Consider the following 72,089-nt stretch of genomic DNA (forward strand, 5'->3'; position numbering starts at 1 on the left):
CATTTCTTGCCTAAGTGTCAAATAGCAACAAAAGACCCAGTTTGCCTTTATATATATTTTACTTAGTTAGGATTCATGACCCACCACTTTGAATATGTTTAGTATGAATACCAAAGAACCTATGTTCCAAGTTTCAAGTCATTTTGAGTCCATTTGACTAGGTTTTGAACCCCTCAAAGTTGGCGATTTACTGTTTTCATACATCTACATATTGTTCATATTTCTAGGTAGCCTTGTTTAACAGACTATAACTTTTGACCAGTTAACCCAAATAAGAAATTTACTTTTGTATCATTTTCTAGGGGTTAGATACTTGCTAGGTTCCTGATTTGAGCTTATGATGCATCCTTTTGATTAGTTTTCAAACATGATTTCGAATGCAAATTATGACTTTTTACTAGTGACATGAAATGCAGAATGGTTGGTAGCCCTATTTAGGACATTATAACTATGAATCTATGATTGGTGAGATTGAATGGTTTGTTCCCTTGTATTGTTCTCTAAAAATATTACAAGTGTGTCATTTTTCAAGTCTTGATGAATTCATCTACACACTTTACCAGGGTCATTCCATTTGCAAAAAACACTTTTCTATTGATGTCCCTAGTCCTGCAAATCTAGATAGCTAACTTCAGACCTTCACCAATGCGTCCTATAATTTTTCATGAGCCCAAATTATAGAATTATGTTCTCCTTATAATGATGAACTATTTCCCCAATTCTCAAGCCTTCAAGTGCTCATTTGCCCAGTTTTCAAGGCCAAAACCAAACACAATTTCTTGTTTTCTGACATGTTTATCTACAGGTAATTATATGTAAGCAACTTTGGAGGTTGATATCTTTTGACCTTGATTTCATCATGTGACTATATTTGGTAGGTCTATTGAATGTGTTAGAGAGATAAGATACCTAGAGTTTTGGAGCCTGGCGAGGTGTTGATGATAGTTTTTAAAACCAATTATCAGGCCTTCTTGTCAGAAAATCACAATTCAGAAAAAAGGTAAAATGAGTTTTCAATGATCAATTTGTGATCAAGTTTGATTCCAGACAGTTCAAGGTGATCAATGAATCAATTTTCCAAATAAATTGTTCGAAAATGAAATTTTTGTTAGCCAAACCCACTTTGGGGCCCAACTGATTCCATTAGGCTAATGAAAATATGTGCAAGTCAAAGATTTTGAAGAGGAAATGGTAATGATTTTAATCATTTCAATGTTTCACCATATGCATTACCATCATCTGAGTTCAATAAATGTGTGGGATTGGATATTTTCTGAGTAGTAAAGGAGTTCAATAAGTGTAGGGGGTTGTTTGTTTTGACTGAACAATGTTCTATTAAGAAAGGAGTTAAATGTGAATGGATTTTACTCTTGACTTAAAATCAAACGTGACAGAATATCAAATAGTGTTTTAAAATTTACATGTCTTTCATTGTGGAAGTTGTACAATGATTTAGAAACATAAATAAACAATGATTTGAGTTCCTTGGGCAACCATTTTCCATGATAAGAGAATGAGATAATAAAGATGGTTCGTGAGCTCCACGCATCTTGAAGGAGAAACCATTTATATAAATATAAAGAAACAACCCATGAACCTGGCTGGAAATGCCATCTACAACAGGGGCAATCCAACAAAATGGTGACAAGGGGAACTCCACATCAAAAAATAGCTACCACCCACACATGAAGCAGGGTCCACAACAGAGCCTCCCCCCAACATTGAAAGAAAGAAGCCAACTAGTTCCCATGTTGAAAGAGAGAAGGCCAAGCCCCATCCATACATGAATAGGGAGCAACCCACAATAAAAGTAGAGGGAAGCACACTCCACATATAAGCAATAAAAGCCTCACATTTTGAGGGGGAAATCCACGCATGAAAGGGGGGGATTTTCTAGTTTCATTCCCACAAGAAATGGGCACCCCAATGCTAAGTAAACAAGGCCACAACTTTAAAAGAGGGCACTCCACGACTGGAACAAGGAAGAAGTAGATATATGGGAGGCTACAGTTTTGATAGGAAGGCAGGAGCTTCAACATTCTAAGGAAGGGGTTCACATTTGCAGAGGGTTAGCAACCCATGTTTTTGAGCCAAGGTGTCAGCAAGAAACATGAATAGAACAAGGCATCTCATGCCTAAGAAAGTGAAGCAGGGGAAGCAAGCACCCCACGTCTAGGCATGGCTCACACAAGGCATCCCATGTCAAAGAGAATGTAACCAAACACAAAAGAGAGAGGGGCCTCACACAATGAAGAAAGGCCATCCACAATAGAAAACAAGGAGAGAAAGCTATAGTATGTGAAGGCAGTCCACAGAAGAAGAGTTCAGTAGTGAACAAGAAGGGTCGGTAGTAGGCAATGGCTTAAATATTAATCCCACATAGGGAACTTGGAAAAATTTATAAATGTTTAAATAACACATCCTAGAAGTGACTAGTGTTTGAAGTGGATGCTTAAGATAGGCATAACAAATCCTTGGAGGGACCCACTTGGTCATGGCTTAGTTGGAGTCAACGAAGGTTTTGACTCATTGACCACTCATGTTATCATGAAATCATGCATTGAGTTTGGAGGAATTACGACCCTATGAAATTCATAGGATCGTAAGTGAAAAATCATGCATTTAAGATGCTACAACACCCTCCCTTTTCTATGAGATCATAAATCAAATTTTTGAGCTCTCCGATATTATGATTCAAAGCTTGTCATATCATTAGGAAGGTTGAGTTTAAGAGCTATGGTATTACGATTTGGTCATAATATGTAGGCTTTAAAAACATTAATTAATGTTTTTCAAATGATGATTGTTGAATCTAAATTGACACTTGGCATCAGAGAGATAAAGTGAAAAATGAATTAAAAAATCAAAAATCAAAATGGTTCAACGTATGATTTTCAAATTTTCAAAGATTTGAATTATTTTTAAATTTTTATATAGTTTGACTATATAACTTTTTAAATTTTTCAATTTTAATGGCTCTGTTTAGTCTGGGAGCCATATTTTTGAAATGTTCTTGGGGGGGTTTTTTTATCCGAAATGTATAGTGTAATATACCAACATAATTGGCAAAGAATGAACTATCCATTTTTAGGATTAGATTTTGTGTAGGTATTAACAAGAAGCAGCTACAAGAGGTTTTCTAATTTCAGGGGCTTCACAGTATAAAGTGCAAATTTAATGTTGCAAATGAAATTGCAATTAGATATAGACATAATTTCATAATATTTGACTTCATCAGCAATTTTAAGGGTGAATTGATGGTTTTTAATACAATTGGAAGCAATTAGTTTTTGCTAGCAGAACAAGTTGATTTCATGGCAAAGGCTAAAGTGACAAGTTGGATCAAGTTTTAAAAGCCCTAGTACAGTTTGTGATGAATTCTTGATATTTCTCCATAGGATATTTTTAAGATTATGTAGGTGAGATATATCAAATATTTTGGCATCATTGATGATTTTAATTATAGGCAGTTGAAGGAAGTTCAGTTTCAACAACTTTAGAATGAAGATTATTTCAGTGGGACACATGTCAATTTTATATTCTAGATTTTGAAATATCTTCTCTTATATATATCTCCCTTCTCTACTTTTTGTAAGGGTTCCAATTTTTGGATTTTTTTCATTATAGTGTAACTACTTTATGGTTCTAGTTTGATTGAAATCCCTTCCCTTTTCTGTGATACCATTTTCTCAGTGTTCTTCTATTATGAATAGCATATTGTATTTCTTTTGAAGCATTTTCACATTATATAGTCATTCATTGTGTATTTTTTGAGTGTTAACATGCAGATGATGTATTGGTTTCAAGGAAATTAATGCAAGAGTTAAACCTTCTTAGTTTCATTCTGATTCTCATCTCCTTCTTCTATTATTTGTAATGTTTTTTGTTTGAGAATGAAGAGCTTGAACTCAATTAAAATCCCTTATGGTTGTATGTCATGATGAATTTTTTGTTGGAATAAAGATCCATGTAAATGCTTGTTTACATTGATAGGGTTGTAGGTTACACCAGAATGATTTCATCATAAGTATGAGAGTTGTTATGAAGATTGATGTCTATTTGCAAGTCAAATAGATAGATCATATGCTTGAATATATGAGTATACTTTAGGTATCCATCTATGTGTTAAGGTTTAGTTGATGCCCAATGGATAAGGGATTGGCCAGCTTGGAGAGTGCATGTCCTCTATTGTTGCATACCTGAATTATGTTGAGAGATCCAAACTTTAATTGAATATTAATTTCCCATTTTATGTATTGAAGAACAAGAAGTGCAGGTCATGGCTTATTTGTTGTTACTGTTTGGTTGTAATTAGCTATTGCAATCAGAAGGTTAGATATTGACCATTTTTTCTATAGGGGATAGTCTTGAATAGAGAAATATCAAGTTAATTAGACAGATCCCTTAGGTTTGCCCACCTTGGCTTAGTAAAGCCTAAAGAGAAGTGAGTCCTTATGACTTTGTTAATTGGCCCAAAACCAATATTTAGCCTTGCTGAATATAGGATTTAGCTCATCCTTAGGCTTGTTCTTGTCTCTGTTTCTTGGTATCAGGTTTAAATCCACCTAATATGTTCTTTACAAGAAAGAACTCCAACATGTCAAGTGACACAGTTTTGATATATTTGTTTGTGATGGTGCAAACAACTAAGTAAACCATTTTTTAGCTAGCTTAAGTTAATATTTTGATATTTTGAGGATAAAGATCAATCTATATTTGGATTCTCTATTCAATTACATGCAACCAATCATAAAATGAGAAGGATTAAGTAGCAAAATGTATGAATCTCAGTCATATATTCATACCTAAACCTAAGCCACCTAAGTCTTCTTAAGGAGGATGAAAGCCCTAAACTCTTTAGTGAGTGTGTAAGAAATTGAAGGAGTGAACATGATAGTTTGCACACACAACATTCAAGGTGACTTAGAAGTTATGATAAAAGAGTGAATCTAGAATCTATTACAGAAGAACAAAGTATATAGTAAAGGATAAAACATTGAGACATCTGATTGTGAAGGATCAAGAAGATATTTGATAGAGGTGATTTTTTATCAAGCAAGCAAGTTCCAATTGCAGGGTCTATGTTGAGACATTTTAACAGGTGATTTCAGTTAAATATCTTAAAAAAGTAGTCCTAATAGGCTATATGAAATATTTTAACAGTGTGTTTACTTAGTTGTAAGTTAAATTACTCTAGAAAGTCACACTTCTAACAGGGTGTTGAAATCCTCTAAATAGATGAGACTTAACAGTCTTTGTAAGCCTTTAACGGGGCAATTGTTTCATAGGGTACATCATGTTTCATGGTCAAAACATTGTAACCTTTGTTGGATACACTTTATTACTGTAGTAGTGGAGATTTGTGGGTGTCATCCCCACCCTATTTTTACCTTCTCACTTAGAGGCTTTCTAGGTAATCAGATTTGGTGTTATGTGTGTGAATGCTTACATGGTTATATGATTTAGATGGATATACTTTACATGTTATTTCAGTTTACATATTGAATGCATGTGATGAATGTATGGTGAAATTGTTATGGGTCCAAGTTTAAACTAGTAATTCATCCCCCCAGAAGTTTACCTTTCCTCTTGTAATTCCAACAATTGGTATTAGAGCTTTGTTCTCTAAAAGGGAAGCTATGTAGCTTTGAGGAAAGATATTGAAATGGAAGTCTATAGGTTGGGAAACACTTTTGAAAACTAGAAGATTGAAATACATCCCATACTACATCAACTAAATAAGGCAATAGAGGAACTAAAGAAATCCTTGAAGAGAAGGAAGGAGATTGCTATTGTAGAGAATGACACATTATAAAAAGAGATATTCACTACCAAGTTATTTGTAGATGGTGATTCCAATGAATTTGATGCAGAAGTTGCAAATCTAATGGAAAAGAATAGATTCCAAGCTGAGGAAATTAAAAATCTCAAGATAGAATAAGAATCATAAGCTATATTGCTATGTGAAGTGACTGAACAAAAGAAGAAAACCATGGAAGATAAAGCCATGATTGAAGAAGACAAAAGAATTCCATCCAACAAATTGGAAGAGAAGCCAATAAAGCTAACCAAGATTTCCAACATGCAATTGGATACCCTAAGTCAAATGACAAATGCCAACTATGTACTGAATGCCAAGGATATTGAGATAACTACATTGAAGTTGCAAAATGAACAATTGCAAAATGACCTAAAGAGATAAAAGGAATTTGCTAAAATTTTCAACAAGAAAAATTAAGCAATCAAATACTTTGAGCAATTATTGAGATCCCCTAGATCCAACAATGATACATCAAGATTGGGCTACACAAGTACTCAAGAAGGAGAATCATCCAAAGTTGTAGAAGAAAGGAACATCAAAGATAAGAACTTCAAACTTACTTGTCATAATTCTGGTAAGAAAGGACATACTACTAATGTGTGTAGGATTGAGATTACAAATCAGAATGTCAAGCCTAAGAACATGACTCATTGTTACAAGTGTAACAAGAAAGGTCATCAAGCACATAAATGTAGAAACAAAACCATGCACATACAAAGATTTGAAGGATATTTCTACAATTGTCAAAAGTATGGACATAGAGCTTTCAAATGCAAATCCAAATCTATGTGATCATCAAACAAGGTAGCAAAGGTAAGAAATAATGGGAACTCTTACAATTGGGATTATAATAAAAGATATAGCTATCATTATTGTCAAGAATATGGACATGTTCATAAAAATTGTATTAGGACACACTTCAGTGGAAATTTAAAAAGATGGTTAACTCAAACTACATGTTTTAGCTATTTGAAGATTGGTCACATCAGTAAATATTGTCCACCTAGGTCAAAGGCACCAAGTTGTGAATTTGATAAAGGTAAAGGCAAGGCATATGTTGAAAACATCAAAGATGAGATGAACAAGACATGGAAAAAGAAATATGTTTGTAGCACATCAAAAGGAGAAGGGATCACTTCACCTAATGGGTTAGGTGATCACCGATCATCAAAATAGGCAAACAAGAGGTATGTGGGACTGATATTTAAGGGTTAAATCATACATTAGTTCCAAAAGGAGATAGTACTGAAAAAAATACATTAGCATGAATAAAGATGCAAAGATGTTATTAGAAATTTGAGACAAACATTTAAGATTTTCATGTTGTTGCCAAGTATGAAAATTTACTATATGTGCCAAGTGGAATGTTAGTTGATGCCAAGTTGTTAGACTAGGAATTTGATGCTAAGCTTATAGTAGCTATTGAGTGATGGAAATGTCAATGGATGTCGAATGAACCCAAAATTGGTTATTGTCAAGCTTAGAGCTGTGTAAGAACTTAGCATTAAATGCAAGGTTTTCAAAGGGTATATGATCGATTTGAGCTCATTTTCCATCATTTCAAAATAAAAAATGAGTGAGAAGAGCTAGAAGCAACCTAAAATCCATTAGAAGCAATTACAAAAAATTTGTTCGGTGATTCATTGCCAGTTCGTCAAATTTTTTAAGGTATTTATCAAGAGTCAAGCTAAATAGTTTAAATTTTCATAAACTCTATCTTGTCAAAATGGCATCAAGTTCAAAAAATGTTGAAGGGTAAGTAGTTTTAAATGTTTAGCTAGTCAGTAATGAAGTTAAACAACCTATATTTAAAGCCATTCCTGACATCACCTATAAACAAGACCCTTCTGGTGCATTGTCTATGATCTTGCCAAATCTAATAATGGTGCAAGATGTGCGCAAATGCTACAATTGCAAGATAGGAAGAATTGATGACATAGAAATAAGAGGTGTGTACAATAGATTGTGTGAAAATGGTGTTTTAAATGAAGAATACAAAATTATTGAGAAAAAGGGTTTAACACAAGCCCTAGATTTTTTGAATGTATTAAAAATTGAGTAGATACGAATTGTGCTAAGCAAAATTCATGATGGTTCCTTGTGGCTAGAAGGAGGACTAATCAAATTAACTAAGAGAATAATTAATAGGATTAGTAGCTATCCAACCTTAGATTGACCCAAGACACTTGTTGTGGTGCCACAACTCATGCCCCATTTCCTAATTGAAATGGAGACTCCCTACTTTATTTTAGTCTCCTAATATAGGATCTACAAAAATTTTGAGGTCTTACCTACCCTCTTTAGCTTAGGTCCCAAGTCCTAGTGGAGAAATCATATAAGCAAAAATCATATTCAAAAAAAAAAAAAAAGCACACCAGCGCACTTGATCTGGTGCACTAGTTTGCAATTTAAAAGAGAAAGTACAACACTTTTGGTGATGCACCAATGCCCATCTATGCACTAGTGCATAACCAAAAGTGGGTGGGGTTCTATGACATGTAAAGGCTCATGCATCCAATTAATGAATAAAAATGGATGGAGTCCTACTAAGCACTAGTTAGATTGTTAGTTTGTATGTAATTAGTTTGTTTTATTAAATTAAAAGCATTTTATTACATGAAGATATCTCTCACTCTCAACACAAATTAAGGAGATGATTTCTTATAAATGCTCCTTTGTAATATGTAATTGGGGCTACCATTATTTTGAAATAATATTATTCTTTTGGTGCTCGCGTTTGGAGTGTAGTGATTCTTGCTTAAATGAGTTATTGTTTTGTGAATTTTTGTTCATGGAATTGTGATTGAGACAAAAGTTTATTGCTTTGTTTTTGGTTGTGCAATCACTTTTAGTTCTAGTGTTTGCTATGGTTTTGACAAATTCTACTACCATATCTAGCTTGAGAAGAAATCATCGAATTGTGTTTGGATAATTCCTTGTCTTGCATGAGCGCACTTTCCATGGCATTGCAATTTGACAAAGAGTAAAATATCATACGATTATTAAAGTTTCCCATTGATGATTACATCAATGAAATTGAGGAAGTGCAGCTCCTATTTTCATTGGTTACCTATCAATTTCTTTGAAAGCTTAACTCGCAAATGTGTTGTTTTCATAGCTTATGTCCAGTAGGATTTTACTTTCATGTTATTTTCTTCAAAGTTTTTTTTATTTGCTTTACTAACCCTTTGTTAGATTTGGAATTCATATTAGTTGCATTGTTAGATTTCATTCATCAAAAAATATAAAAAATAAATACAAAAACATAGTTCTTTTGTGTGTTTATTTTGAAGCAACGAATGGATTCTTCATCTCATCTAAAATCAAACAAACTAGTAAAAGCCTCCTCATGAAAAAAAAGCATTTATCTTCAACTGAATAGATTCTAGTAGGTTGCAAGATCACCCAAAACCTTAGAGTTGATCCTTAGATTAGCTTTCAAGAGAGGAGTTCGAAAGGATTCTTGCTATTAAGCATTATGCAAAATGATAGCTCAGTAGAAGTGGCGCTAGAAGGAAGGCCAATATTTTGATTTTCAAAATAGAAGAAAAATTTGCCAAAGTTTTTAAATTCTACATTTTTTGCGAGTTTAGAATTTTTCTGAGATTTTGAAAAATTCAGGTGCGCTACTCTATAGGTGCATAGATCTATAGGTTTATAGATGCATAAAATTCTATGGTGTGTTTCATTTTGTGAGAAAGCGTACTTCTATAAAGGTATGATTTTTCTAGAGTTGATGCAAATTGGAGGATTTTGATCTAGAATCCCTATTTCAGCGAGTGTTAAGATCTTCACCAAATGCCCATGATTTTCTTGACCTTACCCACTTTTGCAAACCACACAGTAATAAAGGAATATCCTTAATTCAACCACTTTCATTCAAACTTTCATCATCTTCTTCAACTCCACCTCCACTCCAACCACCTAGTGGGCCACCACATATTCCAATAGTTTCACCTCAACAACCACCTTTAGGTCTGCCAAATCCTTTGATGGTCTTCTTCCAAAAATCCCAAGAAGTTTTGCCCATGGTTCATTTATGGATAAACACATACTATTTAAGACCACATTAAAGTATTCAAAGAAATTTGCAACTGAAAACATATTGTGAATGAAGATGTGGTCCTTCATTTATTCCCCTACTCTTTGGAGGAAGTTGCCTACAATTGGTATATCAATTTTCCACTTGGATGTATTGGAGATTGGGATACCTTTGGAAAAATTATTTTTAGAACAATTTAAAACTTTATCAACCCAATAGTGATACATCAATATTTTATATTGATTAAAAGGGATCCAACTGAGACAATTTCGTGCTTCAATCATTACTTTCATATGGTGTATCACAGGTTGGAAACACCATATACTATACCAGTTGAAGTGACTATTCAGATTTATCTAAATGCTATGGACCCTCTTGCTACTATCTTTTTGAGAAGGCTTCTTGTAGAAAATATTGATACATTGGAAAAAGTCTTTGCAGAAGCAATAACCTTTACTAAGCAAACCAATCCTAATGGAGGAGGATTAATGCTTCCATCCCAAGCTATCACAACAATGCCAACATACCTTGTTAGAGTACCCACCATGCCTAGTCAATTCATACCTATGAATCTAGTTCCATTATAATAGGCACCTACTTCGCAGAACCCTACTCTAATATATCTAGGGTATGAACCTTCAAAAGTCACCTTCTTTGAGAAAAAGGCAGTAGTACTTGCTAAAGTGGAAAATTGGTTTATTTCTGAATTTGGTTAGATGAAAAAGACTATTTCACAAATAACCAACGAATTGACTCATCTTAAGTTGTCACAAGGACAAAATAACAACTTCCAAAGAAACAATGTTGGTCCTTACAAAAACAATTATGACCAAAATTACAATAGGAACTTCAATGGAAACAAAAATAGCACAGGAAACAATAATGAAGGGAAAAAATTCAATCCTCCTGATCAAAATAATATCTTCCAAAGATAGAACTGATAGTGGAACACCCATCTAAATAATGGAAGTATTCTTGCCAATAATAACAATAACAACATTCAATATGTAGATATCAATCAGTATGACAATGGTCAGAATGCACCTGACAACGATGGTTTGTACTATAATGGAAATCAAGAGATGGCTCAAAGCCACAAATAAATGACAATGCTCCTCCTACACAATTTAACGCTATGCTATTAGAATCCTACAATTCCACATAGAATGCATAGGTAGAATAGTTAGTTGATGAAGAGTTCTCATTTCCATTTAGCCAAGAACCTAACCTTCAACATGAAGAGATGTTCACTTTTCACAATAACAATCGGAATACATACAACTTGAGAAATAGAAAGGAACCTTTGACAAATGGAATTCCCCTAGCACTACAACCATCTCCTCCCAATCCAAGGGCAAGCAACAATATAACACCAGTTAAACCACCATGTGGAGGACAACAAAATTAGAACCGAGTGAATGTACCAACAATATTGAAAAATCCCTCTTGGTCTACTGAAAAATATAGTGCAATGGAGGACTTGAAATGAACAAAGTCCAATATGTCTGTGTTTGACATGTTGTAAATAGTCCATAACAATGAGAGTTGCTCATGAAGACCTTGGATCATAGAAAGACTTCCCACAATGCGAATACTAGCCCTCAAAAGACAGTGTCACAACAAGTTAATGCTATAGAGGCATTGCCCATGATGTTTAAAGAAAAGGTAGATGTGCCCTCATTTTTGCTCAGTATCAAAATATATAGGAAGAATCTTCATAATTTCCTTATTGATTCAAGAGCTTCATGCAATGTGATGCCATTATCCGTAGCACAAAAGTTAGGTGTTAGCCCTCAACCTACCAACTAAATAGTGATATAGTTGGACAAAATAGAGGTGAAAGTCATAGGTGTATTGAAGGATGTGTGGATATAGTTAACAATCAACCCATGAATTCAAGACATCATTGATATACATGTGATTGATATCCTAGAGACGTATGGATTACTCCTTAGTAGAGATTGGACAAATTGTCTAAGGGGATGGTTTTCCATGGATTTCACTCAGCTTTTGTTACCGTGGAAAGGTCTGAAAAATCAAATCAAAATAGATGTAGAGCCAAAGTTAAAGAAGATGATCATAGATTACAATGCTCCTAATGGGGAAACCTTCTTACAAATAGATTTAGACTCCTACAAGGTGATGGGTTTTGATACAACTTTGACCAAAAAACCAAATAATCAAGATATAGACTCCATGATTTCAACCTCAAAAGATGAGGTCATAACATAATTCATAGACCATATAATGGCTAATTCACAATGTCTAGGAGAAGAAGTTGACCCCAATATCCTCCTCCTTCTAGGATTTCGTCGATTACATAAAGTTAGCCATTTAGAGTTTGAATGTTCATCATGTCAAGTAGTTGTTAAGGTATTAACACAAATGGTGCGAGTAAAGAAAGTCAATGACCCAAAAAATGAACCTATAGAAAACCAAATTCTTACAAACACATCTAATTTTTTTAAAGATATTGAAGGGGAAAGTAAAGATCTAAATGCATCATATAGTGATACCTCTTCAGACAATAGAGGTTTTTCTTCTCCTCCACCTGGAATGATCAAAGTATAAAGAAGAAGATGGTACATAAAAGGCTAGGGATGGACTTTAGTGGTCATTCATCCTCTACCTAAAGTTGAAGAAATTGAAGAAGTAATAGGGGAAATTCAATACAAACAAGAAAAGCACACACCTCCTCTATTAGGAATTCACAACAAAGAATCATTAAGTCTGCTTGGCAGAAAATTACAATGGGTTCCTAAGAAATAATCCTTTAAAGCTCGGGTAAAAGAAAAATTGAGGACAAATAAGCATAAGGTTAGAAAAACCAAGGAAAGGAAAATTTGGATGCTTCACTTCGATGGTTCCAAATGAAAATCAAGAGCCAGTGTAGGTATTGAGTTAATTGGTCTGAAAGTTAAATCTTTCTACGCAACATACTGATTGCAATTTAGATGTACTAACAATGTTTTAGAATATGAAGTATTGATTTGAGGACTTCTCTTTGCACTAGAGAAAGGAGTTACAACTCTCATTATAGAAGGAGATTCTCATTTGGTTATCTAACAAGTGAAATCATTGTATTCCTGTAAGGATAAGAGGTTGCTTGCTTGTAGGAAAAGGGTATGTGATTTATTAGATGATTTCAAAGATCTGAACATAAAGTCTATTCTAGGAAAGAAAAACATGGTAGTAGACACCCTTACTATTTTAGTAAATGCATTGCAACCATTTGAAGGAACAAAGTTGAAATGATTTTTAGTTGAATTGGTTACTACTCTATTTATTCTTGGAATTATCACAAACTTCCAACTTTTCTAGGATGATCAACATATTCTAAAATTTATTATGTGCAATGGACACTTTAAAGGACAATAAATAGATGACACCTCGGATGACACACCTAAAGATATCACAACTCATGATGAAGATGGAATCTTGAAATTGAAAACTAATACTATTCCCAAGGGGATGGCCGAGTTGGAGTGCATTTTTGATTGTGATGAATCTGCATTTAATAAAAGAATCATTGAAGAAAAGGGTATCGAGGAATGTGATTCATACAATTTAGGAATAGAGGATGATCCCAAGATGGTGAGGATTGGGAAAGCATGTAGTTTATAGGAAAGGGAAAACAAGCTCAAATTGGTCACAGAATATAAGGATGTCATTGCCTAGAGTTATGAAGAACTGAAGACATATGATCCTCGAATTATTACACATGATATCCACTCAAACCTAAAACAAAACCTTTTTGACAAAGGCAAAGACCTATCAACCCCATCCTCAAGCCTCTGATAATGAAGGAAGTCAAGAAATTGCTGGATGCAAAAGTTATTTTCCCTATGTGTCACTCTACATGGGTGGCTAATTTAGTTCTTATATGAAAGAAGACCAGAGAGATTCAACTTTGCATAGATTTTCACAATTTTAACTTGGCATCTCAGAAGGACAATTACCCATTGCCCTTTCTGGATGAAGTATTACAAATTGTGAATGGTTTAAAAATGATGTCTTTCTTGGATGGATATTCAAGCTATAACCAGGTAATGGTAGAAGAAGAAGATAGACTAAAGACTATCTTTATGACCAAATGGGGAACCTTCGCCTACACAAGAATGCCATTTGGATTGATTAATGTAGGGGCTACATTTTAGTGGGCCATGGATGAAGTTTTTAAGGGACTAAATAATAGATGTATAGTTATCTATATGGATGAATTCACTATCTTTTCAAAGGATCAAACTACTCACATTGTCGATCTAAGACAAGTGTTCAATAGGTGTCATAAATATGGCATATCTCTCAATCCCAAGAAGTGTTCATTTGGGGTTAGTAAGGGAAAACTCCTTGGTCATGTCGTTTTTGAAGCTAGCATCTCTATTGATCATGATAGAGTTGATGCCATTTTGAAGTTATCACCCCCCCAATAGTTGGAAGAAACTCAAATCTTTCTTTGGGAAGATAAATTTTGTGCAAAAATTCATAAGCAGATTTGTGGAGATTATGCATTCTCCTAATGATTTACTCAAAAAGGGAGCTAAAACAGAATGGGTTCTTGAGGTAAAGAAATCATTCAAGGATATTAAGATAGCCATTTCTATGGCTCCAACATTAGTAAGTCATGATTACAACCTTCCCAATAAGATATATTCCTTTGCTTTAGAATATTTATACGTAGGGATCTTAACCTAGAAGAAGGAGAATAAAGATGAAAGACCTATTACTTTTATGAGCTGCCCACTTAGAAATGCTGAATTGAATTATTCTAACCTTGACAAGTAGTCTTTTGCCTTGGTTAAGGTGGTAAAGAAGTTCCACCATTACATACTAATGAGTAAGGTGTATGCTATCATACCCAACCCAATATTAAAGACATTGTTGATGCAAAATGAACTTGGTAAAAGGCGAGGTAAATGGATGGTGATACTTCAAGAGTTTGACCTAGAGATCCAACCTATGAAATTAATCAGAGGTCAAGGATTGTCAAGAATGATAGCTGATAACTAGATTGGTGATGAAAAGAAATTTAAGTTTGGGAAAGAAATAGATACTGAAGATTAGAAGAAAATGATAGTATCTCAAGTTGACATTTTCAAGGTGTGGTAACCAATGTTTGGTACTAAGATATTGTTTACTATCTTCTACAAAATTGGTGCCCTAGTTGGACAAATAGTTCACAATTTAGAGGACTTAAAATGAAGTGTGAGTCCTATATGCTACAAGATAACAAGTTATACCAAAGGAACTATGAAGGGATCTACTTAAAATGCTTAGGACATGAGGAAGCAAAGGAAGTCCTGGAACAATTTCATGACAAGTATGGTACAGGGCATGGTTCGACAGAAGTGATGGTACAAACAATTTTAAGATCAGGTTATTTTTGGCCCACAATATTTAAGGACACTTTTGGGCATGTACGCTCTTGTCATGTTTTCCAAACTAGTGTTAATAGAGAAAGACACCCAATAATGGTACTACAACCCATATATGAGGTATGCCCTTTCATAATGTGGGGGCTAGATTTTATTGGTCTAGTCAATCTGCCATCATCTTTTGAACACACCTACATTCTTATAGCCACCGATTATTGTACAAAATGGACAAAAGAAGGAAACTTTCAAAAATTTCATTACTAAGGTGGTGAAAGATTTCTTGGAGGAGCACATTGTTACTAGATTTGGGATACCATTCACTTTAGTTTGTGATAATGGATTAGCTTTTGCATTGATATCCTTGACTCAATGGGCATTCAAGAATTAGGTCATTATCAAGTGTTCTTTAAATTATTACCTGCAAAGAAATTGGGTAGCAGAATCTACTTACAAGAACTTGATCACAGTAATAAGATAGTTATTGAAGGAGAATTCTAAATATTAGCATACACAACTCAAATATGCTTTGTGGATAGATCGAGTAAGAGTCAAGAATGCTTTGGGAACATCTTCATACTTGCTTGTCTATGGACAAGAACTAGTGTTCCAACTTAACCTTAGGATTCCAGTTTTGAAATTCATTAGCGGGTATGTTGAAGATGTAGATAAAGTACAAATTAGACTAATGAATCTTTTAGAAATGGATGAGAAATGGATAGCTACATTGGAGCACATGGCTAAACATCAAATTGTCATAAAGAGATGGTTTGACAAGAGGACCACAATAAAATCATTTAGGATTTTTGACCTTGTTCTACTTTGAGATAAGGCAAAAGAAAATCTAGGTAGCCATACCAAGTTTCAATGCTTATGGATTGATCTTTATTAGATTGTGAAAATTCTTGAAGAAAAGACTTTTAGGCTTAGTTCCTTGCAGGGGGAATTAGTTTCATTGCCAGTCAACAGACAATTTCTAAAACATTATTTTGAAGCCTATAAGAACCAAAAAAAAAAATAGTTAGATTTTATTTCTACAAGTGTGCTTTTCTTCTGCAAGTGTCTTTGCTTTCAGTTGTGTGTTTGCTTTTGGTTGCATGTTTGCTTTCAAAGTTGCATCAGCCCTACAGGGTAAGGTACACTCGAGATTTTATCTCAAGATATTATACTAACTACTCTTTTGGTTCTAATTTTAGGAAGAGGTATTTCTTTATCAAAATATTTGGACAATTATGTGTCTTATACCAACTAAGAAATAGATGTTTCTTGTAGAAATAGGGAGACTTTCAGTCTTAAATTCAAGATTCTAGACCAACAAGTTCTCAACACTTTGCAAATTTAAAAAAATTGATTATCTTAGGTGTTGTCAAATTAAGGTTGAAGGAAAAAAGGGACAATTTAAACCCCAATTGGTTCAAATAGAAAGGGGTCTTCTCAAAGGATTGCTAAGATCATTGTTTGGTGTGAGAGTTTCTAAAAACTTCTAAAAGAGGAACGCAAGGGATGTTCACAAAAAGATCGATTCTCAGAAATGACATTGATGTCTTGGATACATAGTATAAGCATAGTAAGGATATATATATATATATATATATAAGAAATAAGAAATATATATGATACTGAAGAATTCTAAAAGATCTGAAGTGGAAAAAAGATACACTTTCAAAATAAAGTATCTTGTACCAAAACATTACTTCATCAAATAATGACATAATGAATTACATGGAGCAATCATTCAAAGGATTCACAATTTTTTTGAAAAGAAAAGTGACATCTTGTTAAGAGGCCTTAAACTGATTCTCTCATCTGGTCAAGCAAGTGATCGATAAATAACCTTCAAGAAGATTCTTAATGAATGAGCCAGAAGGGGTGGAAGATTGTTTCCATGTTGTCGAAAAAATTTGATAGATTACATCCTAAGATATCAAAGGGAATGAATACACAAATCACACACTGTGCTTGAAGGTTTTGGATCCTAAAGTTTTGACTGTGAAATCATTCAAAATTTTCTCGAAATGGTTGAGATTTAGTTGGTGTTTGACACACATTGAAAGAATGTTTGCTGATGAAGAAATGCCTTTATCATTTCTTCCTTTGTCAAGGCTATTTTTTGTGGTTCCACAACTCATGCCCCATTTCCTAATTGAAATGGGGACCCTTACTTTATTTTAGGCTCCTAATATGGGATCCACAAAAATTTTGAGGTCTTACCTACCCTCTTTAGCTTAGGTCCTAGGTCTTGGTGGAGAAATCATATAAGTGAAAATCATATTAAAAAAAAAAATGCACTGACACACTTGATCTGGTGCGCTAGTTTACAATTTAAAAGAGAAAGCACACTACTTTTGGTGATGCACCAATGTGTAGCTGTGCACCAACGCAACACCAAAAGTGGGTGGAGTTCTATGACATTTAAAGGCTCATGCATCCAATTAATGAATAAAAATGGATGGAGTCCTACTAACCACCAATTAGATTGTTAGTTTGTATGTAATTAGTTTTTTTTATTAAATTAAAAGCATTTTATTGTATGAAGATATCTCTCACTCTCAACACAAATTGAGAAGACAATTTCTTATAAATACTACATTGTAATATCTAAATGGGGCTACTGTTATTTTGCAATAATATTATGCTTTTGGTGCTTGCATTTGGAGTGTAGTTATTCTTGCCTAAATGTGTCATTTTTTTGTGAATTTTTGTTCATGGAATTGTGATTGAGCCAAAAGTTTATTTCTTTGTTTCTATTTGTGTCGTCTCTTTTAGTTCTAGTTTTGCTACAATTTTGATGAATTTTGCTGACGTATCTAGCTCGAGAAGTAATCATCAAATTGTGTCTGCATCCTTGTCTTTCATGAGTGCACTTTCTATGGCCTTGCAATTTGATGAAGAGTGAAATATTATACAATTATTCAAGTTTTTAATCAATGATTGCATCAGTGAAATCGAGGAAGTGTAGCTCCTATTTTCATTGGTTACCTATCAATTTCTTTGAAAAATTAACTCATAAACGTGTTGTTTTCATAGCTTATATCCATTAGGATTTTACTTTCACATTATTTTCTTTAAATTTTTTGTTATTTGCTTTACTAATCCCTTGGTAGATTAGGAATTCATATTAGTTGCATTTTTAGATTGCATTCATTGAAAAAATAAATGTAAAAACATAGTTCTTTTGTGTGTTTACTTTGAAGCAGTGAATAGATTCTTCATCTCATCTGAAATCAAACAAATTAGAAAAGGCCTCCCTGTGAACAAACACATTTATCTTCAATTGAACAGATTTCAATAGGCCACAAGATCACCCAAAACCTTTGAGTTCATCCTCAAATTAGCTTTTCAAGAGAGGAGTTCGAAAGGATTCCTACCATTAAGCATCATGCAAAATGAGAACTCAACAACACTCAGAAGTGATTCCAAGGAAGTGATTGAGAAAAATATTGGAGCAATCTAGAATAAGAGAGGTATGACTATAGATACAATCACATATCCTCTTATCAATTTTTGTATAAGGTTAATCTCACATAAATTCTATCAATACAATATATTGAATAGTGTACCCTGCATAGTTGTGGATGTTGGTTATAAAATTGTCAAGAAAGATCATAAATATGATCTAGTAGAACTTTAGTTACAACAACTTATGGAGAACCTTGGAGAAATAAGGAAAACCAAGAGTACACAATGCAAGTTTGATTCTATACTAGTTTGTATATTCTTTTATGTATAGAACATATTTCCCTCATTTGGAAAATTCGTATGGAAGACTAACAAATCAATTTCAACACAGATTGGAGAGTAAATTGAGCAACTAGGAGAAAACTTTGAATCTATAATGATTAGTTACTTTGAAGATTTCAAGAAGTCAATGAAGCATAGACTTTGAATTCCAATTTCATTAGTTAAGAAATATTATAATGATGTATTTTTTCTTGTTGATGGTGACTACACATTTGTACAAGCTGCCACACCAAGGGTAAGATGGTTAAGACCCTTAGGTTATGAGGTAAATGTAGATGAAGCCTTAGTAGCCATAGCAACTCTACTTGCAGAAGAAGTGGATAAGATTACTAAAGTTTTTGGAAATTATGAGATGGTGAAATCGTAGATTGCCATGGAGCTAAATACTATATCCATAAACAAGAAAAAAGACAAGCTAGTAAAGAAGCTAAAAGAAAACTTTGGAGAAGGTGCCAAGGATGAAAAGGAAGAAGATGAAGAAGATGAAGAGGATAAACAAACACAAGCTCAAGAACCTCTACCTTTAACTCAAGGATTGAGAGAAGACAAAGAAGAGGAGTTGACTGAAGGTGTCGAGGGAGAAGAAGCCAAGGAAATACCTATTCCTACCAAGTCATAGAAGAGGAAGGCCAAGGCACAACCCATGGCAAGGGCAAAGAAAATTGTAAGACCATGTTAGCCAAAGTCTACTATATCTCCTAAAAGGGCCACCACATGTGAAACTACACAAAAGGCCAAGGAAAAGTCAAAGAAAACAAAGCCAAATGGATAGGAGAAGAAAAGATAGAAAAGGAAATATGTGGCTTAACTAGATTCTAATGAAGAGAAGACAAAATTAGATGATAATAGTCAATTCAAGGTGGTATGTCACAATCCTCTCTCTAATCTTGAGAACTTATGTGAAAATGTCAAGAGAAATGCTGATTTATTACATTTTAGTCATATTTATTTTGATAAACTAGGTAAAGAAGAGAGAAAACAAGTGCAAGAGGCATTATATGCCATGACATCAAAATTCAAAAACACACCACTAGAATTTTCCAGCTCAATACCTAAAATCTTATATGATATTGTTGAGAAAAAATGGCATTATTGTCTGAATTTGGAAACACAAATTAGGGAAACAACATTAGCCCAAGTAATACTAGATTTGAAAAAGGGACAAATTTCTAAGGCTATCAAGAAATATGTAGTTAGGTTCACACCTAAATATAGATCCTTTAGAATTCTCCAAATAATATTGAAGATGTGGTTAAGATATCAACACAAATATGGGAACTCATTTATTGGTTAACCATTGTCAAGATAGGAGAAGTTGACCCTTCTAATAATAAAGATGATGATAGAGATGATGATAAGGAAGATAATGAAAAAGATAACATAGTTGGAGGAGAGACAAAAAAGAAAGATGATGACAAGGCAACAACTAAGCAACAACAAGAAGAAAAAAATGTGCATGGCACACAATTACCAAATGTCAGTCCTCTTCATGACACAACCAGAACCACTGAAACTATAACTATTAAGAATGTGTCTAATCCATCAATTTAGAACATCAATCCTCTTATTATAGAAGATTTAAAGAAGATTTTAGATCAATCTACCTTGCAAGAAAAACTATGTGGTTATCCTATTTTGGTTAGTGTAGAAAGACTGCAAAAGGTAGTAATTGATGTCATAAGCGAAAAGGTGAATCCATAAGAACCACCTTCCATCACCCCTTTAGTTACTCCTATACAACCTTTGACTACAATTGAGAAGAAAGTAGAAGAGCAAGACATAACTACAAGATAATAGGAAGAAATAGGATAGATAGATTCATCTATACATACAACACAAGAACAAGGTACAAGCCAAGTCATAGTGATAGATTAGGGCAAACCTAAAGAGACAGAACCAAAGGAGAAGGAACAAGTGTCCATCCAATCATTGGTAGCCTTACCAACATCTAGCACGCCTTCTATAAAAACTCTTCAAAAGCCAAGCATAGATGCTACTCCATTGTAGATCTTAGTGCCAAGCCCAAGCTCATCAAAGGTTGAAAATGTAATACATTATGGAGACATAAGCATTGATGAAGAAATTTTTATTCCAAAGTATTATTATGATACATTGACTTTGGAACAAATAGGCATTTTACAACAAGCCTTAGAAAGGAAAAAACATAAAGAAATGCTTAGGAGAGAACACAGGCAAAAACAAGCACTTCAAGATATTAAGGACATCTTTTTAGATGCATTTATCCTACCAAATCCTAAAGATACCAAGCCACTAATAGAAAAACTAATAAATATAGTGGAAAAGGTTATAATGAAGACCTTGATACAAATACAAAAATATTGGAATGGTTTGAAATAAAATTTCAAAGCAAAGTAAATGAGAAAATATTTAGTAAGATAGCACTATGAAAAGTTGCATTGGCAACCAAGGTTGAGGATGTGAAGAAGGTACTTGAGAATATATTCTCATTTTATAGAAAACTATGTAATCCTACGCTCTTCACCCAAGAGACCAGAAGCCACATTCTATCCCTGGAAAGCCAAATATCTGCATCAAGGGCAAGACTACCTACAAATCTAGCTTAGAGTCAGAAGCATTTTAGAACAATGCTTTAGACACAAATTTAGTTAGCTATCATAATAGTAGATGAGGCTAACATTAGAGCCAAATTGACAAGCATTTAGGCTACCCTCACCCCAGATATGGAGATAATGCATAAGAAACTAGGCTATTCTAACACTCTATTGAATAAAGACCCCAATATTTCTACTTTAGATGGTCTAGTACACCTTGCTACCAAGCTTGTAATTTAAATTAAGTCATTGGATGTTGCATATGATAACAGGGATGTAGTTCTAAGGATAATAATGGATGTCCATAAATCATTTTTAGACAAACACACCATAAGTGTATAGCCCATTGGACATAAGTGTCAAAAAGGGGGAGAAATATAATATGGGAAAAAGATCATATGGGGGAGTATAAAAAAAAGGGAGAAATAAGATGGATATTAGCTAAGAGAGAGCATATCAGATGAAAGAGTATCACTAACATAGCATATTGAAGTCAAAGTGTATCAATAGAGACACATTTACTCAGAAAGGAGCACCAATTTTGGATACAAATCAAACACATTAACTCAGGTGGGGTTATAAGGTATATAAGTTATTGCATACATTTTTGAAATTTTGTATGTAAGTCGAGTCATGGATATGTTATGCTTGAGAGATTAAGGATAATATTGCATATTCAAAATTTTTTTGACACTCATGTCAAATGGGGAGATTATTGATCTTAGATTGGTTTTGACAAGTGAGTGTCAACACACTTAAGCCATTTACTTAGTTCATGCCGAACTAGTAATACATGTCGAGCACAACATGTAAATATTAGACCATGCTGAGTTACAATAAGTGCTGAGTAGATAGACCATGCTGAGTGATTTAGGAGCTGAGTAAATAGTGGATGCCAAGTAATACAAGTGTTGAGTCATAGTATAAATAATAGTACATGTCAATCATCAAGGACTTCATATGCTGAGTGACATAGTTTTGACATATTTATTTGTGATGGCACAAACAACTGTTTAAACCATTTTTTAGCTGACTTAAGTTTATATTTTGATATTTTGAGGGTAAGGATGAATCTATATTTAGATTCCCTATGTGATTACTTGCAACTTAGAAAATGGGAAGGATTGAGAAAAAAATGGATGATCTCAGTCATAGATTCATACCTAACCCTAAGCCACCTAACTCTTCTTGAGGATGGAAGCCCTAAACTCTTTAGTGAGTGCATAAGGAATTGAAGGAGTGAACAAGATAGTTTGCATGTAGAGCATTCAAGGTGACTTATAAGTTATGATGAAAGAGTGAATTGTAGAATTAGTTACAAAAGAACATAGGATAGAATAAAGGATATAGTATTGAGAGATCTAATTGTGAAGGATGAAGAAGATATTATACAGAGGTGATTTTTTATCAGGAAAGCAAGTGCCAACCACAAGATTTATGTTGAGACATTTTAATAGGTGATTTTAGTTAAATCTCTTAATAGAGTAGTCCTAATAGGCTGTATGAAATCCTTTAATAGGTTGTTACTTAGTTGTAAGTTAAAGTCATCTAGCAAGACACACTTCTAATAGGGTGTTGAAATCCTCTAACAAGGTGAGACCTAACAATCTTTATAAGCCTTTAACAGGGAAAACCTTTCATAGGGTAGACCATGTTTCATAGTCAAAAAATTGTAACCTTTATTTGATACACTTTATTATTGTAGTAGTGAAGATTTTTGGGTGCCATCCCTACCCTAGTTTTACCTTCTCACTTGGAGGATTTCTGGGTTATCATATTTAGTGTAATGCTTGTGAATGCTTACATGGTTATATGATTTAGATGCATATACTTTACATGTTATTTTAGTTTAGTTATTGAATGCATGTGATGAATGTATGGTGAAAATTTTATGGGTCCAAGTTTAAACTACTAAATTACACCCTCCCACCTCCCTTAGAAATTTACCTTTCCTCTTGTAACTCCAACACTTCTTTAGCTAGGAAAGATCTTTGCATTGGTTGCACCACAAGGGAATGATAAGAAATTAGCTTATTGGTTAGCATGTTGTGTAAGAAGTAAAAAAAATCTTATATGACCGATTATAGATGATGATAGATTCACATATCCTACTAGTTTAGTTGTTGTTGCTGAAACATGGCCACAAACATACATGCCTAGAAGGATAGGAATTCCTACATTCAAAGACTATGAGAAGCACAAAACAATTCTCATATATTTACACCTTATTATAGAAAAATATATAAAATCATTGAAGCATCAAAGAAGAAAAAAAGTATAGGAACTTTTAATGCTAGTAATTTTGATCATGAAGCCTTCTTGGAGACCCTCAAGTAGAGAGAAGACCCCATAGGAACACTCAACTTGGTATATTTACTTCTTATTCACTTTTGTTCATAATCATTTGGTGAACCAATTAGTATCTTGAAAAACTTCAATTAACTTATGATAGAATATTGGCTATCAATCTACTTATTATTATGCCTACATAATACTAATATTTTGTATGATATTGGAATGTACGTACATCATGAAGAGTAAAAATACATGAAGATAGAAACCCAATAAGGAAAAGAATGAAGAAAATTATATTATATTTTTGACACTAGGATTTTTGGTAGTTGTGTAATGATGCAATAATTATGAAACAATTGAGATATTGTAAATATGAACTTGTTGAGTTAATATATTTTGTCATAAGGTTCTCTAATGGTCAAAGTATTCTAAGAAGAAAAAGTCAACAAATAACATGGAGGGAGGTAAAAAATGGTGTTTTTACTTGGTCCAATTAATATTGGTAATCTTTACAAAGTTGAAAGTGTGATTGATGTAATCTTGACACAAAATAGAATTATTGTAAAAACTTGTCAATTGAGGAGTATCTAAGATGCACTAAGTGTATTTGGAGATTTATTTTCCAAGTTTCATACATCAAAGCTTGTAAGGGATATTAGTTCTCTATCAAAAGCTACATTTTGGTGATGTTATGGTCAAGAAGAACCTCTCTCATTTTGGAGAGATCACATTATGTTTGAATTTGGCACAACAATCTCATTTGATACCAAAACTTATAGTCTACCTCAACTCATTGGTACATCACTACATATCTTTCAAACCACTATTATGAAATCATATCTACAACACAATTAGCTTCAAATGGGAGGATGTACCCAAGTGACACCCCCATTCTGACCACAAAGAGCTTAGAATGTTCATGACCACCTGATGTTGAATTGTCCCCAAGGTGCACTAAGTGCATTTGGAGATCAATCTTATGATGGTCATAACTCAAAGTTCATGAGGGCTATCAGTGTTATTTCAAATTATACCATTCACTAATTTCAAGGGCTAAAATAACTTCTTTTAGTATGAAGGGATCATGTTTTGTTTGAACTTGGCACAACAATCTCACCTAATGCCAAAACTTGCAATGTACCTCAATTCATTAGTGCATTATTGTGTAAGTTTCAAATTCATGATCTTGTTGGTGTAAATACGTATTTACTATTTACACTTACTTAAGTTTACTTAGGTTAATGCATTATTTTATTATTTTTCATTATTTTATTGTTTTATTTTGTGAGATACTGAGGAGTTTGTGCACCTTTTTGAGTTGTCACGTTGACAACATAGAAGTATGCAACTTTATTTTAGCACATGTTGTCTAGAACTTTGAATTTGCATGTTACAACCTTGTAGGCTTATCCTCTCATCATCACACTTACTTCTATGCTTAATGGAGGATAACCCATATCTGGTGGACATCTGCCTGTTTGTATGACTTATCATGATGTTGATTCTAAGGCATTCTAGATGTATCTTAGAGGCCTTTACATACAGACACTCCTAGTGTACTCTTAATGCATATTGAATGAATATATCATCATTCTAATCATACTCTCTCTTTCTAGTCTCTAGTTGTGCTTGTGTTTGAGTTCTTAGTTCCTAGGTAAATTTTCTCTAAGGAAAATTCTTACATGGTATTAGAGCTTGGAGATTTTCTCATCACATAGCTATTTGAGACCATTGTTGTTTCAACACCTTAGCTAGAATCTAGAGTACTATAGAAATTGGAAGTGTCTAGAGCTAGATCTGACCTCACCATTATGTCTAGAATACTAATTTGGTAAATATTGACTATAAACTTGACTACCCTAGGCCAAAGTTGAGTGCGAGGCAATTTTTTTTGCAAATCGGCACCTAGAGGCCCTGATTCGCAGTTTGGGTATGGTCATTTTTAGATCTCATTGATTAATTTTTTGGATCTATAATTTTTTTCTCTATATTTTTCAACTATATTTTTTCAAAAAAAAAATTTCCCTTCAGACAATAAAGAATTTTTTTCTAGCATAGGTACTAAGCTGTCAGATCTTGGCCCTGCATAGAGTATATTCTATTTGTTCCCAGGGAATATTTGTATGGAATTTTGTAGGCATTTATTCTAAATCAGAAGACTGTTCAAATTGGAAGAAATCTACATTACATTGGCAGAGAGCATCTTCAATATAATCTGACATATTCTGGCCACAGAATCGGTGACTCCCCCAACTTCTAGCAGGGCGAGGCTTGCCTTTGTTAAGGCTTTGCGGCCACTTTGATTTAAACTAGGTTAAGGTTATTATGTGATCGATGTGGGATGTTTAACTATCCCCCCTAGAAAATATCCCATCTATGGCACCAAAAAGTCTCTCTGGTGGCAATCGTAGATGTCTTCTGGCCGAAGCACTTCCTGGTAGTGCATTAGAATATTATGGTGGCCATGACAGGAAAATCAACAATAATAATTGACCACACCATGGTCATGCAACATGCCAAATACTGTGCCACACAGTGCATAGTGACACTACCACCTATCCATGATCTGCTTCTACCTTACCACACACACACTCCACACGATCAAAGATCTATGCAACACCACATGTTCACCAACTAGATGATCGAATCAACGTAGTCCAATACGTAGGTAGATTATCACATAGATAGTCTGCATCAGCCATTGACAAAGACCCTATTAAATTTCCAACAAGGAAACATGTCACTTTTTTGTACTATTCTATATGTGTGACATCATCAAGCCATATGATCGTATGCCCAATCATTTAACATATTAGCCTAGGTGGTCTTCTTTTCACTAACATCAACATTTCACAAGAAAAAAATTGATAGCCATTTGATTATCAAAATAGGCCATTTTCAACTACTATGATGGTCATTTAACCATCAAATTTAAGAGAGTAGTTTTCTTGTCAGACCCCTCTCTAGATTGCTTTTTGATTTGGCAACCTAACTTTGTAAGCCCATAACTTGGTCATCCAAACACTCATTCAGGTGCAATTTTTTTTGAAATTGGGTAGTATTTCCTGAAATTTTTACTAGTGGTGTTATTTTCTAGTTTTGGTGCAAGGATTTTTAGAAATTGTATTTTTTGGCAACTACACCTACATCATCCTACACTTTACAACTTCAAATGCTCCGTACAGGCACATCTGGTCACCTTTTTAGGTTTCATTTTATTTGAAAGTGTGTATATTTTTGTCTACTTTCCAGATCTACAATTAGATTATAGGGTTGTGTGGACAAAATTTTCACTTTTAGAACTAGGGCTTTTTCTACATTGTAATAATTTGATTACTTTTCAGAATTCTTGTATATCTGAGCTATAGTGCTTAGTGAAAAATTTGGGCCTCAAAAGGAAATTGTAATATTCAAAATCAAAAAGTCCATTTTATTCATTTTGACAAGTGGCCTATTGTACATGCACTACTTATAAAGTGCCAAAAGCATCATTTTTGGAGGGGTCTTTTGATTGAGTGAAAGGAGGGGGGGGGGGGCTGTACTATGTTCTTGTATCTTTCTTTTATGCTCTTTTCATTTTCTACATTATGGGTTCATTTAAATGTCCATCTCTAACTTCACACAATTATTCTACATGGAAAGATATTGCATGGAGTAAATTAATAGAAAAAGGTTATAGTCTTTATGTTGATGGTATAATTACCAAACCTACTGATGCTAAAGAACTCATTGAATGGGAAAAAAAAGACCAATAGGCTTTAGGAATTATTAGGAGTTGTGTACATAGGGATCTCTTTGTTCACATTGCCAGTAGTATAGAATCCAAACCTGCTTGGGACAAACTTGAATCATTGTATGGTAATGTGAATGAAGAAAAGGGATTTCAAACTGAGGATGATCTTCTTCTCTTGGATCTAAAGAACTTTGAGATAATTCAAGATTACATCAACAAAGCCAATGAGTATAGGGAATTTCTCAAAGATTGTGGAAATCCCATGAAGGATGACAAGTTGATTCATCACATCCTGAAAAGTCCACCTTTAGAGTACACTTCATTTGTTTCGAGTTTTAATACTCACAGGTTGACCATGGGAACTGCTTACTACAAACCTACATTTGATGCATTTGCAGCGATGTTGATTTTTGAACAATCTCACTTGATGGATTTAGGACTTCTCATGAGATCAAAGACCAAAGTCTCAATGGCTAGTGATGAGCACCAATCAAGTCAAGGAGGGAAAAGCAAGAACAAGAAGAAGTAGTGGAAGTAGAAGTCACAATCTAAGACTAAACAATCCTCCTCATAGCATGGCAATTCTTCTTCGAACAAGAAGGGAAGTAATGAAAACAAGGACAAACATTTTTTGCATACTATAAAAAGCCAAATCATGATGAGCATCATTTCAAGGCTAAAAGAATCGATGAGTTGGAAAACCTACTCAAGAAGAACAAGATTCAACTACTAGGTACTTCCAAGGATTCAACTCCAACCTCTTCAAAGGGTAAAGGGCAAACACTTATGTTAAATTCAAGTTCTTCTTCAAAATGGATACTTGACTCAAGTGCCTCTTACCATATGGGTTATTCAAAGGGACACTTTTCTTCATTGAAGTAGTCAAAGGTATTGCATATCTTCGTGGGAGATGATACTAAAATGGAAGTTGAAGGAAAAGGACATGTGGAAATGGAAAATGGGGAATTCAAAGATGTTCTCTATGTTCCAAACTTTAGCTCCAATCTCCTATATACCAAATCACTCACCTTGGAGATGGTCATAAAGTTGAGTTCCTTCCAGATTTAGTGATGGTGTGCAATCTTAAAGATGATTCATTGGTTGCAGTGGGGAAAGTCAATGATGACAAGAGGGTTTATTCCTTCTCACATTTTGTGCCTAAGTCTCCTTCACAAGCCTTTTTGACTCACTCAAATTCACAAATCAACTTATGGCATGAGTGGTTTGGTCATCTTTCCTTCTGCTCTCTTCAACAAATTTGCTCAAAACATATGGTCAAAGGTCTACCTAACATCAACTTTTCTAAGGGTGACTATTCATCATGTTCAATGGATATGCATCTCAAGGAGAAGCATGCTAAAGGGAAGTCTTTAAGAACACCAATTTTTCTCCAATTGGTTCACATGGTTTTAATAGGACCTTATGTAGTGACTTCAGTTAGCCAAGACTACTACATCCTTACTTTCATTGATGATTTTCACAATTCACTTGGGTCTACTTCCTTTATCACAAGAATGAAGTGGTTCATAAGCTTCAAGCCTTTAAGACTCATGTTGAAAAGAAATCTAGGAAAGCCATCAAGGTGCTACAATTGGACAATGAGAATAGATATGTGGAGCAAAGACTTAGGGACTTTTGCACGCTTGAGGGAATTGATCTTTAGAATCCAACATCATTCAGTCCATACAAGACAGATGTTGCAGCAATGAGGATTAGAAATCTCAAATCGATGGCAAGTTGCATGCTAAAAGCCAAGTCTCTTGATCCTACATTAGAAGTTGAAGCCATTATTAGTGCTACTCACATACTTAATAGGTCTTCTCATAATGCCTTAGATAGGAAGACTCCTTTTGAGGCATGGTGTTGTAGAAAACTAGTTGTGAGTGACTTCAGAGTCTTTGGTTGTCTAGCATGGGCAAACCTATCTTCCAAGGGATGCAAGGCACCAACACCTAGGCCTTTTACTTTCATAGGATATGAAGATGGTTCTAAGGCTTATAGACTTATGTATCCAGAGACTCATCAGATTTTTGTGGAGAAGGATGTTCACTTTGAGGAAAGTTCACCCAACTTATCCTTTATTCCTCTCCACACTTCATACATAGTGGAAACTAATAATGACACTAGCGATAGTGCTTCAACAAATTCAAACATGGGTTCTATTGATGGTTTCAATGAGAGGTCACATCATCAGTATAGTCCACATGCTTATATTGCCATAGTGAAAGGTCCAACACAACATGGTACATGTTGTCTTCTAGCTCTAGCTTCAGTTGATGACTACATGGCAGACATTGCAGGTTTGTTCATGGAGTCACATATTGTAGATTTGGGAGATAGCGTTAAGGACTTACACTTTCTCTTTGATGAACATGATCCTTCTATAGTTGTTGCGAGGGCTCACTCTAACCCTCATGTCCATTCTCTACATGATCAATCTTTACAGGTTAGTGTGATTGTGGATCCTTATGAACAAAAGTTGTCGGAGGTCTCTTTGTCAGTTGAGGAGATAGTTGGTTCATTGGAATAGGTTCAATAGACATCCTTGCTAGATCTATATTCATTTTTTTTAGCATAGTTGGATGGGGTGACCATTAGCATCAACACAGGGATACTTGAGTAGGTTTCAGGGCCACCATACATCTTCAGGATTGTACCTTTTCCTTTGTTTCTTCCAAAGGGGAGGAACATCATTTAGCACTCTTGGACTAGCTTCTTCATAGAAGAAGCTTTAACTGACATGCATTCTTCATTTGGGGGGGGGACTACCTTGTCTCTCTTCCTCTTCTTTCTTATGGGGGGGGCTTTTTCCTCTTATGAGGTTTTGTCTCTCTCCTTCTTCACTTTTGTATATACTGGATGTATGTTGTACTGGTGGGGTCTTAATTACTCCATCCATCCATGCATCCCTTTTCATCTCTCTTTTTCGGGGAGGTTTTTTCCCATGAGGTTTTCCCTCTTTCTCTGCTTTATGAGAGATTGCATTTTTATTATGTACATGGGTACCTAACATGGCGTAGTAGCCAGGACCCATCTTGCATTTCATCCTAGTTTTTGTAAGCTTAAGGGCATTCCCCTAAGTTGCACTTGGGGGTGGGAAGGGGTGTTGGTGTAAATATGTATTTACTATTTACATTTAATTATGTTTACTTAGGTTAATGCATTATTTTATTATTTTGCATTATTTTATTTTGTGAGACACTTAGGAGTTTTCATACCTTTTTGAGTTGTCATGTTGACAACACAGAAGTATGCAACTCTATTTTAGCACATGTTCTCTACAACACTGATTTGTGTGTTACACCCTTATAGGCTTATCCTCTCATCGTCACACTTACTTCCATGCTTAATGGAGGATAACCCATATCTAGTGGACATGTGTCTAGTTATATGACTTATCATGATGTTGATTCTAAGGCATTCTAGATGTATCTCAGAGGCCTTTATATACAAGCACTCCTAATGTACTCTTAACTCATATTAAATGAATATATCATCATTCTGATCATACTCTCTCTTTCTAGTCTACAGTTGTGCTTGTGTTCGAGTTCATAGTTCTTGGGTGAATTTTGCCCTAAGGAAAATTCTTATAGATCTTGACATCAAATTGTTTGTTAAGTGAGCTCTAAATGGGTGGGTAAACCCTACTAACACCCTTTTTCTGATCATGAAAAGCCTATAATTTTCATGACCACTCGACACGATAGTGTCCCAAGGTGCACTAAGTGCATTTGGAGGTTGGTCTTTCAAGGGTCATAGCTCATAGCTCATAAGGGCTATTAGTTCTCTCTAAAATGGTTTTTTTATTATAAATGTTTAGGTCTATAAGAAGTAGACATAAATTCTCATACATTCATACCTTATTATAGAAGAAAATGTAAAATTGTTGAAGCATTAGAGAATGAAAAATATAAAGGAAATTTTTAATGCTAGTAATGTTGATCACGAAGCCCTATTAGAGACCCTAAAGAAGAGAGAGAACCCCACAAGAAAACTCAACTAGGTATATTCACTTATTATTCTTTTTTGTTCATAATCATTTGGTGAACCAATAAGTACCTTAAAAAAATTAAATTATGATAGAATATTGGTTATCAATCTACTTATTATTATCCCTACATAATACTGATATTTTGTATGATATTGGAATGTAGGTACATCATGAAGAGTAGCAATACATGAAGATAGAAGCCCAATAAGGAAAAGAATGAAGAAAATAATATTATCTTTTTGACACTAGGATTTTTGGTAGTTGTGTATTGATGTAATAATTATGAAACACTTGAGATATTGTAAATATGAACTCATTGAGTTAATATATTTTGTCATAAGGTTCTCTAATGGTCAAAGTAGTCTAAGAAGAAAAAGAAACAAACAACATGGAGGGAGGTAAAAAATGATGTTTTTACTTGGTCTAATTAATATTGGTAATTTTTGCAAAGTTGAAAGTGTGATTGACATAATACTGACATAAATCAAAATTATGTAAAAACTTGTCAATTAAGGAGTATCTAAGATGCACTAAGTTTATTTGGAGATTGATTTTCCTAGGGTCATACCCCAAAGCTTGTGAGGATATTAGTGGTCTATCAAATGTTATATTTTGGTGATGTTTAGGTCAAAGATAACCTATCTCAGTTCAAAGAGATCACATTCTATTTGAATTCTACACAACAATCTCGCATGATACCAAAACTTGCAATCTACCTTAGCTTATTGGTACATCATTGCATAAATTTTAAACCATTGATTACGGTATCAGATCTACAACACAATTAGCTCTATATGGGAGGGTGAACCCTAGTGACACCCCCATTATAACCATACAAAGCCTAGAATGTCCATGAGCACCTGACATTGAAGCATCCCGAAGGTGCACTAAGTGCATTTGGAGATCTATCTTTAGAGGGTCATAACTCAAAGCTTAGGATGGCTATTAGTGCCATTCCAAATTATATATTTCACTAATTTCAAGGGATGCAATAACTTCCCTTAGTTTGGAGGGATCATGTTTTGTTTGAACTTGGCACAATAACCTTGCTTGATGCCAAAAATTGCAATGTACCTCATTTCATTGGTGCATTATTGCATAACTTTCAAATCATTAATCATGGAATAAATTTTTTTTTTTGTTAGCTCTGAATGGGTGGGTAAACCTTACTAATACCCCTTTTCTAACCATGAAGAGATTAGAATTTTTGTAACCACTTGACACTAAAGCATGCCCAAGGTGCACTAATTGCATTTGGAGATTGGTCTTTTAAGGGTCATAACTCATAGATCATGAGGGATATTAGTTCTCTCTAAAACTCTGTATTTTTTTATGTTTAGGTCTATAATAAGATCTCTTATTTTGGAGAGATCAAATATTTTTTGAATTTGGTGCAACAATCTCTCCTGATGCCAAAACTTGTAGTGTACTTTAGTTCATTGGTGCATCACTATGTAAATTTAAAACCACATATTGTGGCATCAAATCATTAGTGCCTTTCACTTTAGATGGGCATGCAAACTCTAGTAATACCCTTATTATTACCATGAAGGACTAGAATATTCATGACAACTCAACACCAAAGCATCCACAAGGTGCACTAAATAAGTTTGAAGATCAATCTTCTAAGTGTTGTAACTTAGGGCTCATGAGTGATATTGATACTCCATAAAATGATATAGTTTAGTGATTATAAGGTCTATAATAACCTCTCCCAGTTTAGAGAGATCACATTCCATTTGAATTTGGCACAACAACCTCATCTAATGACAAGACTTATAGTGTTCCTCTGTTCATTAGTGCATTACTATGTAACTTTCAAACCATTGATTTTAGCATGAAATACTTAGTGTAGTTATCTCTGGATGGGTGGGTGAACTCTAATTATGCTCTTGTTCCAACCATGAATATCCTAGAATGTTCATGACCACTTGATACCAAAGTACCCCCGAGGTGCACTTAGTGCATTCCAAGTTCAATCTTCCAAGAGTCATAGCTCAAAGATTATGAGGGATATTAGTGCTATGTCAAATTCTAAATATATAATGAAAAGGTCTATAATAACCTATCTTATTTAGGAGAGATCATATTTTGTTTGAATTTTCCACAACCATCTTGCTCGATGCCAAAAGTTGTAGTGCACCTTAGTTTATTGGTGAATCATTGTATAACTTTCAAACCACTAATCATGGCATAAAATTTTTAGTTTCATTAGGTCTAGATAAGAAGGTGAACCTTGGTGAAAGCCTTATTTTGGCCACAAAGATCCTAGAACATTCACAACCACCCAATGCCAAAGTGTCCCCAAGGTGCACTAAATGCATTTGGAGATTGATATTCTAAGGGTTATAACTTGAATATTTTGAGGGATATTAGTTCATTTAAAAATGCTACAAGATGGTGATGCTAAGGTCTACAACAACCTCTCTCAATTTGTAGAGATCATAGTTTTTTGAATTTGGTACAACAATCTCGTCTGATGCAAAAATTTATAGTTTACCTCAATTCATTGGTGCATCAATCATAACTTTAAAAGTACTAATCGTGGCATAAAATCATCCATTCCATTAGCTCTAGATGGGTAGAAAAATCCTAATGACACTCTTTTTTCATCCACAAAGAGCCTAGAACATTCATGACCACCATACATCAAAGCATCCCCAAGGTGCACTAAGCGTGTTCAAAGATTGATCTTCTGAGGGTTGTAACTTGGAGCTCATGAGGGATATTATTTCTCTATAAAATGCTATAGTAGATGATTCTTAGGTATAAAATAGCCTCTCTCAGTTTGGAAGGATCACATTCTATTTGAATTTGGTATAGTTATCCCACCCAATGCCAAAACTTGCAATGTACCTTAGTTAATTGGTGCATCACTACGTAACTTTAAAACCATTGATCGTGACATCAAATCATTAGAGATGTTATCTCTAGATGGTTGGGTGAACCTTAGTAACAACCCTATTAATCCCATGGATCCCCTAAAGCATTCATGACCACCTGTCATCAAAGCATCCCCAAGGTGCACTAAGTGTGTTTGAAGATTGATCTTCTGAGGGTCACAACTCAAATATTGTGAGGGAAATTAGTGATATATAAAATTATAAAAGATGGTGATGTCGTGGCCTACAACAATCTCTCTTAGTTTGGAGATATCACATTCTATTTAAATTTGACACAACCATCTCACCCAATGCCAAAACTTACAATGTACCTCAATTCATTGGTGCATCACTGAATAACTTTCAAACCATTTCTTGTGGCATCAAATAATCAGCAAAATTCGCTATTGATAGGTGGCTCAAACCTAGTGATACCCCTATAACATTCAAAATCACTATGTACGAAAGCATCCCCTAAGGTGCACCAAGCACAATTTGATGGGTATATTATACTAACAGGAAATTGGATTGAAGAAGGACCCTATTTAATATTTCTAAAATTTAGTTCATTCCTACTAGATTCTATTTAACCTTTTTTTGAGCTCTAGAGACATTGGGAATGAGTATATTTAAGATTCTCTAGTTTTCCAAGGTTTGGCGAGAGTTTTAAGATAAATTTGGGGCTTTCATCATAGATGGGATCCTAAAATTAGCTATGGATTTGGATAATTGGAGACATATTAAGGGACTATTTTGAGTTTTGAAGATTTGGGAGATAATATTTCATTGACTTAATTTGAAAAATAACTCATATAATTAAAAGGAGGGGTCCTAGTGTGGACAAAAAGTTAGACATCATTTAAAATTAAACATTGGATTTAATTTTGATACTAAAGTTTGACAAAATATTCTTCAAAAATTAGTACATTTGAATCAAATATTCTCAACATGATCAAAATGAATGATATTCCATAAACATGAACAATAAACATGATGCACAATAAATTGAAAAATTTATAATAAATTAAAATATATATCCATGTGTAGATAAATGAAATAGATATATATCAAAACACATGTATCCATAGATTAAATACACAAATATATATCAAAATACATAGATACATAGACAAAATAAGGCTAATCATGCCATTGAAATGTTTATAATAGAAAAATTTATGTATAAAATGTGGCATATGCCATCTCAAAATGTCTCATGACACATCTCTAAACAACTGTATTATCCTATGATGTTGGTAGTTAGACTACTAAATTTATATGATTCTTCATCTCTAACATTAATTAATTCAAATTCATAATGATAATTTATCAATTAAGATTTATAGTTTCTAACTTTTATTATTTACTTCTCTTGTATACCTCCTATGGTAGTTAAGAGTCCTCTCACATGTCCTCAACAATACATGAACCTCATTGGTTATGTCCTGTATATGTTCAAGCATGGTTGTGTGATGGATCTACAAATTAAACTATAACATTATAATGGATAGCATAATAAGTCTATATCCTATAATTAAAAACTAAAACTAAAACTTACCTCTATTGACCCCTCCTTTGGAAGCATTCGTTGCATCAATAAAGATACATAACTATGACATCCAACCTCATGGGCACTAGGTATTTCCTATGGGATACAAAAGCATAGTCGTTACTATCATGGAAATCAATTTTGTAAATATTATGAAAAAAATGAAAATAACAAATAAATGATAAATATACATACAATGGGGCTCTCCGTGTGAATGGAAATGCAAGAGGGTTTGGGATGTCAAATTTGTTTGGAGTCATTGACAATGGCCACACCCTATACAATAAAGAATGTGTTTAAATATCATTGAAATACAAAATCTACAACTATGAATCTATATTTAATCACTTAAAAAAGCCTATTTACCTTTCCCTTCTCAATGCATTGTGGCTCACCCCCACACTCTTCCCCCCACTGATAGGTGATACATGCAAGAGAAAAGAAAGATGAAAAACCATGTGTGTTCCAGTATCAAATAGAAATGCAATGAGAACAAACCATAATGCACCATAGATGTCTCAAGGCTGGATGAAATAGCCAAAAAAATTACATTATCAACTTGGCTAAGATCCTCTTCATTCATGAGCTAAACATGAATGAAAATTACATACATGTATAACTGTTTAGATGTTAAAATTATTCTACTGCAAATATTTAATTTCAATAAACTATGCCATAACAAAGAAAAAGTATATTGTTATTAACACTGAAATAGCCTATGGCTTTGCATGCCCCTCCTCCTCTCTCACATTAGGGTCTATAGTCTTTGTATCCATTTGTGTTGTATCTTCCTCCCCAAATATAAACTAATACTCAGAATGATCACCAATAGGACCTAGACATAAATTCTTGCACATTATGCAAGTATGGAGCACACAAACATGTGATGTGCTCATTGATGATGAACTTGTGACAATATTATCTATTAGAAATGTTTAGAATAATTTAGAGGGGGTGATGAATCAATTTCTCAAAGTTCTTAAGTACCATATAAATTTTTAAACATAAAACTCTTACTACTATGCTTATCATGTTGTTGCTTGGTCTCTACTATTACTTAGTCTCTACTATAAAAAAAATTTAATGTTCCAAATATAACATTCTTTTCTAAATATAAAATGTAAAACATATAAATCATTCAACACAAATTTGACACTAGGATTTTTATGTTGCAACCCAATTTGAGAAAAACCACCAGCAACATGTCAATAAATTTTTACTCTTTCAAATTGAGCTCGTTTAGGAGCCAACCCTATTAAAGGCTAAAATACACACTATTAAATTTGACCTAGTTAGAGGATTTAATCACCCTATTAGGAGTGGCCTTTTTAGAAGACTTTGATCATTTCAATTTAGAATATCACCTTGTGAAAGGATCTACACAGACTATCAAGTCTTCCAAATGAATCTTAGGTCAACCTCTGTTAAGATGATTTCAATAAAAACTATTTACAATGATTAGTAAGAAAATAACAAGGTTTCCATATATGTGATTACAACTCACTTTGCAAGTTTAGATCTCTATTTAGTTTAGGTGTTGATTCACTGATAAGTTCTCCACTATCATCTTTGTTCTTGATTCACTTGGCAACCCTTCAAGGAATCAGTCTTCCCCCTTCAAAAAAACTTAAGCCTTCTTGCTCAGATTTCACTTATTACTATTAGAAACACCTCTACAAGCTTTCTCCTTTAGCATCACATTCACTCATACACTTGTGTGTCTCTAATCCACCTTGCTCTATGTGCCTCTATTCACATACACACTTGCACACACATTCATTATTTGACTCTGTACCTCTTTAAATAGGTAATTCTTACTTTACCATTTTCTATGGTCATTGTAGATCTTAGGGTTCAGGTTCAACATGATTCATTGTATATGTCCATCTTCTTGATCTTTTTCTAGAAACTTATCTGGAATTCATCGATTAGGTCTTTACATAGTCCTTACCTTGAATTTAATGATCCAACTCATCAAGCTTATCTTCAACATGGTTTACATATCCCAAGAAATCAACTGAGTCAGCTAGACATCATGATTGCCTCAAATTCATCTTCAATAGTATTACTCAACAATCACTAAGCTCTAACACTAAACCATCACTAAACACTCTAGTATTGTAAAGCTTTTCTAGCTCAACATCAACCAGCTTGCTCAATAAATATTGATGCTTGATCAACACTAGATTTTTTTGGCACTAACTATGGCTTAGTTGACACTAGCATCACTCAACATTCCTTTCCCATTTACTCTATTGTTCAACTTGGCTTAACTTTCTTGACATAAACTATCACTTTGCTTTATCAAAATCTATCTAATCAAATGTCCTTTGTAGCTTCCTTTTCATGACTCAACCTTTCCTATAGGTGCTATTTTTGTGAGCAATTTCTCAAATCCTCTTCATCAATCAAATAGATATGACATTTAGATTAGATAGCAATATGTCTCATCAATAGATTTGACATCAATGAAAAAACAATAATTGTTCCAATTGTAAGTTTCCAACATCATCAACATGGGGAGGCAACACCAACTTAGTTTTGGAGATCAAAAGACTACTTAATCTATGGATTGATCTAATAGTCCAAGAGTTATCCTTTGCAATGATATCAAGATGATGTATTGAAGGAGGGGGGGGAGACATCAAAAAGAGGGACATAAGTGTAAACTTTATTTTGCTAGGAAAAGGGTCTATCTTGGGGAGCTCCTCCTCCTATGCCATGTTGGGTCTTATGCTCCAGTAGTTCAATTTAAGGCCCAACACAAATTCAGCATGCAATTTTTTAATCAAATAAAATGAGACCTCTAAATTTTTGTGTGGTGGTTTGTCAAAAACCATCCACCAATGATCCCAAAAGTTTGTACACATAGCTTCATATGTGCACCATTTAATTAATAATTAGGCTTTTGTGTACTCCAATTTTTTACTAGTTTTCGGGTTCACAAAAAGGTTAAATATATGATTAAGTGCCACAAGCTTGTCATAGTATAAACTGTCATCAAATAGAGAATGCATTTACTTATGCCAATGATGAGAACCATTCTTTTATTTGTTAAGTGTGTAAATATTATCCACCATGTTGTTTAACATGGGTAATATGGGAGCTAATGTAGGTATATTTTTAAATGTGGATTGAAATCCCCTTAGTTTGGTAAGATTATCTTGTATCAAATCTTCAATTTGAGGAGGGTTTTTAGGGGATAGCAGATCATTCAGTGGAGGTTGAGGATTTGGATGGAGTTGTGGAACATTTGGCAAAGGGTTTTGAGGAACATCATTTTGTAGCTTGGTGTTATTAACATCATTTGGGTCAAACATGTCAATTAAATTTTAAAGAATTTAAAAATTACTAATTGTATTCATAGTTTATAATTAAAATGAAAAACCACTAATTTTTATTTAAAGAAAACCTAATTTTAGATAGAAAACAATGAAAACAATAAAAAATTAATGTACCTCTAATTGAAATGATTGATTGAAGGTGGACATGGATATGATATCCAATTTGGGATCATATACATGAAATGGGGGCGTAAACAACCAAATCAACAATGAAAATAATGCTCTCAAGTATTTTTATTTTAGTTTCTACATGTAGGCTTTAGGTATCTGACATCATATTGGGTACCCAAAAATATTGGATACTTGATATGACATTAGGTACCCAATTAGGTAAGGTATTACCTTTTTTCTTTGGTATCAGGATGTGTGGGAAAAAAGTCAAAATGAATTTTGAAATGCTTTTAGATATTTTAAAATTATAACTTTTTTATATCACCACTTTTTGGCACACCATGATTGTGCACATACCCACTCTCCATATATCACTTACCTTCAATGGTCATCCTTGGTGGCATGCTTGGATCCCCTCCAAAGTCTACCTCTTCTAACATGTATACCATCTCCTTATCCCCTTGTTCTTTTGGACAAAATCCCTCAACTAGGCTATTGTACTAGTTCTTAAGCCCAAAATAGAAATATCATGATTTGAGATGTGAACTTCACTTAAATACTTAATTTCCATTATTTGTGCACCTATTATTCAAAATGTGAACTAATTTGTGCATTTAGAAATAATATTTTATTTAATAAAATTTATCTTATGTATGGATGACTATCACAAAATAGCAATTTTTTTGGCTTCAACATTTGCACTATCCTAGTCAATCAACTATTTTCATCCATTATGTGTGCACCTGGAATCAAAGGTATGTAACTTTAAAGTTTAAAAATTAATTACATTTAAGTACATCTTTCCAAGTTTGATATTTCCCTTTTTCTTGGCTTACATACCACCAATAAGTTTGTTAAACACATGCTGACCAGTTGGAGATTGAGCCAAAAAATTGTAAGAATGGTTGTGCCAAAAGACTATAAAAATAAATGGTGCACAATCATCATATTTTTGCACTCCTTTTGTCGCAGTTGTTCTTACATTTTATTTTTTGGAGAGAAGAAAATTCCAAACTAATCAAGTAGCTGATCCAAAATCAATTATAATTAGTTGAGGTGTGTTTAAATACCTCATTTCATATGTTACTAAACACTATCCATTTATGTGCTAGTGTTAAAGAATTTTAAAGAATGAATGTTACATGTTAGCTTTGGATATATTATGAGATTACTTTATGGATGCTTTTTCTTTTAATTCATGTGATAAAGAATGAATGTTATATTTTATTAACGGATGAAAGAATGAATGAATGTTAGATGTTAAAGGGGAATTCAGAGTTATGTTAGGGGTGGGCCATGTAACCTTATCAGTTTAAGTTATTTTATCTCCTCATTACTGAAATTTTACATCTCTTTATTATGCATTTTTAACTTTCTTGGTTTAACATTTAATGAAATTGATCTTTTGTATGAATGGCTATCATAGAGTACCAACTTTTTTAGCTTCAACATTTGCACTATACTATTCTATCAACTATTTGCATCCATTTTTGTGCATCCACAATCAAAGGTATGTAACTCTATCACTTGTAACTATGATTCACAAACACTACAAATGAGCAGTCTAGTTACTCAAATATTTAGCCAATGATATTGTGATTTTTAAAATTAGCTTACATATTCATCTATAAGTCTTATACAATTTTGTTATTCTTATAAAATTATCTAACACATGTTTCTTTATTTGACATTGTATTGGAAATTAAATAGACATATAGCATGATATAACTTAGAAAGTTAAATGGAAAGAAACTATTTCAAGAAAATCACTTTAACATTTTGTTTATGTTAGAAACCCATTGTGGGAGAAAACCTCCACAAGTAAAGTTAGTAAGTATAGTTCAAGATTTAAAATGGCTTGGTAAAAGATGTCTTTCATGGGATTAAGAACTAGTGAATTCTCCAACATGGACAATAGAGTCACACAAATGGGAATCAACAAAAGAGACTGAGTGGAGAAAAATTGACACAGACCAAAGATGGGCCGCACAACAAAAACTCCAACTATTCACATTATGTATAAGGCATGAGGCTTTACAATGATCATACACATCTCATCTTATATTTTTAAACTCTCTTCAGTCACATTGATGTCATCATCCTTACTACTAGTCAAAACATTTGGAAACTCTTCAAGAATTCAAAATTTTGTTGTTTGAAGATCTTTTTGATACCTTAGAGTGAAAGACGTCAACCGATGAATTGGAAAACCCTTATGTAACTCATGGCATGAAAAAATTTAAATTTTTACAAATGTTGAGTCATCATATTGAATATAAACTTGGGAAGAGTCTGCAAGGATATGCTTGTCTTCTAATGAATCAGTGTAGACACCATCAGCATAGTAGAATTCATCATTTAAATTTTCAAATAATGACCTCAATTGTAAGAAGCATGAGACCATGAATGATTAGTAGTAGTATCAATTACATCATTCATGGGAGCTTCACTATAATTTTCACAACTAAAGGTTCCATCCTTTGAAAGAGGTGTTTGTATCTACAAGGGTTCCAACATAATTGTATCTCCATCACTTGTTGTCATAGCAGAAAAGTCTTATCCAATAGCCACTAAATATTTTGTATCATCATCAAAACTTCCCTCTTTAGTGATATATGAAGAGCTTATGGGAAGATATTCTTCAAAAATAAAGTCATCACATGAAGCTCATTTGTTTAGGATCAATGAGAATTTGATATTATTGAGCAATAGGTGTAGGTGCTAGACTATTTTCCTCATTATCATTACCTATTACTAATTTATATGAAATACATCTTTCAGAAAGGCCTTCCTTATCATCCATAATATGATTTTATTTTATTTATTATTATATGGGTGGAAGCACAAACCTATGTCAACCTTTGTGATATTCGTAGGGGTTCTGACCAAAATAGTTTCGGCCAGAATGGTTTCGGCTAGAACAATTCTAGCCGTACAGATGCAACATTTTCCTGCATCAACATGGCAGTGAGGTTTCTGGCCAAAACCCTTTTAGCTGGAAGGGTTTTGGCCATAACTTATGTGATTTTATAAATGGCCAAAAATTTCTCTTGACAGTCATTTTCAATGTTGATTTCACTATAGCGGTCACCAAGTAGTCAGAGTGTTTTGGCCGTAACAGGTAGGTGATTTTTTTTTAATTTTAATTTTTAATTTTTTTAATGTTTTTTAGTTATTATATGATAATATTAATCAAATGAATTATTTTAAAGTGTTTTATTAATTAAATTAATTATATTTTAAATGTTTTTTTTAGTAGTTGATAATAAAGCATTAGTTACATTTTACAAAACATTAACATAGTAAACATTAGTTCAACAAACCTATTAACTTTACATTTTACTAAATATTAACATAGTAAACCTATATGTCCTAAATAACATTACATTTTACAAACCTATTAGTTACATTTTAGAAAATATTAACATAGTAAACCTAGATGTACTAAATAACATACATGCATTTTTTTTATTCACATAAATGAGCTAGATGTACTAAATAACATGTGCATATTTTTAGTTACATTCAACTTTGTACATATTTATATACATACATGTTTCAAATTAAATTTAACTTTCAATTTTATATGTACTTATGTATGTATATCTTAACTCTGTATTTATAGATATCTAGATCTTTGCATATATCATCATGGCATCTAGTACTGGTGGAGCACCTACGTCCATAGGGAAGGCTAGTGTTCATGGAGGGGGTCCTAGTATTGTGTCAGGCACAACATGTAGATGAACATTCTACTGAGGAGAGACAACATTTATTTATAGATACTATTACTAGATTATCTTGTGCTCTCGAGTATCTTGATTCTACATTGTTAGCTTCTACCACAAGGTTGTTTCTATTAGAGATGAGTTGTGCCAGATGATTGAGATGATATCTAGGTACAACCCATTTGATGATATTATTATTAAGACATTTTACTCTTCCCTTTCTCACAGTGTCACTGACATTGTGAAGTATTCACAGATTGATGGTCAGGTCTCCATTGCTATAGTAAAGAACATGATTCCCTTTTATAAAAATAGGCCTAGGGTTAGAGGTTATTTAGCAATAAAGTGTATAGATCAGCTCATCGCTCCATTTATATATCCTTGATGATTAGCTGCACATCACAAGTGACCATAGAAGGATGAGTTTCTCCTTTATTTATGCAAACAATTGTTTGCAAAATTTCATTTAAATTAGGATGTCAACTACATAGAATTACTAGGTCATGTTGGACAAGGCCAAGGCTGACTATCAGAGAGATTTAGACTTGCAGACACCCCTGTGCCCATTAATAAATGGTCAATGTTGGATCCAAACCTTTTGGTCATGGTGAGAGGTCCACAAATGACTACTATGGGTTTGAGTGTTCTTGATGAATTAGTCAGGACTCAGATATATTCTAGCATTGCCATAGTTGTCACATAGTTATAGGAGATATCTTCAGATAGATGTGGTAGATCCATGTTATGATCTCATGGTCTTGTTTTGATAGGTGCATCCTCTAGCACAAGAGCTAATGATCTATATGAGATGGCAGATCTACCATCACCACTAGAGGTTTTAGCCATATTAGATATGGATGCATTGTTTCGTATGACATCTTATTTAGTATCTAATCTTCTTGGAGCATATTAGGCATTGTTGACAGTCATGGGGATTCCTCTTCATGAAATTGGTGGATACATTAGACATATTTTGTCATGCACAACAAGACCATAGCCCTCACAGGGACAGGAGGATATCCCCTCACATTCTACAACTGCTCCTATAGAGGTCCATATAGCTCTTATGGCCATAGCACCTATCCCCACACCTACTTGGGATCCTGTAGCACCTACTCTTGCTCTTGCTCTTGCATAGCCTAGCCTTAGAGTACCTAGATTCTATGATTCAGAGATCACTCTATCACTACATGACTCAGATATTAGTCAAATTGGCAGAGCATTACATGATGCTACAGTAAATATTTTAAATTTATATATATTTATATTTATTTATTACTATAATTTACACATACATATTCTTGAGTGATTCAATTTAACTTGTGTACATGTACATGTAATGCCCCGCCAAGGGATACAAAAGAATTAACCAAAAATTTTACTAAGTTTGCCAAAAAAATTATTTTTTTAAACATGAAAGATAACACATTCACATCTAACACATAGTAGCAAAAGTAATAACATACATACAACTAAAAACATTCATAACAAGTTACATTCATTAAGGATCCCAAGACATTGAGTCACATTTGATCTAATTAATACTAAGTCTAACCACTACCACATCCACCTGAAAGAATAAATAGAAAGTCCAATGTCCATATTACACATTTGTTTCGAATGCCTCTTGGCAATTAAATTCGGAATGCTCAATCATCCACTGTACATGACACAAGGTACGAAAGGCTTTTAAGAATATACATGTGTGAAAATGATGTACATCATCCTAATCTAATCCATGATACAAGGTACAATAGAGTAAATAAAACTATTAACAAACATGATACATCCATCCATCAATAAAGATATAAAAACCATCTTAAAAGATATCCATCCATCATAAAATACAACTACTTAAGTGCACGGTTCCTCCCAACTGTCAATAGCATCATTAGACCATCGTGGGCCCTAGCCATCCCTCTGCATGTAACATCCCAAGTCATCAAAGAGATCATCGGTATTATCATAGTAGGAATGCCACTCCTAAGACATACTACAACTTATGTAGAAAGAAATCTAACATGCAAGATAAAGCATAAGATAACATCATCTAACATATGCAAATCATCAATATAAGGATATGTGTCCACCATCATAATCAAAGAATGCATCAACCATGAAGACTTAGACGGATCTCATATGGTAAGAGTGAAGAAGCACTACCACCTGACCGTGTGGAACCTAAATGGCCCACTCCCACTACACTAAGGAGATAGTCTCAAGTCCCAAATAGGTTATCAAATCACATAGCACAAAAACTCTCTAAGTCCAAAAATCCTAAAAGTAAACTACCTCAAAGGTTCCAATCAAAAATTGACATCTAATCCCAGAGGCACAACAAAGACATATAGGAAACCTACTATGCAAGCGGGAAAATGTCATCATACGGATCATGCTAGAGTTACCCTATTAGTCTCTCAATAGATTCCAGCCTCCTAGTGATCCCTATGCGGCCACTGGTATCCTCTCATACTGACAAGGCATACTACAAAATGCAAGGTCACAACCAAGCATTCTCTCTACTCCCATCCTAGTCTGTACTAGCACTCAAGGCATGGGCGAGAATATACAATTATCTTATTAGGTTCATTTAATCCCCATTTAGTGTAAATGTTTTCACTTATTAAAAAAACTTACAATGAGTTATCCTGGCAACCACTTAGGGCCCTAGCCCCCATTGCAAGCCACTTCTTGACACTACAAGTAGATAACCTACGCTAGGCTCATGGAATAATAAATCACAAAATCACCTCAGTCCTATACAAGTGACTGGAAAAATACCAAAAGATAATCCACAATAAGAACATCAAATCTCCATGAGCAACTAAAAAGCATCCAATGATAATCATGACCACAATAGTTCTCTATTAGCAATTGAAGGTATCAATGATAAGCACAATATCCATTGATCCTCATTGAGCAACCGTATAGTATCTCAAAATAAATCTCAATAACCATATCAATGATAAATAACCATATCCATTGGTTCTCAACGAGTAACCAAAAAGGCATCTCAAAGAAAATAGTATTGATCGAAGACTCCAAAATGGTCGAGTCAAAACATGTCGCAACATGACAATATCAAGAAATAAATCAACACTTCAGTCCCATCATGGCAATTGGTAGGTAGTCCAAGGATAACTGAACAATGACTCAAAAATGTTTAAGTCAAGTATCCCAAATACATACACCTCAGCTTCACACAAGAAGACTAGAAAGCAATAAAAATCAATAAATAAAAACATCTCATAGAGCATACCATCACATTACCATGATTGGGTTTAGAAATATTGAGATCAAATAACATCAACATGCCATCACATTCACATAACCCCCGAGCCTCTGGTAACAACCTAAGACTGGTCAAAGCTAGGACAAACCGCAAAACCCCAAAACACATATAGCATAGAGAAACAAGATACAAATAGATGTTTTGGTTTGCTTTTGCAATCACATGATTAAGCCAAATATTAGGTTTCAGTTTTCATTTTCAAGTACATTTCAAGTGTGTAAGATTCTCTGTTTAATCTCCAAGTCAACCCATTTATCTTTTCGAATAAAACATAGAATTATCCCTCCATTATTTTAAAACAATTTCTAAAATAATCATACAATAATTATTTACTTATTTAAATCATTGAACTAGTTCCCATTGACTTTTAGATAAAATCATTCACATTATTCAAAACATTAGAATACTACTTATCAACTTTCTAATAACTAGTTTACAATTTCTTTTAAACACTTCAAGAACAATCATTTATTTAAAATAATCCTCATTGATTTTAAGTAAAATAAATCTTATTAATAATTCAATTATTTAATTCCACTTATTAATATCTCTTTTCTTTTAATTTGCCTTCATTTAAAAATCAATTTATTTAAATTGACTAATAATTAATTACACTTATTCTACTATTAACTGGTCCCGGAGCACCAGGGCCAAGGGCAAAAGGCCTAGAGGAACTAAGGTAACTAAATAGATCCTAGGGGAATCAAAGAATGAACATGACCTTGAAGGGTCATTTTATTGTAATAAGTCCACAATGGTCACTTAATAATGTTTTGTTTATGTTTTAAATGTTTTGATTGATCACTTTGTAAAAGGATCAATGATGTAGCCTTAATGGCATTTTGGGAGTTAGTGTACCTAGGTTTCACTTTGATATTCTAAGGTAGATGAGTTATTTAAAGACCTTCAAATGTCCAATTTATTTTAATATGGAAAGTAGAGCCATTATATGGTGTCAAATGCACTTGAAGTGCCTAAAAATGTAAATTGCCAAAAATTGGCAAAATGAAGCCTAGAAGGCTCGTAGAGGGTTTATGGGATTTAAGAGTGGTTTGAAGATTTAAAGTTGGGATAAAACTCTTGAAAATAATTTAGAATATTAATAAAATTCATAATGATGTAGGGCTATCAAAGTTTCATACAATACCAAATTAAATTCTTTGCAAAGTCCTAGCTTGCTGCCATAAGGGCACAGTCCGCTTTTTGTATTGAAAAGACTTCTCATTTCGATAAAATCTTGAGTATAAATGTCTTAGATCTATGTTGGTTTAGTTTTTAATTCATTGCATGCTTTTATAGATTATTTTTTTGAAGTTTAAGCACAAAGAACTCCTGGTTATGGAAAATGGAGGAATGACTGTCATTGAATAAAATAGTCCCAGTACGGGGGCCATATCTCCCTAATGAACCATTGGATCAAGCCAAATTTAAAATATATTGGAGAGGGACAAGTTGTTCCAAATATGACTAGAGTGATCGAATAAATTTTTTCTAGATAAAAAAGTTATGAATGTCTTATTTCGAGTCTATGTAAGGGGTAGCAATAGGGTAGTTTGTGATGAATTACCTTTATAAATAAAACTAGGGTTTCCTAATGTTTCTTTGCACCCAAATAAAAATTAACATACATATCTAGATTCCAATTTCAAGATTGATGATTCATTCATGGAGTATATTCAAACACATATAATAGACACAATGAAGACAGGAAGAGAAAGAGTGCAAATGGAATATGTGAAAATCACGAGTGCACCTGGATACTGATGCTAATTTGCTATGCCTTAGAAGTCCATAGAAAAATCCATTCCTTCTCCAACATTAGCCATTCCTTCAAGAATCAAACCAACTGAAACCCCTAAGTGACTAGAAGTGCTTGTAGAAGCATATGAGCTTCTCGAATGCATGTAAGCTTGTCCATACACACTAGGAGAGCCTCTATTTAAAGCCCTCTAAAATGCATCTAGAATGTGTCTAGAAAGAACTAGGAGATAAGCATGACAACTAAGCACGTAACTTCCACAACAAGAAGATAGACATGATGAGGTCTCTAGAATTTTGTAAACACCATGTGCTCAAATAATGTGCTAACTCCTAAGTCTAGACAACACGTGCATAATTAGAGTGCAAACCCCTGTGTTGTCAACATGACAACTCATGAGAGCTTGCATACTCCTATGTGAATAAATATTAAAATAATACACCTTAATTTATTGAATTTCTTTATTTAATATTCATTTGACTCTTTTTTAAATTAATTTATTAATTTTAAATCTCATGCACTCACTTTATTAAATCCACTTGTTTTATCTTAGTATATTTTAATCACATGCATGCATCATGTAATCTAGAATCATTTAATAATTTTAATATCTTTTCCACTCTAAAATTTATTTTCGAAACTTTAATTGATAAAATATTTATTAACTTAAATAATGATATTATTTAGCACTTATTAAAAATGACCTCTAAAATATTATTAAATAATTATTAAATTAAATAAATATTATCACATTCCAACTTTAAAATTACAACTTTTATCTTCAAATTTAATTAATTTCCCAATTAATTAAATAAAATAAATATCATATTAATTTTCCATTAAATTAAACCATTAATTAAATCTTTTAATTAGGCTTAATTAATAGAAAATACACTAAAGACTTATAAAGTAAAATATAAAAACCCATCGTAGCAAAACACATACAAAATCAAACTAAAAGGGTTAATATCACGAATTACATCATTCAACGTATTTGAAGGGTATCCGACTCAGATACTTGTCCTATTTTAAATTAGGAAAAATGGCTTAAAGGGTTGGGATTTGGACTTGAGAATTTTATCTCCCCTCTCTTACCATTGAGATAATGTTATAGGGTAAGCTCATCCTAGCAATTCAGGGAAGTCGATATCTGGTACCTACAACCTGCATAAAATCCATGCATGTAAAGGCACAATATATACTAAGCTAAACAAGCAATGGAAGGAAGTGGTGCATCATGTAGATCCTGACTAGCAGGTGACTACGACTCCCTTCCTTAACCATATCAGAAATGCCATACAGAAAGAAAACAAACATGCACACCATACACATGCAAGTATGGGGTAAGTATCCATAAGAAAACACACATAGAATAAACCATCTATCTAATCATCATCAATAACTGAAATCACTTGAATAATCATCATGAAAACATGAAATATAAAGTACCAAGAAATCTCATCATGTAATAAACTAAATGTAAAAACAATATCTGATAATCTCAAAATAATGTCACTAATCATCAATATACAATTGACCAAAAAGAGTTTAGAAATGATAACAAAAATGTGACCTAGGGGCAGGCACTACAGAACATGTGTGTTCTATAGGGTCTTAGTGATAGTCTATTGCATTTTGGAGATCTTCAGACCCCGACAAATCCTCCACGACATGAGTCACAAGTATGTTATGTATTTTTTATTATATATTTGATGGATATATATATTATACACATATGATATTTAATGGATGCACGTATAAACATGAATATGTATAATTTTATAATTTTACAAATTTTTTTCATTTGACACAGGGTGCAAATCTAGAGCGTAGAGCCTTTTGGGGTCACAGATGAGGAGGGGGATGTGATTGATGTTAGTTTACACATATGTCTATTTCATTGATGTTGCCAGGATATTTTATATATATATATATATATATATATATATATATATATATATATATATATATATATATATATATATATATGTACATGTCATTTCAGATACTTTTATATCTAGAGATGTATGTTATCTCAGATACACGTGTTATTTTATGGATACTTTTATATGGATATATGTATGTTATTTCAGATACCTTTATATGGATGTACATGTTATTTTAGATACATGTGATGCATGTGGTATTTTAGAGATATTTGATGTCATATTTTGGAGACATTTTATATGGTATTTTGGATACATTTTACATGGGTATGTATACATTATTTCATAGATGTACATATTATGTTCATGTTGAATGTATGTATGTTTTCAATACTTAATCAATAAATTTAATACATATTTAAGAATATAACTTGAGTATTAGAACTTAATGTCTTATGTACACACATGTTAAATTGATCTTTTAATGTCTTAATGTTTTATGTTTATGTATGTGTTATTCATGTTTATGTATATTTTATTCATCTTAATACCTTATTCATGTTTTCAATATTTAATCAATAAATTTAATACATAAATTCAATATATTCATGTATATTTTATTTTATAGATGTATGTAACTATGTTCATGTGTTAAATGTAGACATGTATGTTTTCAATATTTATGTAAATATGTATATGTTATTATTTTTAATGCCTTAATCTAAGTATAATTACCTATATTTAATGACATTTCTTAAGGGCAACATATACATGTACATGTAACATATAAAGAGTATAACATAGAATATAACATAAATACATAACAATGCATTAACAATCATATGTAAAAAAACATAAACAATGTATATAAATACATACAAATACTAAAGGGGTTCTCTTAAGGAGAGGTCCTAAAATGTGGTACTAAGGGGATTTCCTAATAGGTGGTCTTAAGGGGAGGTCCTAACAGGTTGTCTTAAGGGCAGGTCCTAATCTAGGTTGTCTTAAATGAGATATCCATGTCTAATTTAAATAAAAATAATAAAACATGTCTAATTTCACATATCCAAGATAAATGATCTAATGTATACAAATTTATAAAACAAATATCCTATTAATGGTAAATGTGAAAGTATAAGAGCTATATAGACATAGCTGAACTAAAGCTTCACAATAAGTACATAGGTAAACTAAAGCTCCACAATAAGTACATAGGTAAACTAGAGCTCCACAAACAATGTATTGTTAGGATCCTCTCTAGTTTTTATTATCTCTAGAAGTATTTCATGTTCTTTAATAGACAATTTCCACTTTTGATTTCCATGACACCCTCTTCTTTGTATTGCTTCAAATTATAACTTGGTTGCTATAAAATGGTTACTATAATGTAAAACCTTTCTTCCAGGCTTGTATTCAATAAATTCAATACCACTATTAGTTACCCTTGTTTGTTGATAATATCTTCCTTCAATAACAACTGATCCAATTGGATATGACTGTTGATCAACATCTATAGTTCCTTCTAGCAACTTTTGTTTTTCTTTTGTGCATCGTAAAAGATAATAGTCCACATTTTCTGCATTATCTGGTAAGGCTTGAATTGTAAAAATATCTCCTACATGTATATAAAAATATAGTTAAATATGAATTAATTTTAAAATGAATATACATGTATATTAATTTATATATGTATATATGCACACAAACCTACCATAACTAAATTAGAAATGTGCTCATAATTAGCTGAATATATAGGATCATGAATGCCAATGTCAATGTTAGCATCTTCAAAAGGAGGCTTTCTAACTATCTCCTTCAAATCCCAATGTGAAACATATCCATTCAAAAAAATTTCACATGCACTCACTAGATTTTTCTTAATGCAGTCATCACAAAAACATGTTTTCTCTCTTACTTTAATTACTAGAGGCTTATGGTGTCCTATAGTCATCACTTGATGCAAACTTCTAATACTAGGGATCATTTGACAATTGTAAGGATTAGATTGATCTATATCTATTACAAATACATTAAAAATAATTGTCATATTTCAAAATATTTATATTTGATATAAAATTGAACTATTTGAAAATTACATTAAAAATAAATATAACTTAGTTCACCTTTCACTTCCCAAAAGTAACACTTATTGTATTCAGTATCTCAAGTAGGAAAATGAACTTTGCACCATTCAACAATTTGATTTGCACTCTCTATCCAATTCCATGTATGTACATAGAATATGCATATTTATAAAATTTAAAAGTATATATGCTACTAGTATTAAACATACACGTTAAATGCATCTATTTACTTGCAAGTTCATATTTTTGAAGCACACACTTTATACATGCTCCTACTCCATCATGCTCCCCTTTTCTATGTCCACTTTCAAAGAAATTTCATAAAAACCTAACATTGGTTCTAGCATGTTGCATTGCTAACCAATTAAATGCTTTTGTAGATTTGAATTATCTTGTGAACATGAAACATGATAAGTATCTACAATTATCTATGTACATGTATCAAATTGAAATAGGCATGTACAAATAAATATAAGTTAAAATAAAGTTAAATAAATTTGTAAGTTTGTGTTTACTAACCTGCACATCCATTAGACCAAATCCAGTGCTCTGAAACATTTATTCCATGATTTCTGAGATCTTCAGAGAACATTGCAAAAAAATGAGCCACATAACTCCTATCATGAACTCTATCTTCACTAATATAGAAATGAACCTCTTTGATGATGATGCATTCATTTTCATCCAACCTTTCTATCTGATCCACCTCAAATTGTGCATGTCTATAGGTCACTTGCACAAATATTGCAACTTTTTTAGAATGATAATATTGCCCTTGAAGCTCTATTTGAGGTGCAAATGTATAATTCTCAGAAAAATCTACAACTGAAAGTATACAACCGGGTGGAAAACAATTTTTGGAATCACGAAACTATTTAGCTTGCCATTGTGCACCATGACAATGTTGGATATGTGGATATATCAATAGATGAAACTTGGTCATAAACTCATCATAACACAATTCACTCTCCTTCAATACAATTTTTTTAGATTCATCTCCTATCTTATTTTGGTATGTCTCATATTCATATCTCATCCATGAAACTAGTGTCGATTTATTAATATTCTCAATTTGCATTTCAAAAAATTTGTGTAAATCTCCACAATCTTCACACTAATTTTTGATGCATTGAACTTTGAACTAATCTGAATCTTCTAATTTATCACATAATGTGGACTTCACAAATTGTGTTGTACTGCTAGGGATGACCAAATTACGATCAAGTACTACTAAAACTTTTTTATATGATTGCAAGTGTAGACAACAACAAGTTTCACGCATCTTATTTATGCATACATAGGAAGGATGCAAACTCTCAAACATTCTCTAACATATTTTTGACATTTGAAATTTTTTGCTTGAATGCTTGAAATAATTCACTTTGAGTTATATCTATGAAATGTTTTGGATGTTCAATTTTGGCCCTTGTCTCTTGATCTTTAATTTGTATAGTATCACGCTTGTTGGAAGAAACACGAGAATGTGTGGTCCAAAATTCAATAACTTGTCTTTTCACATCTTTAGAAATTTTATCTTTTCAAGGAACTCTACAAATATTCACCCAGATATTCTCAATGTTATCATCTAGCATATTTCTCCTCTTGATGTATCTCTGAACAGTTCTTCTGGATGTATGTAGTACATCAAAAATTGTACATACCTATTTTCTATGTGTTAATTTTCTACTAGATATAGTAGTCATCAATGCTTTACATGCATTACTCAAATAACCTCCTCGAGTTGTGTTGTTAGTTTTGTTATAAGAATTTTACAAGTTTTCAACTATTATTTTATTAATATTATGTGCATGGTTTTTCCTGTTATCAACACCCAACAAATCTAAAACAGGTCTCATATCTTTTCTCCTAAATAACTTGACAAATAATTGTGCCTGTCCAAATATACTTTTATGTTTGAAATATTCATCCCACATGTTTTGACAATGCTTTCTAATAGTGTTATCATTTATCATATTTTTGGATGGAATTTGGTTAAACAATAGTTCCTCATTGAAATCCATCAAATTTGTTATGCCTTCTAATTTGTTTCTATTAGTAGAACTACCAATTTCTTCCTCTTTATTACTTTCATTCTCTTCATGAATCTCATCTCGTTCAAGAATTTTAGTAGGTTGGTTTTGGTTACATTTAGTATGACCCTTCATTTTGTCATCTCTTTTACTATCATATTTCCTTGATCTTTTCCTTTAACTACCCATTGAATACTTTTATCTATAGAAAAAATAAATTAGATTTTGAACACTAAATACCAACTAATGCTTCAATTTAGAATACATAAAAATAAAAATAAGTAGACAGGAAAAAACACCTTACAAATATTCAATCCTTTGCGATTCTAAGGATTTCTACAAAATAGTTGTTGAAAATGGCTTCAAAAATTGTTTTCTTCCAAAAATACTCTTCTACTTTTTGTTGTTTTCTATATTTATTAAAATAAAGAAAACACAAATCTTATTTGTTACATGAAATAGCTTGGAAAGTAACTTATTTTATACATGAAACTGCCAAACTAACTGCTTGTGGTTAGTTGGGCCAACAAGAGTTCCAACCAAAACACTTTGGGCCAGAACAATTTTGGCTAGAACTACCTATGTGGCATCGTAGGTGGTAGCCACACAAGCAAAAATAAGAACTTCTACCAACTTCTCACTTTGAAAGCCAATTTAACCTTCTAAATTGAAGTTCTTTTTAAAACTAAAAATTTAGTTTTGTAGGTCTCAGAGTCAAGATTATGATCATTTAATTCTTTTATTATTTTGATTATGGATAATATGTTATAAATTGAAAATATTACAAGTAGGTATTTTAAGATTCAAGAAGATGTCTATTCAAAAATAAGAAAAAAATAGTAAATCATGTTCAAAAATTATTATTTTTTAATGTTGCATTAGAGGAGAGAGTCTTCTTCAAGAATATGTAATTTGTTTTAAAAAATATGTAGATTTGATAGAAAAAGTTTGACAGGAGAAAAAAGCTATCAATTTCTGATAACTTTGACTTTGACTAGTTATAACTTGAAAAATATTAGCCAAATTTCAATTTTTCTTTTTTTGGTGCACTATGCATACTTGTCAACTCTAACACATTTAAAATCAAACCAAAATATGAACATTTGCATATATTTGTTTGATGGAAAAAACACTCTATATTTTTAGCATTTAAAAATAATTAAAAATAGACTTTAAAAATTTAAAATTAGATAAAATTTTCACTCAATTTTTTAAAAACAAATTACAGACATAAAATTCATCTAATTTTACACATTTTATTAGTTTACATCATCTTCAAATTCTAAGCACAAATGCCACTTTTATGTCATTAAAGTTGAAGACTTTAAATTCTGATATCACTTTTCCTTTATAAAAGGTGACACATGTTTGTGCTTTTACCCATATATTCTTTGAGCTTGTAGATTAAATCAGTGTTCTTTTTTCAAAGTCTAATAACCTATGGATAGTATAATTGTGTAAGGAAAATGATTTGGTAACTAAAAATCTTCATGTTCATAGTGGTATAGTATTTTAAATCTCTTGCATAAATATCTTTATGTTGATCCTCATTCCAATATTGAGACTTTAGACTAGATTTATGCCACTTATACAATTAAAACTCCTCACCTAATCATTTTTATATTATTTTAGAATGTTTCTATAATTTTCAAGTCAAACCTTAAGAAATCAATTCATGGCGGGAGAATACTAGACCACTACAAACATGAAGAGTTTTCATTTTGAATCATTTTCTTAACACAATTATACTACACATAGGTCATAATTTTTTTGACAACAATGCAATAATCTCTTATGTTAATTATGACAATGTTGCCCTGCATTTCATCGACTTACCGATGAATATATTATATGTTCCAATTATTGGAACTATAATTATGGAACAATTTTTTATGTTGTCATTAATGTCAAACCTTATTGGTAAGACATTTATTAATAGTGTAGAGTTTCATATCATTTGATTGATGAAGAGGATTTGAAAAGAAGAGCTCACGAGATGCCTAGTGAAAGGTTGAGTTGAGATGTGAAAGTGTAATGGAATGACAATGGGAACTTGATAAGTTAGTACTTGACAAGATAATGCATTGTTATTTCATTACAATAAGAAATGAAGAAAGATCAATTGAGAAGAAAAAGAATTATGAAGAACTTGGGTATCTAAATAAGAAGATTAAGGAGATTAAAGTATTTACTAGAAAAATAGTATTGGTTGAGTATCGATGTAGCCAAGTAATAGAAAATGTTGAATGATAGTAACAACTGAAATGTATAGTGTAAACCAAGCAAGATAGTTTAGTGATGACCTAGTGATCTAGTGATGACTGAGCCATGGTTATGACCAAGTGTTAGAAAACTAACAATTTGAGAAAGAATAAAGATTTGTAGCAAATATTTGAATTCTTATAATAATCAAAATGTGTTTACAATAAGGATTAATGAGATAGATTATTTATTACATGGAAAGGATTAGTTGAGCAATCAAAGACTAAGATTTGAGGGAAGCTCATATAAATGTCATGAAGTAAGAAGAAGAATAGAAGATGGATAGATTCATTGAATTTATTGAATCTAATCATAACCCTAGGATCTATGGTTATGTTTAAGAGGAAAAAGATCAAAGTTACCTATTCAAGGAGGCATATGAGATGTTTTTGAGGGTTTTTGGACTAGAATTTGTGAAGATAAGTGGAGAAAATACTCGCAACTTGGAGAAGTGAAATGTTTGTGATATGAAAGATTTCTTGAAGAGTTTCCAAGAATATATGTATTGTTGAGAGAGATGGAGTCTAGTCAATGAACCAATATTGAGCTTAGTAGAGATCTAAATGTATAAAGTGAGTTGTATGCTATCAAATCAAAACTAGCTATTATTGTATAATCATTATCTTAGAAGAAAAATCTTTTTTTTAAAGGTTGACCTAATATTAATTTGTAAATCATTTAACAATGTGACATTCTAAGAAAATATTCTAAAGACCTCTAACAAGAGCACCCCTCATAGGGTCACACCTAACATAGTGTTTTGTAACCTTTAATAGGGTTGGCTCCTAATAGAGCTCATTTTAGAAGAGTAAAAAGTTGTAGCATCTTTCTTGGTGGTTTTCCAAAATTGGGTTTCTATGCTAAATACTAGTGTCAAACCTTTGTGTGTATGTTTTATATGTGTTTATGCTAGTTATTATTTTTAATTTTGAAGTTTATTATTAACTCTAATATTATTCTACTAATCAGCACATACTTAATATAAAGAAAGATGGAATGAATAAGTTGAATAGTGATGAATAATTTAATTTGATATATTACTCATGAGTTCATTGAAATTTTTGGAGTATTTAAAAGTTATTTTTATACATCTATACCTAAGGATAATTGATTCACCCCCCTCTTAGTTATTCTAAATATTATAAAAATTGGTATTAAATTATTGGTGTTTGTGTGAGAAAGTTTGAAGGAACTAAAGATAAAGATCAAGATGTATAAGAGAGAGATACCCAACTTGAGCAAGGAAAATTTCTTAGCATGTCAAAGGATGATGAAGTTTCATCTATCTAGTATTCGAGATTCTACATTTTATTAGTTAGAGAATGGATACATTGAGGTCCCTAGACCTAAGAAAACTAAGAAAATGAAAGAGAATTAGGAGCATAACCAAATAATGATTTAGCTCTCATCCTCCCTGATTTATTTTAAATTTAAAGAGGTGAAAGACTATGAAAATGCAAAAAAAGTTTGGGACAAGTTTACATTGATCCATGGAGGAGACAAAAATGTGCTAAGAGATAAGGCCAACGGATTGAGAGGAATATTTAATGACATGTAGATGAAGGAAGGTGAGAGTGTGACACAATATGTTGGAAAAATTAAAGAAATGATAACTATAATTAGGAGTGTTAGTGGTATCTATTAATAAAAAATTCCCTCCCACTAGAAAATCAAATGCAAATGATAGGTTGGTCAATGGTCACCTAGGGTTTTCATGAAATAATTTAACATTGGCTATATCCTTTTTCTTTATGTTATGCCTTAGAATATTTTTAGTTGTGACCATGAAAATCACCCTTTGGTTCACACAATTGCAATGGGATAAAAGCTAACTAAAGGTCGAGTGGCAATGACACAATTGCACTATGTTTGCCCAGTCATAAGGTTAAATTGGCATAGTATGGTTTAGGTGGCAAAAATTCCATAAGGGAAAAATTTCTAGTGTTTCAAGGACACATTTCACACCATTAGATGTTTTAGATCTATGGCTAGCATGCTATCACAACGTGTTATGAGGGAACCATTGTTAGAGTTGAGATCAAGTGACTTTCTTGTTTTCACTTGGTCGCAAGGTTAGAAGGTAAACCTTGGATCACAATATTGATAGTGCGAATGCAGTCATGATATTAGTCTTTGCAAGATCATGGTGATTAATAAAAGTTTTCAAGGTTAGGTTCCTAAGTAGTGACAATTAGTTGGGCACAATTTTGCAAGAAATATCTATTAATAAAGAAAAGTAGTGGCAAAGCTTTGATCATAGATAGTCAAACTAGGAAGACTTCATAGAGTGGAAGAATGATAAAAGATGATTAGTCCATGTAGCAAGGCCTAATGGTTTGACTCTAGTTGACTAATGAAATAGATGATTTGGCAAGTTGATGACAGAGGAAGCAACTCTTCAATGTTAGATCCAATCTTTTTAATCTCCTACAACAACTTTTATCATTCCCCAAGTTTGATAAATGCAAAAGAACACTCCATCACCACTAGTTGAATCATCTACTTAGTCAAAAGTTAATGACCATTGTTTCTAACCTCCCAGAGCTTTATTTGGTGTACAAGTGAATTTCTAGCATTCAATTTTGTACCATGATTACATATTTTCTTGATTTACAATAGAGGTTGGATGTAGTAATTGTGAAGTGGTTCTCAGTCAGAAATATCTAGTTATGCTTAAGCTATAAAGCACATTTGGTAGCCCTTCTAAGGGTCTAGATAAATTTGTCTCTATTTTCTTTGGCATGTTTTGCATGTGTATTGTAAATTCCCTTTTCCTATGAGCTATTCATGATATTCTTACATATCTCTTTCCACCATTAATTTACTATGCAAGATCTATTTGATTTTTTGATGACATAGAGATAAATTAAACAAAGATGGTCATCCTTTATTAGTATGTACTATCAAACTAAAATTGGGTCTATCTACCAAGAATTATGGTAAATTATTTTATGAATGTCTCCATGGTGGACTTGATTTTACTGAGGATGATGAAAATGTGAATTCCTAGCCATTTATGTGTTAGAGAGATCATTTTTGCTGAGATGGGTGAGATTAAGGGGCATTACCTAAATGTGATTGTAGGTACATGTGAAGAAATGATGAAAATAGCAATATTCACTAGAGAATTAGAGTTCCTACAGTCATGCATGACTATCTAACTAGAGGTTTTATGGAAAATACTTCGTTGGCTCATTATTGCTAAGATAATGACCTACTTCTTCACATTCACTATGCAATGCATACAATTATTGACAGACAAAGAAGTCATGGTATGCACTTTCATGTACTGGCTAAAGCACTCGTATGTCTAGGGGAGATCATATTCATGTTGGTATTATAGTAGGTAAACTTGAAGGAGAATGAGAAGTCACTTTGGGGTTTTTTGATCTATTGCATGATGATTTTACTGAAAAAGGACCAAAGTCATGCTATTTATTTCACTCAAGATTGGGTCTCTATGCTAGGTGTTATGCCTATAGCTTTAGGAGGTATTCACATTTGGCATATGCCTGCTTTGACTAAGATCTTTGGAGATGATTTCATATTATAGTTTGTTGGAGGGACTTTGGGGCACCCTTGGGGAAATGCACTTGGTGTAGTGGCTAATCGGGTCACTTTAGAAGCTTATGTACAAGCTTGTAATCAAGGGTGTGATCTTGTGTGTGAAGGTAATGAAGTGATCTACAAAGCTACTAAATGGAGTCTTGAACTATCTGCCACTTGTGAAGTATGGAAGGAAATCAAATTTGAATTTGATGCAAATGATCACTTGTAATTGAGTGACTTTCATCTATTTGGTCCCTTAATTAAAGCAAGCTCAGCCCAATATTTTCTTTTAAGATTAATCCAAATATCAAATATATGGGAATAGAATAATTCAGCTAGAGGAAAGGTATTTTTCTAATATCTAATATTCTAGATTACTTGATGGGGTTGGTGGATCTGTAGATTGAGGCCCAGGGGGCAAGAGTCTACAATCTATTCTAGCTCACACCTAAGATGAGCTAAAGTATGATGGTTTGTATTTGTGTCTATTAAAAGTTAAGTTGTACATGTAATAATACATATATAGAAAAATTATGAGAAAATGTGTGAAGAAAATAAATATTTTGAGAAAATGTGTGAAGCCAAAGATTCTGAGAAAATGTGTGTTTTGTGGCTATCTGCAATCTACATGATTGTATCTCTTTTGACCTATGAATGATATATTAGTGAATTTTATTCTTTCCTTATGTTATTCATGTTGGTTTTCTAATCTACATGTGATTGTAGGTTTTAAGCAAGTCTAAATCTATATATCTTTGATATCATAATAGTTCAAGTGTGAATATTGTTGGAATTATGATATATTTGTCATTAGTCACAACACTTATTCAATTTTGAATGCTTACTGAGCTCATCACCTAGTCTACAGTTCACACCGAGCATTCAGTGGTTACCTTATAAATTCTACAGGTAAACAATTGATACTGAGCATTCCTTTGGAAACTGAGCATATGGGCAATTCACCAGTATTTACCGAGTTCATAATGGTTACCAAGGAGAATAGTGTTCTCCAAGCAGTTAGTGGTTACTGAGCTTCGTAGTGTTTATCAAGTAGTCAGTGCTCATCGAGTCATTAGTAGAACTTAGTGTTTACCGAGTGATCAAGGTAAACAAAGAACTTAGTGTTTATCGAGTGATCAAGGTAAACAAAGAACTTAGTGTTTACTGAGTGATCAAGGCAATCAAAGAAATCAGTGTTTACCATGTAAACAAGGTAAACAAGGAATCAGTGTTTACCGAGTAAACAAGGTAAATGAAGGAATCAATGTTTACCAAGTAAACAAGGTAAATGAAGGAATCAATATTTACCAAGTGAAGAAGGTTATCAATGGATTCAATTTTTACCAAGTGACACAATATTCACCGAGTCACCAATGGTTACCAAGTTCCAAGCTACTTAGAATGATTAGTATGGATTGTGCCTCTACTCTTACTGAGTGCATGACGATGCAGTGTATTGTAGTGGATGCCGAGTATCAGAAGGTCACTGATTCAGTTTGTGAAACCTGAGTTTTCTACAACCTGGCCGACTTAGTAATGCTTGCTCACTTGTGTTTGGCTGACCTTGCCAGTGTAAATATTGGAATGGTATATATCATTTAAAATAATGAGATGTTTATAGTTGTTGGTTGTGATGTGTTGCAATAATTTGAGAAGAGGGAAAGCAAATCACTAGAACAGAGGAATACAACAAGGTCAACATTGATGCAGAAAGGATATATCTATCACATCAGGTGATCAAAGCACAAAGGATCTTATCAGCAATTAGTTGTAATCAGATCCACTACTTCATCCTAACAGGTGAATCAGTTTGCTAAATCCTTTAACAAGGTAGATTTAACAATCTTTTGTAAATCTCCTAATAGAGTGCATACTTCATTGTATGTTTGTAAATCCTTTAACAAGGTGGATCTAGCAATCCTACTTGCTCCTAACAGGGTAGATCATCAGAAGTGATCATTTTAAGCCTTAACCAGCCAACTTTATATTGCAGTATTGAAGTTTTGTGGGTATCATCCCCACCCCAGTTTTACTTTCTAATTGGAAGGTTTCTAGGTCACCAAATCTGTGTGTTCATGTGTTACAAATGTTTATCTTTTCATGCATACAATAGATTAAATGGATGAATGGTAAAAATATTATTATGTAGAATTGAATTAAAGTTTTAGAGTTACTGATTCACCCCTCCCCTCTCAGTAACATTGTTAGTCTTGATTATTTCCAACAATTGGTATCAGACCATTGTGGTTCTCAGGATAAAAGTCTAATAGCTTGAGCAAAGATCAAGAACAATGGAGATATTCAGACTTGACAAATCTATTGAGAATGAAAAGCTAGATCTGGAAATGGCCATGACTCAATTCAATGAAGCAAAGGAGCATCTTTCTCAATCCCTGAAAAGAACGAAGGAACTTGCAAGACAAATGAATGATCATCAGTATATTGAAGAAAGGATTGAAGACCTTTTACCATCATGCAGTTCAAATGAAGCTAATGAAGCAATCAAGGAACTCCTAGCAAAGAATGGTTCTCTGCAGGAAGAAGTAAGAAAGCTCAAAAGAGAACAAGAAGTCCAATCCATCAGGTTATGTGAAGTTTTGGAACAAAGAAACAAGGCAAATGAAGATTTAGAGGTAAGAAATAATCTATCCCTTCAACATGAAGATCTTATAGGACAACTATCTAATGCAAATAAAGATATTATGAATCTAAGATCTGAGAATGAAAGTTTGAGAAATGATTTAATCACTGAAAGACAAATCAATGCAAGCTTACAAAGTGATCTGAGATCTGAAAGACAAATCAATGGAAGTTTGAAAAATGACTTAAATGTTGAAAAACAAGTTAATGAAAGGATGATAAAATCTCAAGCATATATGGATCAATTGAATCTGCAAAATGAGCAGAATCTTTATAGACAAAAAGGTAAAGCAGGCCTTGGATACAATGAAGAAGGTGAATCTTCCAAACAGGGTACCCAAAAGAATCAAAAACCTACTTGCAATCACTATGGTAAGTTAGGTCATACATCTAACACATGTTGGAGCAATGGTAAAAGAAAATTCAATGGTAAATGCTACAATTGCAATCAACATGGTCACAAAGCAAATGAATGCAAAGAAAAACCAAAGTTTGAAGGAAAATGTCACAAATACAAGAAACAAGGTCACAAGGCATCTGAATGTAGATCTAAATCATTCAATCCAGTAGAAAAAATTTTCAATGCATTATTTGGTTAGGACTACAATACTTGGTGCATATGTCACTATTGTGGAGAATATGGACACATTAGAATAAACTGTGCAAGACATCACCTAAGGAAGAAAGATACTACTATAAGATGTTATACATGTACCAAACTTGGTCATATATCCAAGAATTGCATGAATATAGGAAGAATTGAAGATGAAAAGAAAGCCAGAGCTAACATCATTCAAAAATAGATGAGACAACAGTGGATTCCAAAATCTACCAAGCCAGAAAATTCAAATAATGGCTATGTCACTCAAGAAGTGGGTGACTCCACCATTTCTAATTAAACTCATCAAGAAGGACCAGGGACTGCATCTTCAAGAAATATCCTAATCAGTTCCAGAATGTAGAAGTGCAAATGACAAATCAGTATTTCAGACACAAGACATAGTTCACTATGATGCATTTTACCAAGCAAGGTTGGTTTCAGACTTAACCAAGCTAGGTCGGTAATGTGAAAGGTTTTGTTTGTTTACCAAGTTGTAAGGTTTACTGAATAAGTCAGTGACTATCTAACAAACCCTAGGTCATCTCAGCTACCTTCATACCCGAGCATTAATGGCAAATTTTTTCATCAAAAAGGTAGAATTTGATCTCATTTTTTACTGTGAATTTAGAATATACAGAGCGAAGAAATTTCCAAGAGTGCGAAAGTGAGTTCAAGCAATTTGAAATGATTTTACAGCGAAGAATTTGTCTAACAAAATCATTCACTCACCAAGAAGCAATGACATCTGCAAGCACCAGTAGTAGCAAGGCAAAGAGAGGCTCTGAAATGCTTGTGAAGGGAGTAAAATGGAAAGCACCTAGCTTCAAGATCGTTCCCGCCATAGCTGAATCGCTCGACCCTCATGGAGCTCAATCAAAAATTCCACCAAAGGTACTACTTATAAATGACATTCATACTCATTACAAATGCACTGTTCAAGAAATAGGGACACTAGATATGGATAATACCCTAGCCGAGTTGTGTGTGGATGAAACCCTCAAACTCGAGTTCAAACATCTGGAAACCAAAGGTTTGACCCATATCCTGCACCTGCCAAGGAACTTCCAAATGAAATGGATAAGACACATTTTAAGCCATGTGCATAATGGTCAGTTGTGGTTAGAGAAACTCATCCTGATAACGAAGAAAATGATTCATAAGATCACGGGTTTGCCAATGTTAAGCAAATCAAAAACAACTAAAGCCCTAAGTCGGGATGAACTTCAGAAGTTAACCCTAGTTGAATGGGATGGCAGAGGATTGAAACCTAACAATGTAGCTGATGTAGAGCTAAGATTTAGAATTTATTTAATTGCATATAAGATGTATAGTTCCAATAGATTGAATAGTGTGCCCTATGAGGCTGTAGATTTAACCTATAAGGTTGTAAAGAAAAACATGGAGTTTGACCTAGTAGATGTGCTGCTAAAACAACTTAATAAAAACATGGATAGTATAAGGACCTCAAAAACTAACTCTTGTAAATTTGGTTCTTTATTAGTTTGTTTATTTTTCTATGTACAAAAGTGTTTCCCTTCAAAAGGTACAGTTGTAGGGAGGAAAGATATTCCAGTTTTGTATCAAATAAATGAGTTTGTAGCAGAGATGGGTGAAAATTTTGATAGTATTATGGATAATTATTTTGAAGACTTCAAAGAAAGGATGAATAACAGATTCAGAATCCCTCCTAAGCTTGTTGAGGACTACAAAAATGATGTGTGCTTCATGGTTGACTGTGACAAGGTATACATTCAGGTAGTCAGACCCCGAGTTGCATGGGTAAAACCTCTTCCTTATGTGGTAAATATTGATGAAGCCAGAGACATCATAGAGGCACTGGTAAATGAGCTAGTAGACCCAAGGCTACAAATTTTTGGAACCTATGAAGAAGCTAAGGCCAAAATTGAGCTTGAAATCAAGCTACCATAGGCAATAAGCAAGGGCAAGAGGAAAATAGCCAAATTGAAAACTTCTACCAGTTCTCTTATGCTCACCGAGGGAAAAGGTGAAGATGAAGGAGGAGAAGAAGAAGAAGGAGGAGAAGAAGAAGAAGGTGAAGAAGAAGGAGAAGAAGAATCTACAAAGGAATAGCCAAAGAAGAAAGGAAAAGTAATCATTACCAAACCTAAGAAGAAGCCTACTGTAGTATTCACCAGAAGAACTAGGAAAGGTAAGAAGGAACCTATACTAGTTAGGCCTGCACCCAAATTTGAGCAAAGGCTCAAACAATTGGAGGAAGGAGCTGGAATCGAAAATTTCAAAGCATTGAAATTTGAAACTAGAACTAATGCAGAGAAAATGCAGATTGAGGAACTAGTACTTAGCAAGATGGGTAAATGGAAATACTCCCCAGACCAGATTGCCCCTCAAATCTCAAAAGAACTACTAGAGAGATTGCAATTGAGATGGGAATTAGCCACCCAAATGGTAAAGGATATTTATGAGCAATCCCTAAAGAATCTTCGACCAAGTCTCACTGGAGCAGAAGTAAAAGCTGAAATGAAAAACCATGAAGGTAATATGATGATTAGATTCCACACTTGTTTGATTTTGATTAAAGACATTGAACATGTTGTAAATGATGCTACAAACATGTGGAAAAACATCTATCATCTACATAAGCCCAGTGTAGAACCAGTAGAAATCAAAGATGATGATAGCAACAATGATGATGAGCTTGATAGCACTCCATCCATCACAGTCTCACTATAGTGCCTGCCCCTAGTTCGCATTTCTGTTATCATTGTCAAATTCCTTAGGCTGATTTTATGCATTGATTAGTTTTAGAGATACTGGATTTACAATATTATGATATTATTTCATGTCTTGAAGTATAAATATATTGGTTATAATTGTTTAGTTGATTTCATTTCACATGACGTTAATGATGTTTTGATGATTCCTAGTTAGTAAATGTGGTTTCTTTCATAAAAATGTTAACAGGATGTCTTTAATGATGATTATGTTGTATTGATAGAGATGCATTATTATATGTACGCATTTGATGTTAGACTTGTGATTTTTACGATACTTACCCCATACTTGCATGTGTATGGTGTGCATGTTTATTTTATCTTTCTATCTGACGTGTTTGATGTGGTTAAGGGAGGGAGTCGTAGTCACCTGCTAGTCAGGATCTACATGATGAACCACTCCCCGCCATTGCCTGTTTAGATTATATATATATTAAATACATGTATATGCTCATATTTTATGCAGGATGCAGGTATCGGGCATCAACTTCCCTGAATTGCCAGGATGAGCATGCCCTATTACATATACTCAAATGGTGAGAATGGGAAGATAATGATCAGGTCCAATCCTAGCCATAGCCTAAAATACTTGTCCTGCAAGGAGGACTCATAATAGACTGTCTACCCTTTTTAAACCCATGAGTATTTTGTGCATATGTTGTTTTGTGAGTCTTTGATGAATTTTCTGTTAATTAAGTCTAACTAAAAGATTAAATTAATGATTTAATTTAATGGAAAATTATTATGACATTTTAATATTTAATTATATTTAATTAATTGAGAAATTAATTAAATAAAAAGAACTGAATTTGAAGATAAAAGTTATAAGATTAAATTTAGAATGTGATAATATTTATTTAATTTAATAATAATATATTTATAGTTCATTTTTAAATAAATGCTAAATATTATTTTTATTTAAGTTAATAAATATTTATCAAATTAAATGTTCAAATATATATTAAAAGGAGAAAGATATTAAATTATGAAAAAGATCTAAGTTCGCATGAATGAGTTTAAAATATAGGAAATTAATTAAAAAGATAAATTATGTGAACTTAACAAAGATATTTAATAAAGTGCGCATGTGATTTAAAAATTAATAAATTAAATAAAGCGAAGTCTAGTGGAAAATTAAATAAAGTAAATTTAATAATTCACTTAAAGTGCATGAAGGAATAATAAAATAATATTTTAATTAAAAAGAAAATTAATTGTGCATGAACGAATTAATTAAATAAAATAATTATAATTTTAGAGTTGTGGGGATAGAAACCCTAAAAGGTAATTAGATTCTATATTAGGGGTTTTTCAGGTCATTATTGGACACACAGGTTTATCGAGAGCAACTCGAGGGTTTGGAAAGAAATTTTTTTTACGTGGTTGAAAGATTTTGCTTGCGGTAGGAATTTGCATCTAGTTGTCAGAGGTTAGCATCAGATCCAAGTAGGATCTTGTGGCTTGACTGTATAGTGGGTTTCACTCTTCAAGTTTCTATTTGCTCCGTGTCTTTTGCATGTGTTGTTTTTCTAGTATGCAATATTGTTCTTGTTTGAGAAATATCTGTATATTGCTTAGATGGATGCTTCATTGAGGTTATTTTAGAGGATTGTATTTGAATAAGAAATTAATTAAAAATGAGAACCTATTGCATATTGATATCAAGCTTGAGATTTAAAAGATAAACGTCCTCTTTTAATAGATTTTAAGAACGAAAATTAATTTGGGAAAAAGTTTGAAATAAAAAGAAAATTTTGAATTAGAAATTGAATGGTTAAATTTGGTTTTCCTATCAGAATAATGTTGTACATGATTAAAAATAAAATAAAATAAAATTATTTATTTGTTTTAAATAAATAAAATAAATAAAATAAAATGTATAAATTTCAAAGTTGGGCAATTTTTTTAATTAAAAATATATAACATGGGGTGGGTGGGACCACACTGACCTCTTTCTACAGCATATTATATGCTACACGGTAGTTACGACTGCTACTGTAGTAGCAGGTACTGTCATAAAGGCAATACGCTGCTGCTATTGCAGCAGTGAAGCCGCCATGGCAGCCACCCTTTATAAGGATCGGCGATCATTATAAGCCGTAGGTTGTTTTTTTTTTAAGTTATAATATTATGTATTTTTAATATTATTTAAGTAAGTTAAAATTAATTTATATTAAAATTAAATTATCAATTATTAATTTTAAATATTATGCTTTTTAATAATAATTTTTATTATTATATATATATATATATAATAATATACTTATTTAATTATATTAAATTTGTTTAAAATTGTAATTAATGAATATTAACAAAGTTAGAGATTGTTAATTAATCTAGTTAAATTTTATTTAATGAGAATTAATTAATAATATAAGATGTTCAGTTAAGAGTCAAATGTATTTAATATTGATAAAGTCAAAGGTTATATCTTTAAGAATCAGCAAGTATTAATTTAATAATTTAAATAAATTATTCTTGGATTGTTTTTAGGAAATTGACTTAAAACAGTAAGGGTAAATTTAGACTAAGAGTGGGTTAACTTGTAAGGGTGAATTCTGAAACATTTTACTTGAAAACGTATGTTGAACTGAAACTATAACCTTACATTTAACTCAACTATATGCTTTCAAATCAAATCAACTGTGACACTATGATGTTTTCTATGTACCGTCTATTCTTTGTGAATTTTGGTGTTGATTAGATGTTGACTAGACTAGGACGTACACCAGAGTTTTTTTTTGAAATTTCTTTGATAGTATTTTGTGACTAGGTGTCGTGATGTGTCTTGTGATTCAGATTGAGATTATATTCATGAGGTTTACTTTGTGGAGTATTTACGTATACTTGGATGGGAGAACCATCTTATTATCAGGTTGTCTATTAAGGAACCGAGTTTGATCTTTATGGTTGTTGTGGTATGGGACACAACTGTGATTTATGTGCTTAGGAGAGGTTATCTAGGTACATGATTTGGGAGTGGCTTGCATAGGGTTCTGGGACCCAAAGTGGTCAGTGCCAGGGTAACCTAATGCAAGTTATGTAATAAATGATAACCTAGTAATTAAAACTTTTGGGGGGAAAACACACTAAAAAGATAAGTTAGAGATTTTTAATCTACCCATGCCTTGAGTGCTTTCATAGACTAAGGATGGGAATAAGATGAGTGCCTCATCTTCTTGAGAGGGCTTTCTAGTTTCCATATGTGTGATGTTGAGGGTCTGGGGTTCAGAGTAACTAGTCCAAGGTAACTCAACGCTTGAGGGTCCGGGGTCTATTAAGAGATCAGTCCGGGGTAACTCAAGCAGCCATGTGATGACACTCCCTAGTATGTAGCCTGAGTCTCCTCTGTAGATTTTGTGTACCTCTTCTGGTTTATCTATTGTTGGATGTGTTTATTATGGTTACTTACTTTCATTGATGATGATTGGTGTTTCATGATGTAGTACTTTTGACGTGTGGCTTTTGACTTGAGGTGATTATCTTTTGTTAAATTTATCTTATGACCTTGGTATTTGGTTTATACTTGGTTCATGTATGATGTTTGATTATGTGGTGTCAGTATTGGAGTGAGTGTTCTTACTTTTGGATTATTTTATTTTCTTGAGTAGCATGTGTTACCTTTGAGGTAGTTTTGGCTATTAGGGGTACCTTGCCTAGGAATGTTTTATGTTTGATTTGTCATATGAGGATCGTTCATTATCTTCCCTGCACGGTGGGAGTGGAAGCCTGACTAGGTAACCACGTAGTCAGGAGGTAGTGCCTTCTTACCATTTGGGTTCCCCTTCACATTGCTAGCTGTTGGATGTTTGTTGCAGAAGATGTACCTTTATCTTTCTTATTTCTTATCTCAAAGACTTCTTTTCAGATGATGTATCTATGTTATCATGTATTCTAATTTATTGTATCTATTTTCACATACCTATGACATGTGCAATGGATGTTATTAATTGAATGTACTTTCATTGTATTGTTTATACTTATGTATTTGCTTATGCAAATATGTATCTGGTATTTCTTTATGATTATGTGACATTGTACTTGAAACTTAAAGTAATTAATTTAAAAACTATTAAATGTGACTCAACGTAAAGGAACCCTTGAGGAATTGAAACTATATCTGTAATTGATTATGTGTATGTTCATGTTGCTTCCACATTAATGTTATCTTGATTTTGTTTAAAATTTAAAAAAAAAATAGTTCAGTAAACATTGTAACATGTTAGGTTTATTTCTCTTGGGTTCCCGAGCAGGGCGTTACACTCACCAGGAGAGCTGCATGCACTGATGGAAGATAAGGAGGAAGAAGACAAGGAGGAAGAAGCTGAAGAGGTAGATAAGGAAGAGGATGACCCTATGAAAATTGTAGTAGCAATTATTGCATCCCTTCCTCACTCTCCACCTAAAATTGTGATATCATCAAGGTTGGATTCAGCTTCGGCAGGTTTGGTTACAACTACATCAGATATGTCATCTGCACCTGCCACATCTCAGCTCCAGGTATCATCAATGGAAGTGTCTACCACTTCATCTACTGAGCTAAATACCTCCACTTCATCTACCGAGCTGTAGGCAACTTCTTCAGTTATCAAGTCATCCACTGCAACAATCACCACATTAGAAATATCTATTCCTCCTGTAGTATGTACAGTAAGTTTTCCAGTTTGCTCTCCAATTTTGTCAACTTCAGCTACATTAGCACCAATTTTTGCACCAATAAGCTCTTCAATTTTAAATATTTTGATATGCACATCAATTCTGGGAAGTATATCAATTTTGGATACATTTAGCCCCTCTCTCAGTCTTCCTTTAGTTGGTCCTATTCTAGTTTTGATAGCTAGGCCAACCTCATCGACCATTGTCTCTATTTTCATAGGGAAAGATGTTAGTACAGTAGAAAAACCAAAGACTCCATTAAAACTTCTACTAACAAACAAGACAATTGATGAGGATCTAGACTTGGATACTGAAATTGTCATTCCAAATATAGATACGGATACTGCTTCAGTTGATGAACTAAGACTGCTTAGTCAATGCATAGAACTGAAGGCAAAGTAGAAACAACTAAGGAATGAGAGAGATAGAGAGTTCTAAATTATTGATGAAGCAAAAAATATAATTACAGAGGCTATAGGTGTTGATGTTGATACTTCTCAACAAATTTTGCTACAATTAGAAGAGGTAGTCAATAAATTCAATGAGGATACCTTCGGTCAAGAAAAATTGATGGAGAAGGCAGAAAAGAAATTTGATAATAAGGTGCTTGAGCACATCGCTCAGCACATAGCAATAAAATAGGTTGAATTAACCACAATTTTGGCCAATATTGAAAATTCTTTTAATAATGTAACATCTCTTTTTGCTAAGCTCTGTGATGTTACTGAGTATACTAAGGAAATAAGAGAGCAATTGAATAAGATAGATGAGGATCTAAAGGCAAGCACACAAAACCTGAAGCTTGACCCGAGTTCAACCTCATCTCATCACCTCAGGATAAAATTTTTGTCAAAAAAACAAGCAAAATTTCTGAGAGAAGAGTCAAGGATCCGATCTACATTGTTAGATATTCAAAATATGATCCTTCCCATCATGGACACAATGCAAAAGCACATTGCCCATTCAAAAACATTGATCCATGACAACAATTTCTCCATTGCAAACCATGTGATTGAACTCTCTGCAGAAGTTCAAATAGCTCTATCCACATGCAAAATCCTGCAAGAGAATTGGGACAAGACTTTGTAGCTCATTCTTCAAGTGCATTCAGAGTTTATCTCACATTTTGGTGTTTCTATGTAAATACATTTTTTTAAATTCTTTGGCATTATTGTCAAAAAGGGGGAGAAACAAATACTCAGAAAGAGTTATTGGTGAGATAAATGTACAAAACGGACAAAGAGATACTCTAAATAAAAGTCATATAACTCATGTAAATACCTTGTGTATATTATATGGGGGAGTCATATGTAAGGAAGCCATGTATATTCAGCAGAATCAATTGTCAGTATGTCAGATATTGTATATAAGTTTTGGCTCATAAGTGTTTTTGTC

The sequence above is a fragment of the Cupressus sempervirens genome, chromosome 6, assembly GCF_028749045.1.
Source record: "Cupressus sempervirens isolate cs-2001-9-10 chromosome 6, ASM2874904v1, whole genome shotgun sequence".
Taxonomy (NCBI): domain Eukaryota; kingdom Viridiplantae; phylum Streptophyta; class Pinopsida; order Cupressales; family Cupressaceae; genus Cupressus; species Cupressus sempervirens.